The sequence below is a fragment of the Mirounga angustirostris genome, unplaced genomic scaffold, assembly GCF_029215605.1.
Source record: "Mirounga angustirostris isolate CCGP_5_RB_7025 unplaced genomic scaffold, mMirAng1.0.hap1 SCAF_9, whole genome shotgun sequence".
Lineage (NCBI taxonomy): Eukaryota > Metazoa > Chordata > Mammalia > Carnivora > Phocidae > Mirounga > Mirounga angustirostris.
The window spans coordinates 100,462,876-100,534,964 of record NW_026991717.1 but is presented as its reverse complement, the minus strand read 5'-3'; the positions used below and the strand labels follow the sequence as shown (position 1 = coordinate 100,534,964).

Below are 72,089 nucleotides of genomic sequence, written 5' to 3'. Positions count from 1 at the left end.
GGCTATTTTGTTTCTGTTCCACTGTATGATTCCATTTATATAATATTCATAAAATAATATAATTATAGAGTTGGGGCACAGATTAGTGGCTGCCAGAGTTAGAGATGGGGAGGGGAGGGATATGGCTATAAAGCAAGTCTTGTGGTGATGGTACAGTTGAGTATCTTCATCATGGTGATGGTGTCACGAGGCTTTATACGTGTTAAAATTGCATATAGCTACGCACACACACACACACACACACACACACCACAAAATCTGCACTGGTAAAATCTGAATAAGTTGAATGGATTGTTCCAATGTCAATTTCTTGGTTTTGATATTCTACTATAATTAAGGTGTTAACTTTGGAGGAAGATGGGGAAAAGTAGCTGAGGATATCCTACAATTGACAATGAAAAACCCTACATGGCATTTGTAGCTAATGGGAGAGAATTTATATTCCTGACTCCTAATAGGGTTATAAGCTCTTTAAGAGCAGACCTTATTTTTGTGTATCTTCAAAGCCTGGCATAGTGCCTCTCCTAAACAATGTTTTCCTCATTGACACTAATAAAGGATTCTGAGCCCACAACTGGGTAATCTGAATGGTCTTTGTCAATACACCAAGAATAATATTCATTATACCATTTTAAAGTCATAATTAATTTGTAGAAAAATAAAGAGGTAGTAAGTAAAAAAAACTTGATTAAGAAAGTTAACAAGAATTTATATATAACAAACCACTTCAGATGAATATTGGCACACAAACAATAAGAAAAATATAAAGGATGCCATCATACATTCTTTTAGCAAAGCAAGAGAGTCCAGGTTTTTGTCACAAAATATTGTGTAGTAATAACATGCTTCCTGTCGAATGAATGACTAACTGGATGAAAATGCCACATTTCCTTTTTGTCCTAAGAAGTATATAGGTCACTTATTGATTTTTGAGTTTGAGAAAATTCATCGGTAACACCGTCATCTGAAAACTCATAATCTGAGATTTCATTTATATGATCAATTCCACCATCATTAAAGTCTAGAGTGCTGCTATCTGTGTCTTTGCATTTATCTTCTGATTCATCTAATAATTTTGAAACATCTCCTCTTGTCAATTCTTTTTCCTTTCCTACTACGGTTGGAGAATGAGAAATTCTGAAATCTCAACTTGTTCTGTGAAATCTTAAAGCAAACTATAAAATAGTTCCTCCAGTCTTCTTTTATTCCTTCTTGAAAACTGATGCAATACTTTGGGCAATGCAATAAGAATGCAATAAGAAAACTGAAGGATGGGGCGCCTGGGTGGCTCAGTCGTTAAGCGCCTGCCTTCAGCTCGGGTCATGATCCCAGGGTCCTGGGATCGAGCCCCACGTCAGGCTCCCTGCTCGGCAGGGGGCCTGCTTCTCCCTCTCCCACTCCCCCTGCTTGTGTTCCTGCTCTCACTGTGTCTCTCTCTGTCAAATAAATAAAATCTTAAAAAAACAAAAAAAAGAAAACTGAAGGATAACTTTTTTTTAAACCATTGATTTGTATCATCCTTTTAGATGATTCCATCATTTTTCCATTTTCTTATAATTTAATTGCTTTTTAAAATATAGCTAGGAAATGGGGCGCCTGGGTGGCTCAGTCGTTAAGCGTCTGCCTTCGGCTCAGGTCGTGTGGGATCAAGCCCCGCATCAGGCTCCCTGCTCGGAGGGAAGCCTGCTTCTCCCTCTCCCACTCCCCCTGTTTGTGTTCCTGCTCTCGCTGTCTCTCCCTCTGTCAAATAAATAAATAAAATCTTTTTAAAAAAGTTTATTTTGTTTTGTAACAGCAACAGGGTAATTGATAGAAGCCATTCTTCTTTACTGGCAGTTGGTCTAAGAGTGTTCTAGCCAATGAAATGAGAAATCTCCTGAAGCGCAGGGGTCAGGGTGGCATTTCCCTGGGAAGTTTTCCTAGAGGGACAAGTGAGAGGCGGTGGTTTTGACCTCCCTTTTCCTGCTGTGTCTGACCACTTTATGTTTGGAGCTATAGCAGCTCCCTGTAACAGGGTGGAGACACTGAGAATGACTAAGGAGAAAGTTGGGAAGAGCCTGGGTCCTTGACGACGTTACTGAATCCCGGGGCCATGCCTACAGTGCCATCTCTAGACTTCTGGTTAAATGAAACAGTAAGTGTCTGCATCGTTTCAGCCTATGGTTCTCAACCTTGGCTGCACATGGAGAATCATTCTCAATGCCTAGGTCACACCCCAGACCAATGAGATCAGACCTCACGATGTGGGAGCCAGGTTTCCCAGGTAATTCCAATGTGCAGCCAATTTTGAGAGACACTAGTTCAAGCCACTTTTAGTAGGATATTCAGTTTCTGGCAGGAAAAAAAAAATCTCTGCATGGTATAGTTTCTTTTTCTCTCTCTCTCTCTTTTTTAAGATTTATTTGAGAGAGAGAGAGAGAGAGTGCACAGGGTGGGGAGGGGCAGAGGAAGAGGGAGAGAAAGCCAAGCAGACTCTGCACTGAGCACCGAGCCCGATGTAGGGCTCAACATGGGGCTCGACCCCACTACCCCGAGATCAGACTTGAGCCGACGAGAGTCCGAGGCTCAACTGACTGTGCCTCTCAGGCGCCCCCGTCCAGTTTCTGATTGAAAACATTTATTTTCAGCCAGATAAAACTCAGATCCCCAAAATGGTGAAAAGATCAGAACCAGTTTGTTTTCTCATCAGCTTTGGTTCATCCATCTGTGAAACATTCATAACATTGCAGTTAATTTCCACAAATACTTGGATGACTGGCTGGGACAAATGTACAGTAGCAGTTGTGAGGCTAAAAATAAAAATACACCCAGAACAACAAAGAAACATGGTTTTGCACGTCTCTGCTAAGCTGTTCCTTTCCCTTTGTCTTTCTTGTAATTTCCAGTTTGCTTTTTTTTTTTAATGCCAGCACTTCTGGCAGGATGGTGGCCACCAGCCTTGCAGGCAGCAGCGTCTCTGAGTTTTCCAGGTGTAAAGTAATTAACCAGAGGGCGTCAGGAGATTCCTGCATGAGAAATTGTTTCATCAAGATCATAAACATTGTCATCCCCTCTCACATCTGTGCTCTTATTGAGGGGATAGGTGAAAAAACATAAGCAAGCAAACAAAACAAAAACAGGGCATGGCAAAATTTTCTGTTGCTCTACTGTTTCAAGAGCTATCAAATTGCTGAATTACTGACCACACAATTTTTTTCCCTTTGTCTCTAGAGATCCTATTAAATAATGGAAAATAAATGAAAATAAAAAGCAAATCTACAAACTTGATGATGAAGTGGGAGGGGTGGGGAACATCCGTGTATGAGATAATTGAATAAATTTAGGAAGACCAAAGAAAAGGGGGGATGCCCAAGGAAGCAAGGGCAGGGAAACTATAGTCTAGACCAATTCTTTTCTTAATCTGCCTAGGAGTCACCAAGGGAATGTCATTTAGCTGCAGATTATGATTCAGTAGGTCTAGGATGGGGCACGGAGTTCTGCATCTCTAACAAGCTCCCAGGTGATGTCACTGAAACTGTTCTGGTTTGTGACCACACAGTAAGTAAGGCAGAATACATAAGGGGCACAGCCTGCCCTCTGGAACCTGAGAGAGGCAGGAGTGAGATGTGGGGCTGAAGCCAAAGAGATTAAGTGCAAGTCTGTATTTTAAAGGTTGAAAACCCATGACCTCAGAGGCCAGACAAGGAAAGGGAAGGAAACTGTTCTGTTGCACATTACTGTAGAATTTGAGTCCACTTACCCAATTTTATAATTTTTCAGTAAAAGACAGGAATCTAGAATTTATGTGAAATCTCCTGAATTGGTTTCATTCTTGGCAACCAATTAAAATGGAAGGCTGATCTAAAGAAAAAAACCAAATTTTCTATGGAGAACCAGAGCAGCACATTCTGGCATTTTGGGGGTTCCTGTGTGCTCACGAAACCTGAGAAAGAAGGGGTAAGCCAAAGATGCCCAGGCAATGACTGATCAGGGAGTAGTGAGAAGCTGGCAAACATGAAGATTCCATTAAAGATTTGGTGGAGGTGAAAGCTAGAATCCCCATTTCAATTTGACATGGGGAACATTCTCCACTAAGTGACAGGTGGTCATGATCTTGGCCTTGTGGAAAAGGACTCCTAGCACGCTACTTGCTCTGCACCGACTCATGTTTACATCATCATGGAAATGTAAATTCGTATTAGTTTGCCATTTGTAAGATGAACTTAGACAAATAATGGACATTTGAATGGTGGTTATAGAACAGGATGAAAATGTTATAAATTGACAATGTAAAAGTAAAGAGGGGGTGCGCCTGGGTGGTCAGTCGGTTAAGCACCTCACTTCGGCTCAGGTCATGATGCCGGGGTCCTGGGATTGAGCCCTGAGTCGGGCTCCCTGCTCAGCGGGGAGTAGGCTTCTCCCTCTCCCTCTGCCCCTTCCCCTGCTCCTGCTTGCTCGCTCTCTCTCTCTCAAATAAATAAAATCGTTAAAAAAAAAAAAAAGTAAAGGGGTAGCCTTTAGATGAAGGGGAGACGGTAAAGAATTAGAATGCTAATATCCTTTGCTTACAAAGTGGGAGAGCAGTTCTTTTTCTATGGAACAAAAGTGGAGACTTAGTATGTTTGTTGAGGATAGAGAGGTGACCAGCAGAAGAATAAGAATAGTGATTTCTCTATGGGAGAGAGGGAGTAAATGGGCTAAATTCTTGTTTTTCAGAGTAGGAAGTTAAAACGAAATGTCCAGAGTTGATTGGTAAGAAATAGCAGTAGAAGTGTATTATTTAGAGATGTGTAGGTTTGGGAAGAACCAAAGTAAAAAGGACTGGTTAAAATACTTATTGCCTCGGGCGCCTGGGTGGCTCAGTTGTTTAAGCGACTGCCTTCGGCTCAGGTCATGATCCTGGAGTCCCTGGATCGAGTCCCGCATCGGGCTCCCTGCTCAGCAAGGAGTCTGCTTCTCCCTCTGACCCTCCCCCCTCTCATGTGCTCTCTCTCATTCTCTCTCTCTCAAATAAATAAATAAAATCTTTAAAAAATATATTTATTGCCTCTGAGGAGCAGAGTTGAGTGCAAAACTATAGCATTCCATCATAAAGTCATCTTTTCTATTTGATTGTTTGACTGTATGTGTTGATCACTTTGATAAAATATAAATGTATGTATCTGTGTGTGTATACTTTAAAGTATATATTAAAAACATACGCTGAGTTATACATTATAGGAAACAAGTACCAGTTCACATGAAGGAAGTGACTGTAAAGAAAACACATTGATGGGCATCTGGCTGGCTCAGTTAGTAGAGTGTGACTCTTGATCTCAGGGTCATGAGTTTGAGCCCCACATTGAGCATAGAGCTTACTTTAAAAAAAAGGAAGAAAACATATTGAACTCATACGCAGTATTCAGTGACTTAAAATGAGAGAGATATGATGAAGCAAGCACAATAAAATGTTAACATTTAGGGGATCTCATAGAAGGGTATATGGGAATTCTTTGTGCTATTTTTGCAAATTTTCTTTAAAATTATTTCAAAATAAAATGTTTTAAAAATTTTTCATTTTATTTTTTTTAGTTTTTCTCATCTTTTAAAAAAATATTTTATTTAAATTCAATTTTGTTAAAAACCTGAAAAATCTAGTAGTTTTTCTTCCTCAGCCCCATACAAGACATTTTAGAATCTTTGGAAAATACCTTATAGTAAATTCTAAATGTGGACTCCATTATAAAATTTTGTTTGGAATAACATCTAGACATTTGAAGGCTAAAGAAAAACAACATGTCCTGCTCTTTGCAGGAAAGCGTCTTGTTTGTCTGGTAGAGCTTCAAGATTTGCTTGACAATTGAGAGGAGCTGGCCTTAGCTTGCCTGAAGGCACTGAGCTGACCAGTGCAGTCACTGTGTCGCTGTGTTATGGTCTCTGACTACCAAGGAGATGGTCTGGCAGTGCCTGACAAAGGCAAGCTGGACACTGCTGGATCAGGAGTTTACATTTTCCATTTATTGTATGACTTACATTTCTTTAGGCTGCCCCCTACACTTGGGGCAAGATCATAACCTAATTTAAAATCTGTTACTAAAAGCCCAGCAGTTCCTTTTCCATTTGTTTTGACTGGAAATGAATCTTGTTTAAAACATACCCTTCATTTATCAGTAGCATTTATTGATTGCTTAGCGTATGAGAGGAACTGATCTCACATCTTGAACGGGGTTCTATTATCATCCCCGTTTTACAGAAAAAAAGGGCTGAGTTTGGAGGATAAATAACTCATGCAAGGTCACATCACTTGTAATATAGCTGTACTTTAGATTTTTTCCAAGTACAGAATAAGGAAAAGTACCTTGAAAGTAAAGACTGATTTACTTATCTATACCTGGTACAAATTTAAGACCCTGGCAAAGGTCATCTGAGAGTGATTATCCTTGAGTGATAGTCGATAATGATGTACTCTATGAGATTTATCAAATTAACTGGATAGTAAGCTACTTTTTTTAAAGTGTCTTCAAAAATTTTGTTGTAACATGGAAAAACTCATATAATACAGAGGTAAAAGAACAAAGCGGTTGCCAATGGGAATATAACAATGTGAAATAAAAATAACCACCTGTATATAGGAAATTAAAAAGATTAAAAAGAAATACAGCAAATTGATGACAACTGTGGTGAGGTTATAGGAGATTTTAACCCTATCAAAAATAACTCATTATTTTTCAAATAAAAAACTGTACATCGTGATTTAAAAATATGATTAATTTGCTTAGCAATCACACACACACAAAAAAAACACTTTAGTAAATACCAAAGTAAACATCTTGCCTACAAGAATTCAGACAACGTAAAGTTTAAAAAATTCGATTTGGAAGGATAAAGGGAATTTAAAGTGAAGGATATTTACACTTAAAACATGGAAAATTTATATAGTATTTGCTAAATGGTTTGGCAATAACTTGACTGTTGTTTTGCCTTAAAGGTACTTGCCAGCCTGTTCCCAGTGGAAAGAATGAGAAAATGTCAGGGTAGACTCTTGTGCAGGAAAATCAGATTATTTCTCGGGTGTCTCTTGATCATCAATAGTTGTTGAAAGTCCTGCCTTTCCTTTCGGTCAGAAAACCCTGGGAGTAAATCTGTTTTGCTCTGTTTGCATGGCACAAAAATACCTGGCCAGCTGCCTTCAAAGAGACTATGGTGGCCTTGACTATGACTCTTTGCTCAGTATCATAAAATCTCAAGAGAAAGACAGTGTATAAACATAACATTTACTCATTTCCCTTGAGTAGGCATAATCCTAATGTTTGCGGAAGGTTACAGTCACTTGATGCAGAAGCCAGGTGACAATAAATGACAAAGGAAATTCACCTGAATTGGTTCAAGATGTGTGTTGCTGGGAAACTATGTCTAGGGGCAAATAATTGTATTGATTCCTGAAAAATGGTGACACTATGTAAGTGAACAGACAGGTGCAGCCACACAAACACCAGTTAGGCTTTTTGTTCTTAGAAAGATGAAAGGCTTGCCCTTATTTTGTTTAAAGCTGATGGAAGATTTTAAGGAAAAAAAGAATAAAGATTTATTTGCTATTGGGTGCCTGGGTGTTTAAGCGTCTGCCTTCAGCTCAGGTCATGATCCCAGGGTCCTCAGATCGAGTCCCCCACCCGGCTCCTTGCTTTTCGGGGAGCTTGCTTCTCCCTCTGCCTGCCGCTCCCCCTGCTTGTGTTCTCTCTCTGTCAAATAAATAAATAAAATCTTAAAAAAAAAAATAAATGCCTTCTTCTGTTAGTGTTGCAAGAAGGCTTACCAATCAAGTCTTGATTAGATCAACTGCTTTGATTAGATCAAAGCTTGCCACAGTTTTTCGATGGAAAAATTTGTTTAACTAGTAGGAACTGAATTTTCATTTAAAATGGACGTAAGCAGGCCTAAATGGTGGATGGGGATCAGACTAGAGGGAAAGATTTCAGGGTACCTCTAGTAGGACATGGGAACTAGATGAAGTGCTGTGTAACAGTAAAATTGATCCTCTTCAATTACATGAAATATAGTTTTTCACACCTTCTAGTTACTTCCGCCTCTGATGCTAATAACAGTATTTCTCAAATTCCCATGTGGGCTGTTAATGACATGTTGTGCTTCTGCACAAATTATTGGAATCTTTAAAATCTGGCTTCATTCTTATTGATTTCTCAATTGCATGTCTTTCAACAGGCTTTTAACCTCTAAAATGGCCAACAAATAACAACTGTCATTCACGGGGTGCCTAGAATCTCTCAGGCACAGTACTAGGTTCTTACATATGTCATTTCTTTCAACTTTAACAAAAGTTGAATATACTTACATACAGAAAAGTGCCCAAAGCCTAAGTGGAAACCTCAGTCAATTATCATTGCACCCGTCTCTCAACTAAGACCCTCCCCTCTCTCAAGATAGCCAATACCTTAACTTCTAACATCTCAGATGAGTCCTCCTTGTTTGTAGAAGTTATATCAATGGGATCATATCATGTATGTTATATTTTAAAAATTTATTTCAGTAACTTTGCAAGGAGGATATTGTTAGTCCCATTTTCCAGAAGATGAAAATGAAATAGAGTGGTTAAGGAATATGCCCAAGGTACAGAGCTTCTAATCAGTGGCTAAATTGGAATTCCACAGACCTGTCTGAATGCCAAACTGTGTTCTTTCTCTACATCATTGCCAAAATCAGAACGGATGGCTTTCAGAGCCTCTTTCTCTCAATCTCTGCCACTGCTCACAGATTTCCATGTAAAGATTGTATTAGCCTAGAGCTTAGCTGTGACTTTCTTTTTTGGCTTGAGGGAGTGTGGTGAGGGGATATGGGGTGAGAATTGAGTTTCTCTGCCTTCTGCTCATTTCTTGATTTCTGTTTGATCCTTATTTAGTTGGATGCCGTTCTTGGCCTAGCCACAAAGGGCCAGTTCTCTTTCATGGTTTGAATCATATTTAAGGTAGGTGATTACAACATACAAGGTTGGGAATATTTTTGTACACCCCTCCAAGGTTTTGGTTGTATGGGGTGGCTCCTGGAGCTTTTAAAATACCCTCAGAAATAAGGACAATCATGAGAGCCAGATGGTACTTGAATGACTGAAGCTTGGAATATACTGTTGAAACACATGCTCCTATCATGTTAGCATTCTGAAAAGTTTCACTGTTCTTCTAAGTAAGCTATATTTCCCAAACTCATTCACAAATGTTACAACTGCCTACTCCTATATAATTCTGTGTAGATTTCAATAAGAAGATATATATATATATAATTGATATACACACACACTCAGTTTGGAAATATGTTTCATTCTTTAAATAATCATTAATATCATTAATATTAGGTATATAACAAAGTGAGAAGGGCAGATTTTGGCAGGTATGGAAGAAGCCAAAAGAAGAGGAAAGAAACAGGTCAAGTAAAACCAGGGAGTCAAGAGAAGGAAATTGACTTAGCCTTGGAGAAGAAAGTTTATACAACTCTCCTTTTAGATTCTTCACAACTTTGCAGATATACAGACCCACGTGATGCCATTTCCCAAGACCCAGGACTTACTGTTGTTGTTGGGATATATCCCCTTTTCCAATTCCATTGAAGCCTCTCTCATCTCCCCCACACCTCATAGTACATGGAAGCCAAAGACAGCTTTATTTAGAGTCTGAAGGTTGGGAGTAGGGCCTTCTTTTTATCTTTTTTTTTTTTTAAAGATTTTATTTATTTATTTGCGAGAGAGAGAATGAGAGACAGAGAGCACGAGAGGGAAGAGGGCAGAGGGAAAAGCAGACCCCCCGCTGAGCAGGGAGCCCGATGCGGGACTCGATCCCGGGACTCCAGGATCATGCCCTGAGCCGAAGGCAGTCGCTCAACCAACTGAGCCACCCAGGCGCCCGGGAGTAGGGGCTTCTTATCCATTGGAAACTGAGGGGCACTGAGGCTTTCCTGCTCAAGAATACCTCCCTACCAGCCTAAAATTCTAACATTTTTTGTCTCTAGGCTTTCTCATGAAAATGTAAGTCTGATACCTAAACAGGAATGCACATTAACTCAGAATTTTTTTCTGGGACCTCATGGGTATAAACAAACATATATAACATTAGTATTAATGATCTCATTCCTTAGATTTAGAAAAGCAATTTGTACTATACAGATGGAGTATGAAGAAATTGTTAGGGCTTTAGATTGTTAAATTAATTAAACAAGGAGGCCATTAGACTGGGTAGCTTTAATGCCTTTATGGCCTGAGTAAGAAAACCAAAACCTAAGCCTATAAATGACTCAAGGTAAAGAAATCAAAACCTAAGGGTAACCAATCACAAACAGCCAACTAGGCTTTCCCAAATAAGGCAGCTGCTTAAGCTATAGCCAATCAAATAATTTCCTTGCTTTGCTTCAACATCTTCTCTATAAAAAGTCTTTTCCCTGGCTCCTTTTGGTGGAGCGTTCCTAACCACTTCCAGTTTAGTGCTGCCTGACTGGAATCAATTTTTGCTCAAATAAACTCTTGAAAATTTAATATGCTTCAGTTTATCATTTAACAGTATAAACTCAATCCATATGTCTTTGGTTAGGAGTTTCGTTTGTGGACCAAGCTTTTCCATGGATATTAAATGATATAGAACTGCAACAAATAGCTACAGGTTGGTTGAGGAAGCTTTGGGATTGAGATGATATAGGTGTAGAGGGAAAATGTTAGTTTGAGTTAATACAGAATTCTTTTTAGGGGAGAAAGTTGTCTATAATAAGCAAAATATATTTTAGGAGTATAAAGTACATGATCATCAGGGCTTAGCTAGGCTGAGCCCTAGAGTATAGATAACCTAATTAACAAAATAAATGGACAGGAATGTAATGGTTGACATGGTGGGCAAATAGAGCTAATCCTGGAAAGAAGGGAAGTGGTAGCAGAGGGACCCAGCATCTGAAGAGAGATGGGAGCTTAAGGTAGGGCTGAGGCGGGATATGGCCAAAGGTTGTCTGATATTTTTCCATTATCTAAAATGATGTCTGTATTTTTTGTACTATGTCAGAGAATTCTTATTCAAACTGTCATAGTAGTGGTGGGTGTTTGACTGCTAATATAGTAATCACTAAAAATTTGACTTGTTACTTATATTAGTTGTGATTAGATTTAACTTCATATAATCCAAACCCCTAAATAGCAATGGTATGAATACACAAAAGATTAATTTTCTTTCTTGTAAAAGCCCTGAGGTAGATAGTCCAGGACTCCTATGGTTGCTCCACAGTTATCACGAGCCAGATACCTCCTATTTTTCCAATCTGCCATCATTAGTGCACTCATTCTGAAAGTTACCTCATGGTCCAAGATGGCTGTTGGAGTGCCAGTCATCACCTCTGAATCCCAGGAAGGGTAAGGGGAAATGGCAAAAGGGCTTACACCAACTGCATGTCCCTCTTGATTAATCTTCCCATCCTTCCAACAACTTCTGTTTGCATTTCTTTAACCAGAACTACTACAACATGTTTCTGGGTGAGGGAAAGATTCAGATAAAAATTTCACAAAAAGAAATCATGAATAATGAGCATCCATTTCCAGGTTTTGTGTTTTGTTTTGTATTGAACTTATGTTCAGATTAAAGTTCCATTATAAAGGAAGCACTAAGTGCTAAGAAGCAACTTTCCTGCTTGATGAATACCTAACCATCTTTAAGATGCATATCAAATGCCTCCTTCTCTATGAAGCCCTTTCCTAACTCAATCATTATTTCAAATTACTGCTTCCTCTGTACTCCCCAAATATTTCACACTTACCTCTTTAATTGTATTTATTACAATATATTGTAATTAGATTTACCCATCTGTTTCCTTTAGTAGATGAAAAGGTCCTTTTCCCATTATCCTTTGTAATTCTCCAAAACCTAATATTATACTTGGCATATAATGGAAAATCAACAAATGTTAGTTGAGAATGAAAGGAAGAAAAAAGTAGAAAGGTAGTTGTAGATAAAAACTCAGAAGCTCTTGGAAAAGTAACAGGGTAACATATTTTAAGTATAACTAGTGTAACCAACCATCCTGGTTTGCTCAGGAATGAGGGGTTTTCTATCTTTTCGGTGCATAGAAAACATACACTTAATCAAACAAGAAAAAACTAGAAAGTGAAAGGGAATGGCAAGATCATTTCTCTAATAGTGGTAAACAGTCCTTGACAGCTATAGAAAGGAATCTAGAGGCTTTGAGACTAGAGATCATCAGAGAAAGGTATAATTCCAGGAAAGATTAAGAGTTCTTTTTATTAAAATGTGGGATTTTCTCTATTCAATACAGAGTTCTACAACAATGATGTCAGTTAAAGATTGATGAATCAGATAAATCACACAGGATGCCAACATCATATGATTGACATTTGCATCTCTTTAAATCTGGCTCTGAAGTCTAAATTATATATCCCAGTTGTATTAATTAGGACATAAGTTCTGCTTCCCATAATGGAGGTCCAAAATACCAGGGCTTAAACAACAGAAGAATGTATTTTTCTCTCAAGTATATGACTGGACTGACATAGTGGCTCTGCTCCATAAAGTCACTAAGGCTCCAGGCTCCATCTATCTGGTTGTTCCATTATCTATAGGGGATTGCTTTGTCTACATAATCCTTTAAGCCCCTATGTTCCCATTCCAGCCTACAAGAAGGGAGATGCAACCTCAAAGTTGAATACATTCTTTTTCTTAACATCCCATTGTCCAGAAATCAATGTCTTCATCTAAGTGTGAGGTTGTCAGGAAGGTGTCTTCATTGAGGGTGGCCATGTACCCAGATTAATATTAGGATTCTATTACTTTAGAAGAAGGGGAGAATGGAGACAGAGACATCTAGAATTCTCTGCTACCTAGTAACCAGCAAATGTTTATGCCTTACTGTTATAATAAAACAAATTCACAATTTTGTTTTTTTTTTTAAAGCATTAAGTATAAACATTAATCATTCCTACAGAGAGCCTGCCTCCATGGGCCATGTTGCCCAACCCAACCACCTCCTCACAGGTGGGTAGAAGGAGAAATACACAGCATGGTCAACCAAAGACTTTAAAAACCCAAAATCATAAGGTAATAGCAACTATCTCAGAGACCAAGATCAGAATGAGGATGATGATGAAGAATGAAGAAAATTAATACTAAAGTAACATTAAAGTGTGGTAGTCAAGAGCTAGAACACTTGGATTAATCCTGGCTCTGTTACTCACTCATTCTAGTTGTGTGATCTCGGACAAGATGCCTAACTTACATGTGCCCTCTATACCTACAAAACTATTATAATAATAGTTTCCCACTGACAGAACTAACATAATAATAATAATCTTATGTTATGGTGTTGTAGTGAAGAATAAGTCAGTTAATAAATTTCTTAGAAAAGTGCCTGGCACATGACAGCATTAAAAAAGTGTTAGGTAGCATTATCGTCTAAAGGCTAGGACTGGCTATCAGAAAGCCCAACTTATGTATGTATGTATGTATTTTTTTTAATATTTTTATTTATTTATTTGACAGAGAGAGACACAGCGAGAGAGGCAACACAAGCAGGGAGAGTGGGAGAGGGAGAAGCAGGCTTCCCGCAGAGCAGGAAGCCCGATGTGGGGCTCGATCCCAGGACCCTGGGATCATGACCTGAGCCGAAGGCAGACGCTTAACCGACTGAGCCACCCAGGCGCCCCTGTATGTATGTATTTTTTAAGTAAACTCTATACCTATACCCTCTAAACCATGGGGCTCAAACTCATGACCCTGAGATTAAGAGTCACATGCTCTACCAGCTGAACCAGCCATTATTTAATCAATTTGTAAATTGTTCACTTTCTTGAAGGAAGGATGATAAACTAGCAGAAAATGGTAAAACCAACAAAAGCAAGGTTCTTATCTATGCATGTTCTGAAGTGAGACAAGAATAAGATGATAAGAGTGTCTCATTTAGTTATTCAACAAATTCCTTTTAGTTTTCATATGCCAGGCACCATGCAAAGTACTTGGAGTCATTCCTCTCATTTATGTGCCTTAACTAGAATGGATTCTATAATGTAAAATGCAAAGAAAATATAAAGGACCATTCTTCTTATCCAATAAGAAGTCTGGGGGTGGCAGAGCTGGTCTAGAATGACTTGGCAAATTCTCAATGGACCAGATTCCATCTATCTTCCTAATCTGCCACCATAGTGCTGACTGAAGCACAGCAAGCAAGGTATAGTAGAGACAGTTTGATCAAATGCCTTGCCAAAACAGGGACCACTAGCTTTTCAGCCTCCAACAGGTGGATCTTTAGAGCCCTCTGTCCAAACACTTAGTTTCCCAATTTTACCTGCAGCATTCCATTTACAGGTACCAATTTTGTATCAGATAGGATTTGTGTTTGGCTTTTAATGATAGGGACTCAAATACTAGTGGCACAAATTGTTTCACTTTTCTCAAGTAATGGGAAGCCTGGAGGGGGAGGTGGTCCCAGGCTGGAATGGAGGCTATGCTGTGCTATCAGGGACTTAGGATCTTCACATCTTTCTGCTCAGCCATCCCGAGCATGTACTTGTGGCTTCCTGGGAACAAGATGACTGATCCACCTCTAGCATGGCTTCTGCACTCCTGGTAAGAGAAAGAATGTGAAGGCATAAAGTGCCTATCAGCTGAGCACCTATCCACTCCCTTTGAAAGGTCTTTCCCAGAAGTGCCACCCAGTGACTGATAACTCTTTGGATAGAATGATGTCATAAGACCATTGAAGCTGCAGAGAGCTTGGAAAATATGTGTTTTTAGCCAAGTCCAGGCACATTGGCTCTCTGAACTAAGCTGGAGAGCTCTCAGTAAAAAAAGAAGGTGAGAGAGAATATTGGGTAGGCATCTAGCAGTGACTGCCAGAAACCAATGGTCAACCCAGTGCAGGGCTTCATCTTGCCATAAGGCACCTCTCTTATGAGAGATCATGGCTGCCCTCTACATGTGATTCGGTAAAGGACCAACCACAGTCTTGAAAGCATCAGATCATTACAAATTTGAATGTATCTTCCCAGACACCTCTTTGGGTAATAAAGATATTTTAAATTTATATAGGATTCTTTCTCTGGTTATTTAACAAGTTAGTGGAATTTAAAAATGTATTAAAATTGCTTCAGATCCATCACTGTCATGAATGATGTTAGGAAATATTTGCCAGAAGCCAAACATTTGAACAGCTTTAACCATGGCATCAGAAAAACTACAATTACATTCAGGAAAGAACTGCTTGATGTGTGACATTAAAATGCAGTTCCCCAGGCAACTGAGAGGAAGATACATTCAATAACAACAGAGCTTCCATAAATGGCTAAGATCTTACAGAATTTGCAACACCTTTTATTTATTTTTCATTGACAGTTAAATTACCACTTGAAAGCATCTGCTGACTAGAAAACAAATCCTCTACTCTGGGTAAACTAAGCATCCTCCAGAAGTAAGTACCAGGCTAATTGATGGAGGAGGTCAGGAAAAGTGGAAATTCTAGGATGGGATGTACAGCCTTACCATCAGACATGGCTGTGTTGGAGATGGCACTCTTTGTAGATATAAATGGGTCAGTGTCCTCCAGATCATCTTTATCTCAGATGACAGAGCACTGCCTCATTCTTTCCATCATACATGAGTTTGCCAGCCTTTCTTGTTGAATCATGCCATTTCGCAATGCCTGGTTGGGAGCTCAAAGTATGGGCATTTAATAGGAAATGTTATTCAGTGAATAGGTATGAGTCTGTACCTCCACGATCAGAGATTGTACAAAGTGCATTTGAAAAGATACCAAACTCACAGTATTTACACAGTTTTACCTCACAACCCATTACTGAAAGACTTGAAACAAATATTCTTATTGATTTATGTTATTTTAACTTCTGATTAATTTTCAGTTAATCATAAGAGATAACACTAAGCTTTTCTGGTCTGAACTTAGGTCCCTTGAGTAAATCAGCATTTAAATACTCCTTTTCCAAGGGATCTTTCGATAATTAAAATATTCTTTTTGCATTTTAAACACCTTTACTGTTAACAATGGCTAACATTTATCACTCAATTGTTATGTATCTAGTGCTGTTGCTAAACTCTACATGGATTGTTTCACATGCTCACAACAAGCCTATGAAGGTCTATTATTGTACCACCCATTTTCCAGATGAGGAAACTGAGGCTTTAAGAAGCTAGGAGACTTGGGACACCTGCATGGCTCAGTCAGTTAAGCGGCTGCCTTTGGCTCAGGTCATGATCTCAGGGTCCTGGGATCGAGTCCCGCATCAGTCTCCTTGCTCAGCGAGGAGCCTGCTTCTCCCTCTGCCTGCTGTACCCCCTGCTTGTGCTCTCTCTCTCTCTCTCTGACAAATAAATAAATAAAATCTTTAAAAAAAGAAGTTAGGAGACTTGCCCATGGTTACCAAATTGATAACTGATGGAGCCCGGGCATGAACCCAGGAGTGTGACACCACAGGTTTTTTTCTTAACCACTATATGACATGACCCTTATTTTTTCTAACTTGTGAACTTACATAGTTTTACTTAAAAAAAAAAAAAGATTTATTTATTTATTTTTGAGAGAGAGAGAGAGAAATCGCACGTGCGAGCAGGGGGAGGGGCAGAGGGAGAAGGAGAGAGAATCCCAAGCAGACTACCTGCTGAGTGCAGAGCCCAAGGTGGGACTCGAGTCCAGAACCCTGAGCTCTAGGATCATGACCTGAGCTGAAATCAGGAGTTGGCCACTTTAACCAACTGAGCCACCCAGTTGCCCCATACATAGTTTTACTTTTTAAGTGGCAATGGTCTCTAGAATTCTTCTGAAACCAATAATTAAAAAAAGCAGATATGTTGTAGAGGTAGCAACATCAAAGAACTTGTTGAATGAATGAATGTAAGCTCCTTGTTTTGTTTTCTTTTTTGTTCACTGCTGCATTCCCTGTGCCTTGAACAGAGCCTGACATAGAGTAGATGTTCACTAAATATTGGTTGAATGAATGAATGACACCTGATCTTGATGGCATGATGGGACCAATGGGGCCACGGCAATGGAACCCTTCTCTGAAGTTTATTGACTCAGCTGGAGCAGATTACAAGCTTAATTTTTGTTAATCTCTGAAACCACAAATATTTTGCACATTGTAGGCTATAGACCAAAAAGGGCCCCCTAAACATACCCAGAAATTGACTAAAATCCTGAGAGAATCAGCTCAAAGTGAAAGCATTTGGACAATTTCATGAAACTTTAAATTTCTCCTTCTTGGCTTGGGATTCTCAACCTTAAAATCCACATCTGGTTTTGGATTCAATATAGAGTAGGGGAAATTATCTCTAGGGGTCTTCTATTGGTGCTTACTGACATAGACAAAGTTACATGGAACATGGATGGAAAGAGGATGCATTTTACAGTGGGTGTGCAGATGGTCCTGAGCCAGAGCAGTAACTGAAGGAAGGGATGCCAGGATGAAGCCCCACTCTCACCCCCATTGTCAAGCAGACTGAAGAATGCTTCATATCTAGCTCTCCCCGTGAATTCCACAATCTTAGCACAAGTTAAGGTGGTGACATCATGTGTTGTCTGGCTTTTTTCATAGCTACTCAGGAAGCAGGAACTTGGATTTTGCTTTCTTTAACCATAGTTCCTGTGCTACAATTAACATGTAGCACACCCAGAGGAGAAACATGGCTGTAACAGCCTTTCCAGAGTGGCATTTACCTGATTGCCCACTCTGGGCATCGGGATCCAATCTTCAGTTGAGGTACTATGTGGCTTATTCCATACTTGGGACTTTAATGGAATTTATAACTGAGCCTACCCTATAGAATGAGAACCACATACAGTTTGTTGGAGTGGTAACTATGAATACCATGCAGTGGCATTCTAATATGAATTTTCAGCTCTTTGCAAAAAGCTGGTTGAAACCCTTTGCCAAATGGCATCCTATCAGAAATTCTATTTTTAATAGAAACACATTCATTTTATTTGAACTTAATAAGAAGAAAAGGGATCTGAAGCAAATCTGAAGGAAGATATTTAAAAAAATCTGTATTAGGTTTCTCCAGAGAAACAGAACCAATAAAATATATAGAGAGAGATATATAAGAGGAGATTTATTATGAGAATTGGCTCACGTGGTTATGTGGCCCAGAAGTCCCAAAATCTGCCTGCAGCAAGCTGGATGGCCAGGAAAACCAGGGCTGTACTTTCAGTCTGAGTCCATAAGGCCTGAGAACAGGGGCGGGATGAGGGGGGCTGATGATATAAGTCCTCATCTGAGTCAGAAAGCCTGAGAACCAGGAGCATTGATGTCCAATGTTTGAGGGTAGGGGAAGATGGATGTCTCATTCCAAGCAGAGAGAGTGAATTTGCCCTGCCTCCACCTTGTTGTTGTATTCAGGCCCTCCACAGGTTGGATGATGCCCACCCACTTTGGGGAGGGCAATCTTCTTGACTCAGCTCACCAATTCATATGCTACTCTCTGCTGGAAACACCCTCACAGATGCACCCAGAAATGTTTTACCAGGTATCTGAGCAACCCTTACCTCAGTCAAGTTGACACATAAAATTTCTTTGTGGTATTTCTTTAACAATCCCTCTAAAGTTAAAAAAAGAAATTACAAAAACCATGAAGATTTTTTTTATTTTTTACCAATATGTTTCAGTTTATTTTTATTTTTTTAAAGATTTTATTTATTTGAGAGAGAGTGAGCGAGTGAGCGAGAGAGACCATGCCAGCTGGGGTGGGGGGGGGGGGGGTTGGGCAAAGGAAAAAGCAGACTCCTCACTGAGTAGGGAGCCAGAAACAGGGCTCTTCCATTCTGGGACCCCAGGATCATGACCTGAGCTGAAGGCAGATGCTTAACTGACTGAGCCATCCAGGTACCCCTAATATGTTTCAGTTTACATAATATTACTGACTCCTTTTTATGAAGGCTGAAGACTGCCCATCGCTCTTCTCCAATTCTCGGTTTTGGTTAGTTGTATTATTCTTATATTGTCCAGGTTCATACTGTTCATGTTCTGTTCTGTAACAATGATTTCAAAGTGATTTAATATTGGCTTTGTATTTAGAATTGTTTTTATATTTAAAAAATTTAAATTGGTTTTATATTTATTTATTTATTAAAGGTCTTTTTCTTTTTTTTTTTTTAAGATTTTAGTTATTTGACAGAGAGAGACAGAGCGAGAAAGGGAACGCAAGCAGGGGGAATGGGAGAGGGAGAAGCAGGCTTCCCGCCCAGCAGGGAGCCCAATGCAGGGCTCGATCCCTGGACCCCGGGACCATGACCCGAGCCGAAGGCAGACGCCTAACGACTGAGCCACCCAGGCACCCCTTGATTTTATATTTAAATATTTATGATAACTTCTTCATTCTTGAGTTCTTTATTTTGATTATCTCTTAATTAGCAGGATCTCATATCGAGTGGTTTTCTCAATAAGAAACTTCTATGAGTTGTGTTTTCTGAGTTCATACATGTTTAAGACAGTGTTCCCTGGACTTAAATACTCTCTTGAGTAGGTATAACTTACTTTCTTTAAAGTGATAAAGCTGTCTCCTCCAAAAAAAATTAATTTTTTTTTTTTATCAATGACTGTTGCTGTGGAAAAACCAGAGGATAGCTTGTATCCTTACTCGCAAACCTTTTTAGGCAATTTGTTGTTTTGTTTTGTTTTTCCGTGGCTGCTTGAAAAACTCTATCCTTGAAACTGTCTTTAACCTTGAAGTTTATCCAGCTTGGCGTTGAGCATTCTGTCTCAAATTTTTCTAGAACATCTGGTTCTAGGAAAGTTATAGATATATTTTGCAAATTTTATTTTTAGTTTTTAAGAGAAATATCCTTTTTATTGAGATATAATTCAGATACCATAAAATTCATCCTTTTAAACTGTACAGTTCAATAGTTTTTAATATATTCACAAAGTTGTACAAATATCACCACAAATTCCAGGAAACTTTCACCACCCAAAAAGAAACCATACCCTATTAGTGGTCACTCCATGGCAACCACTAATCTACTTTCTGTCTTGATGCATTTGCTTATTCTATGCATTTCACACAACAGAATTACACAGTATGTGGCCTTTTGCATGTGGCTTTCTTCATTTAGTATAATGTTTTCTTTTTTTTTAAAGATTTTATTTATTTATTTGACAGAGTGAGAGAGCACAAGCAGGGGGAACAGGAGAAGGAGAGGGAGAAGCAGGATCCCCTCTGAGCAGGAACACTCCCTCCACCCCCCCACCCCTGATGTGGGGCCGGATCCCAGAACCCTGGGATCACGACCTGAGCAGAAGGCAGATGCTTAACCATCTGAGCCACCCAGGCGCCCTAGTATAATGTTTTCAAGGTTCATCCATGCTATTGGATATATCAGTACTTCATTTTTATGGTTGAATAATATTCCAGTGTACATGTATATCACACTTAGTATCACACTTAGTTTATCTATTCATCAGTTGATGGACGTTTGGGTTGTTTCCACTTTTTGGCTATTGTGAATAATGGTGCTATGAACATTCATGTACAAGTTTTGTGTAGGCATGTTTTTGTTACTCCTAGGTTTCTACTTGCTGTGGAATTGCTGGCTCATATAGGAATTCTATGTTTAACTTTTTGAGGAATTGACAGACCATTTTCTAATGCAGCTGCACTATTTCATATTCCTACTAGCAGTGTATGAGAATTCCTATTTCTTCATGTTCTCAGAAACATTTGTTATCATCTTTTTGAATAGAGCTATCCTAGGGGTTGTGAGGTAGTATTCACTCATACCCTAATTTGCATTTCCGTGAAGGCTAATAGTGTTGAGCATCTTTTCATGTATTTCTTGACTAGGTGTATACTTTGGAAAAATGTCCATTCAAATCCTTTGTCCATTGAATTATTGCCCATCGGTTCCTGGTCTTTTTATTGAGTTGTTAGAGTTCTTTATATATTCTAGATACTAGTTCCTTATTAGATGCATGATTTGTAAATATTTTCTTCCATTCTGTGGGTTATATTTTCCCTTTTTTGGATAGTGTCCTTTGAAGCACAAAAGTTTTAAATTTTGGTGAAGTCTAATTTATCTTTTCCTTTTCCCTTTGTTACTTCCACTTTGGGTGTCTTTTTAAAGAAATCTAATTGGCTGATCCAAGGACATGAAGATGCCTATATTTTCTTCTAAGAGTTTTATAAATTTTGCTTTTACGTTTAGGTCTTTGATTTATTTTGAGTTAATTTTTGTATATGATGTGAGATAGCGATCCACAATGTTATATTAGTTGCAGGTGTATAACATAGTGAATTGACAATTCTATTCATCATACAGAGCTCACCATAATAAGTGTAGTCACATTTGTCACCATATGCTATTATAATATTACTGACCACGTTCCCTAGGCTATACTTTTTGTCCTCATGATTTATTCATTTTATAACTGGAATTTTATACCTCTTAATCCCCTTCGCCTATTTCACCGACCCCCCCACCCCAAGTTCTTTTTTTGCTACATGCAAGAGGATGTCCACTTGCCCTAGTACCATTTGTTGAAAAGACTTCTTACCCCATTTAATTGTCTTGGCACTCCTGTTGAAAATCAATTGCATGTAAATATAAGGGTTTCTTTCTGGTACAGAAATATGCTTGTATTATATCTTTGACTACATTCTCTCCCATTTGTTGAGTTCTCTATCTTTGGAACCCTAATTATTCTTATGCTGGATCATCTTTGTCTTCTCTAAAAGCTTTCATCTTTCTCTCTTTTCTGCATTCATTCACCTGCCTTTCTTCATGTCAGTAATTACATTTTCTGTAGTGTCTATTTTTTTTAAGAAGTAAAAAGGACCACAAACTTTATTAAAAGTAAAGGTAACATATAATATGTACAGATGGCACATGGTGCCAATTTTATTTGCAGTTATAGTACTCTAACTCATGTTTACAAGTTACACCTTTGCCACAGCCTTGGCTAAGTATTGAACTAGTACAGAATTTAGCTGTGCCAGAGTGCTGATCTTAGCATGCTTAGATGTGGCATACCTGTTCTTGTTAGTCATGTGCTTTGTAAGCCCACGATTCACCATGACTATATTCTTAGCCAGGTGTTGCATAACATTTAGAAGGGATTCTTCAGTGTATGAGAGATAATGCTGTAGAGTTGGTGTCCATTCACCATCATCAAGAATTTTCAGTGCTAAGCAAAAAGCTCCTGCTGCAATCTGAGAAGGAGGAAAGTGCACCATATAGTAGTCCAACATAGTTAGTTCCATCAGGTATTTGGCCAAAGTATGTTGCTCAACATCAACCTCTCCAATCTTAGTTGCTCTCTGAAGGAAATGCAGGGGTAGAGGGCGGCCCAAACCAAAATTTAAAGATCTTAGAATCTTCATTTCCATCTGTCTGATTTGGTGTTTAGTGTAAGTGTTGTCAGTCACAAAGGCAAAGTCACCAATTTCTGGAGGGTACATTTCTTCATATTTGCTTGCAATAAACATGGCAGTGACACCAACCAGCTGCAGCATCTTCTTGGGCACACAGTTATTCTGCATGAGCCGATCAATAATGGAAACAGTCATGTACATGGTCTCCTGCAGTAACCTGAATTTCATTTGAACCTGTACTAGCCAGTTAATAAGGATGGCTCTCATATTTCCAGTGACTTCACGACCCAGTAGGTATTTTGGTCTGACTGCTTGCTCTTCCTCAAGTTGTCTCAAATAAGCATAAATATCTTTCACATGTTCACTGCAATGGTTTGGATCAGCTCCATCTTCTGCATCCACATCATTCACTGCAAGAATTACATCAGAGAATGCCTGACAGATATTCTTCTGCAGGGGCACATCCAGATGTTTCCATTGGGCTTGGAGAGGGAGTATCAACCAAAATAGGCTCAGGCGAAAGTTTTTCTTCTTTAATGGGCTCAGGATCTGGCTCTGGTTCTGGCACAGGCTCAGGTGCCTTTTCCAGAGGTTTAGGTATTTTTTTAGCAATAACTTTTCCAGGAACCAAAGTTTTTGCTTCCTTTTTCAGAGGCAGTTTGGCCTGTGGTTGTTCACTGACTTTGTTACCAATGTCTCTGAGAGCCGTTCTTGGCCTCAGCCCGGGTTTGGAGGCCGCAGTCGTGGCCAGAGGCATGCGCTTTGTGCCTGCCATACTGACCTTCACCTTATTTTCAACATTAACTTTTGTGTTCCTGGTGACCCAGAGCGCCATGGCTTTGTCTTCACCAGGCAGCTGCTGGAGAGAAGTGGGGAGAAGCAGAGCGCGGGAGCCACCAACGAGCCGGGGACCTGAAGCCACCGCAGATCAACAGCCGTTCCTCCGCAGCACGCCAGGCCCTGCAGTGTCTATTTTATACATGATTCTTTTTAACAAATTCCATAATAATGATGGTCCTCAATTCATTTCCTTAGATCTGTAACTCCTTTTTCAATTTTATTATTCTATTATCTTGGGTTTTTTTTTTTATCATATTGAACTCATGTTTTTATTGTTTTGTAGCATAAAAAATTTTTGAGGAATTTTCTTCTGTTCCATGAGCTTTATTTCCTACTCAGCTGCATTCTTTGTCTTTGTGTCTTCAATATGGTATATTATTCCCGCCTTTGTTTAGTCTGTTTTGTTTGGCTATTGTATGTTTGCAATGGTTGCTGTGCCGTTTTGCTGTTCCACCCATGCCTGATATTATTGAGGATGACTTCTTTGTGTTCCCATTACTGTGGAACCTCATTTGTTTTCCTGACTCTGCTACAGTTTGGGACTTGAGGTGACTGTGATATATCCTTTCTCCTATAAGGGACTGTGAAGATTGGGACAGTGTTCATCTGTGGTAGAAGGCACTCTTCATTAGTACCCCTCTTTTTAGCACATGCTAGTTCTTTTGAGGTGTTATTTAAGATCCTCTGCCAGGGACATGTGATATTTGGGGTATATCTACCCTTCCCTTGTGAGGTAACTTTGGGCTGTGGACACCTTCCTCAACTCAGTATAGAGCTGAGTGATCTCATTCCTTTCCATCTCAGAGAGTCAGCTCAATGTTCCATTTTTCTCTCCAAAAGTTGTTCCATTCCTCCTCAGTAAGAGGAGAAGTTAAGGGCTCAATTTAGTTTGCTTCCCCTGACATTTGGGGGATTTAGTGAGACATCTCAGGATTTCATTGACTTCACAGTTTTTCTTCTGGAAGTTAGGAGTGGAATAAGGACACTTTTCTTGTGTATCTTTCCACCTTAGTCAAGAATATCCTCTAAAGTTTGAATCTCAAATATAAAATCTTCATCAAGTGCATTTAAAGAAATTTACTTTTTTCTTTTCCAGTTACCATTGCCAAATGCCTAAGGTTAGTTTACCTGTTACCCTTGGTAAGTGACTATACATTTCTATAGCACTGCAGTATTCAATCTCTGATACTATATCTCACTCATCTGCTTCTCTGTTCTGCTACTGTCCTAAAAATGGGAGAATTAAAAAAAAAAAATCCTTGGTTTTTTGATAGAGTCACTCCCAGGTTGGGTCCAAGGTGAAACTGGGTCCCTTACTGGGTTAGAAACATAGATGTCATTACAGTTTCTAGCTGTGAATGCTCATAGTTTTACTGTTGAAATATTTTGTGCTAATAAATTCTGTGGAGTATGTCCCTCCTATTTTAGTTTATTCCTCCTTCTTCTCTCATTTCTACTTATAACCACCCCTGCCAACAACCTACATTTCACTGTTAAACTGTTTATATAATGGTGATTATAAAGCTTCCTTGTATTACCTTTGGGCATTTGGCTGAAAGGTACTGCCTCCATTTAACAAGTAAATATTTTATAGAACAAATCCAGAGTAACAAAAATGCTGATGCCTCAGTGGCAGTGTTTATAAGAAAATTTAATTTTTAGGGTAAAAATGTCATTAGAAATTGTCTTTGGAGAATACGATATTAGTTAATGTTTACAAATGCTTTTAAAGGAAGGCACAAGATTGCGACTAAGAAAACATCTTATTTGAAAGTGTCTCCATTGAATCCTTCCACTTTTAAAAGTACCTCACTTGGTATCTTTGTTTTCATTTGCTAAATACAAGGCCATTCTTTAATGTTGTCTCCATCTATGCTGACACATTTTGAGACCCAGTGGATAACTCTGACCAGAAAATATCAGTGGACAGTGGGCAGTGCAGTTACAGGGAAAAAAATGTTACAGGACCTTGCTGATGGGGGAAAAACCTTACAAAAATATTAGCAGACTGACAGAGAGCCCAAGGGATGGTCATATTTCTTGATTTATGTAGTTTGGCATTTCATGCATATAGAAATTCAATAATTATCTTTAAAAACCACATTGGCATGAATACTTCTTCTGTTTTAGACTAAAGGTGCTGAGGAGGCCAAGGAATTTCCATATTTCTTTCCTTGATATTTAGAACAGGGCTATGCCTGGAGCAGATATCCAATAAATACTAATTAATAATTATAATGACTGAGCTACTGTATTAGTATAGAATAATTTCAGGGGCTTCTCTCCTGGTTTGTCTGATTTGAAGCTTTGTAAAAGCTGTATATATGTCAGAAAGCCAGCATTAGAAACTCTCTGAAGCAAATCATATATTAATTTGATACGTGTTTTAAAACTTACCGTTGGCATTATGAAATAATTCCTCAAGTGAGGAAAAAAGCCCATTTTTTTAAAAAAGCCCATTTTTTAATCTTAAAGAAAACAGTCAAAGCAGATGTCACTGGTTCCGAGTCCAGCTGATCAATAACGTTTCACAATTTGTACCAACACCAGGGGAAAGGAGCTTACTTAGCACGTCACTCTAAAACGATTAGTACCAAATTTCCAGAGCGCAAATGGGTTTTTAATGAAAGTGCTAACTTTTCTTCTCTTGTAAATCAGTTTTTCTCCAGGGTCAAAGTTCTGACCCTCACAAATACCATCCACCTAGATACAGAGACTCACGCGAGTGGGAGGCTTCTCGTTGGTGGCAGGAGCGTCGGACAATTTTTAACTAACCAACCCGAGTTTTGTGTCATATTATTCTCTTGCCCTACAAACATTAAGAGCTGGTCTTCTTACCCACAGTCTTTTCCCCTCGAGGCCACCTGTTTGGTCATCTTTCACAGAGCGAGGGGACCAGAGCACTTCTGAGGCAGTGTTTTCTTCGCCTGAGAGGGCTGACCGTGCGCCCCCGGCACGCATCCCCACGCCACGGTTCCAGCACCCGACGCCTGCCTCCTTTTGGATTCGGTTCACACTGCAACCCAAATGGTCCATCCCTCTCCTCCCGGCTGGCGCCGGAGGAGTCCCCAGCGGGTCAGCTTCACCGCCCCCAGGGGCGGCCTTTCCGGAGTTCGCGGGGTCGATCCCCCGCCTCGCGCCCCTCCCTCGGGGCCGCCCCCTCGCAGGAGCCCCGCGGAGGACAGGCGAGGGGGCGGGGCGAGCGCCATGACGCGCGGAGGCTCCGGCCAATGGGAACGCCCCGCGGCGCCGGCCGAGCCTCCAGCAGATAAAAAGGAGGCACTGCCGAGCTCCCTAGGCTTCCACTGTCTCTGGCTGGGAGGGTGTCACTGGCCGGTCGCCTACTTTCCTCAGGTGATCCTGGCCACAGCCTATTTCCTGCGGCCGCCGGCGCACTTTAGTTGCAGTGCTCGAAGCGTCCCAGAGTCCCTCCGGAGCGGCAGAGGCGGGTCCATGGAGAAAGGTCCGGTGCGGGCGCCGGCGAAGCCGCGGGGCGCCAGGTGCAGTAATGGGTTCCCCGAGGGGGAGCCGCCGCGACCCGGACCGAGCGGGCTGGCCGAGAAGCCGCCGCGGCCGGAGACCAAGACCGTCCAGCCGGCCGACGGCTGGAAGGGCGAAAGGCCCCGCAGCGAGGAGGATAATGAGCTGAACCTCCCCAACCTGGCGGCCGCCTACTCGTCTATCCTGCGCTCGCTAGGCGAGGACCCCCAGCGGCAGGGACTGCTCAAGACGCCGTGGAGGGCGGCCACGGCCATGCAGTTCTTCACCAAGGGCTACCAGGAGACCATCTCAGGTCAGTGCGCAAGCCGGCGGCTCCGGCTTGCGGGACACGGAGTAGGTGGCCGAGGGAGGCGCGCCCCGGCTCCGGGAAGTTTCCGGAGTTGCCTCACTCTTGGCAGAGGACAGAGTGCTGTCACCTTCCGAACCCCGCCTTCGGCCCTGGCCCCGCTGTCCCGCCAGGCGAGGGCCTTGCGCCCGAGGTCTGGCTCAGCGGTCCCTTTGGGGTCCTCCGGGTCCTGCGCGCAGCCCTCTCCTTGAGCCTCGGGTTGCGGGGACCGCGGTCGGTGAGCTACCTGATGGGTGGGAGGCCGGAGCCCCTGCCGCCAGAGCTCCCAGGGCCGGATGCTTGAAGCAGGTGCCGAACCCAGACTTGCCAGGATTAGGATCACCTGGCGCTTGTGGACGGGAGGGCTTCCTAGGTCGTCCTTCTTCTTGAGGTCTAATTTTTTGGTAGGTCTGGGGTGAAGCTTTGGCTTCGTCTGCTTGGAGCGCCGGGGTGATTCTTTGTGGCAAACTCGGAGACCCGCACGCTGACTTGCCAGGGCACCCGGGTCTTTGGAAAGTTGTAATTCTCTTTTGTCCACTTCAGGTTAACTCCATCTCAGGACTTTCCCAGGATTTGGCACAGCTCAGGGCATGGATTGCCGAGAGTTTGAGGCGTGAGGTTTCTCTGGCTGGTTTGCTGTTTGAAGCCCCCGCCCCCATTCTAAAAGCTCGAAAGCAATAAAGTGACTCGCTGGGAATCGGGGAAGTTCGCTGGGCTCTGGGACCCCGAATCGGAGTACCTCCAGGCCGGGTTTGCCTAGTGCTATCCGTGCCTGAGGCGGGTCAGGCTTTCACCCAGAAGGCTGGAAAGCTGTAGGGGATGGAGGAGGGAGAATGGAAAATGAGGACTTCGCTGCCTATTTGCTGGGTGAATGGTGCCGGTCTTTACAAAAAAGAGAAAGAAAGCTTCTGACTCTGCAACTGGGACCAAGGACGTTGTTTTCCAGCTTAAATCTTTTGTGCCTCTTGGTGACATTTAGTTATTTGGCCTAAGAAACCTCTGCCTTCACCGTTTCTTAAGGAAGAACAGTGTTGCTTTGCAAGGTAACTTCTCTGTCCCTGTTACTTTCTTGATGGAGTATCCGGCGACTCCCCTTATAGATCCTGGGAAGAAAAAAGTTATTTTTGCCCAGCCTTCCACACCACAAAGGAAGGGTGGGAAATCAGTGTGAGAGGGGTGGGGCCCCAAAAGGAAATGATACTACATAGAAAGTTCTAGTTCTTTGTCCAAGTTCACTTTTTTACCTTTTGATGGTAAAAGTTCAGAGACTGAAAAGCCGAATTTCAAAATGCAAAGATGAAGAATAAGCAGTCTTCATTTGGTGAATATTCTATCCTTTGGTGACATTCCACGATGTAATGAAGAAACATCTTTTAGGGCCTTACTCATTCTGCCTCTTGTGGACACTGAAAGCAGTCTTCTTCCTAACATTGGTCAGACTTTGGGAATCTTGCCAAATTCACAGGAGAGGGGGATTTCTGACTCCCAAACAGGTCACAAAATTACCTTAAGTGACTCACAAGGTTTATTTAAACAAATGGTGAGCAGAAGTATGTCTTGTGAGCCATAGGGCTAATGAATCCAAAGAACACTTCAGTCTACCCTAGAAAATGGTTTTACAAATGTTAATTTATTACTTCAAAAGTCCATGGACCTACGGGTAGAAAGCAGATTAGGGGTTGTCAGAGCCTGGGGAAGAGGATAGAATGGGGAGTGGCTGCTTAATGGGTTTCCTTTTGGGGTAATGAAAATGTTCTGGAACTAGAGAGTGGTGGTGGTGGCTGCACAACATTGTGAATGTACTAAATGCCACAGAATTGTACACCTCAAAATAGTTAAAATGAATTTTTTTTAATGATGAATTTTATGTATATTTTACCACAATAAAATCCACAGGCCATTAAAGAATTATTACTAGCCATTAACTGAATAATTTTTATGCTTTAATTGCTTTATGTGGATGGTCTTGGTTAATCCTTAGTTTTGAGATAGACGCTGTTCTTTTATTCCCATGACAAGGAAACTGAGGCAGAGAGGTTGACGCTTCAAGTGGTAGGGCTGGTGTTTGAATTCAGACAACCTGAATGCAGAACTCTTACCTACTTTCTTATGTTGTTATTTTGATGTGTCAGTGTATCTTATCTCTAAGTATTTGAAACTATGAGCTATGACCTAACAGCTGGGTTAGTAGCATTAAAAAAAAAAAAAAAAGAGTAGAATGGAGAAGGTCAGTTTATCATATGTAGTAAGGGTATAAGTTGTGAGGAGCTTCTGTGTAGGTTTTATAGGTATGTTTTTTTGGTGTGTACTGGCTCTAGAAGTAAATATATTTCTTCACTGTGGCTTGTGGTCAAAAGTTTGAAAGCCTCTATCTAGGGGCTCATGCTTAAGGACTTAATACCTATTTCTTAGAGGCACATAGTTAGAAGACAGAGAGAAGAGGACAACAAGGATGGTGCTGAATTTAAAGGAATAAACCTCAAATGGTGGTGTTCTAGACCTTGGCCCAGCCTGGGTGGGAGAGAGGAGGAGGGATATTTAAAATCTGTAGAAAATATGGCAGAAATAATAAAGAAAACAATCCTGCACAATCCCTAATTTTTATTTCTTTAGAGAGCATAAGTCAGTGACCACTATAAATTGTTTTGGAAAGAAACAAACTTCTTTGAAACTCTCACTTCTCTATACATGTAAACAAGATACTCTGTATCTTTCATATCTCTGTGTAGTAATTCCTGGTTAATGGTATTGACTTCAGTGTTGTAAAATAGAAAATGGTGTTTTACGTTCTTCAAATAATTTCTTGTTACTTCCTCCTGAGTGAATTGATGCTAACTTCTGGCATTCTGGGGAATTTGTCATTTCTCCCTGTACTGCCCATTCTCTCCATGACCCTTGCTTAGTGTATCTTTCCTCAGTTTTCCAGTGTGTACCTTACCATGGGTACATCTATGATCACCAGTGATGGGGCTATGTCAGGGTTGTGCAAGTCTCCTGGTCACTGTTCACCACTGGGTTGGGAGGGGATGCTGAAAGAGACACTGTGCCCTTTCCCAGGAACTGGCTCTCCTTTGAATCTGGTATCACATCGTGATCCTCGGACCAACTCATCTTTCTGTTGCTGTCCCATTTCCATTTAACTACATCGTAGTTTTCTTATATATTCTAAGTTTTACCTTGATGAGGTCTCCTTTTGTTTTTTAAGATTGATTGATTGATTTTAGAGAGGTGGGTGGAGAGGGGCGGAGGGGAGAAGGAGAGAAGCAGACTCCACGCTGAGTGCAGAGCCCAACGTAGGACTTGATCTCAGGACCCTGAGCTCATGACCTGAGCCAAAATCAAGAGTTGGATGCTTAACTGACTGAGCCACCCAGGCACTCCAATAAGGTCTCCTTTCTAAATAGGGAATCTTTCCTGTATTTCCAATATTTTATTCAGAACTTTAATTAAATTGGAGGGTCTACTGTTCTTTGAGGTTCTTGGTCTTCTTGTCCCTGTGTCTGACCCGTCCCATTCCCTGTCCCTTCCTGGGTGTAAATGGGAATAACCTCTTAATTAACATTATCTACCAAAGGTTATGTGCATATACCTTGTTTCATCAGTTGTCCTTTTTATGAGTTTATGGGAACACACAAGAGTCTTGACTCTTCTGTCATATTTCTAATTAGAGTAGGTTTTAGCTTGTCTTATCCAGGATGCCAAAACAGTTTTCATAAATCAGTTGACAATGTCCCAAATTTTAGGAAACACATGAGCATGTATATAATGCAGCATGAGGAGATGGTACCACAGGTGATAGACTTCTTGACTATCTTCCCACCAGGGTTGAGGAGTCTTGTCCCTGCCTCAATAATTTTCACTGCCAGATGATATCTATCCTGGGTGCCTGGGTGGCTCAGTAGGTTGTCTACCTTTGGCTTGGGTCATGATCTCAGGGTCCTGGGATCGAGCCTGGTGTGGGGCTCTCCACTCAACAGGAAATCTGCTTCTCCCTCTCAGTTTCCCTCTCTCTCTGTATCAAATAAATAAATAAAATCTTAAAAAAAATGATATCTATCCTTTAAAGATAACACAAGGCAGGGCACCTGGGTGGCTCTGTTGGTTAAGCATTGACTCTTGATTTCGGCTCAGGGTCATGATCTCAGGGTTATGAGATCACCTGTGTGGAGCTCTGCACTTGGTGTGGAGCCTGCTTAAGATGCTCTCTCCCTGTGGGCCCCCCAGCCCCCACCATGCAGGCACTTTCTCTCAAAAAAAACGAAAGAAAGAAAGATAACACAAGGCCATCAGAGACTTTGTTTAATCAAAAATGAGTGTTAGCTACTTCATGCTGAAATGTCCTAGTACTCACAAACTTTTTTTTTCTTTTTGAATCACAAATCTTTGTGATTTACCAAATCAGACCAATGATGAACTAAAAATTGTAACAATTTATAAGGTATGAATGGGGACAAGAATCAAATTATTTACTCTCCCTCCCATATTGTGTGTGAAATGTGAGTTTATGTCCCAAGTTTTAAAGTATATTAAAAAAAGTTAATCTCATCATTGAGAGGTGCTATTTTTGGATGTGTGTAGTTCATTTAAATATTGATTCTCTAATTTTGTTTTAATTTATTTTGCTAATAAATACTTTTGTAGGACTTAGTTCTGTTTATTGCTAGAAAGAGTACTATGAATAAAGAAGAAAAATAATGAGGCTGTTGAAATATATGACTGGAATTTGGGAGTAGTCAAAGTTGATTAAAGCTGTTAAGAAGTCACTGAGAATGGAAGAGAAAAACTTGTCTTAATGGTTTCTTTTATTTTTTAAATTATTTTTTAAAGATTTATTTATTTGGGAGGGAGAGAGAGTGAGTGGGAGTGGGGCAGAGGGAGAGAATCTGAAGCAGACTCCTCGCTGAGTGCAGAGCCCATCTTGGGACTTGATCTCATGCCCTTGAGATCTTGACCTGAGCAGAGACCAAGAGTCAGACACTTAACTGACTGAACCACCCAGGGGCCCCCTAAGGTTTTCTTTTTAAGATTTTTTTTTTTTTAATTTATTTGAGACAGAGAGAATGAGAGAGAGAGCACATGAGAGGGGGGAGGGTCAGAGGCAGAAGCAGGCTCCCTGCCGAGCAGGGAGCCTGATGCGGGACTCGATCCCGGGACTCCAGGATCATGACCTGAGCCAAAGGCAGTCGCTTAACCAACTGAGCCACCCAGGCGCCCCTAAGGTTTTCTTTTAAAAATATATTATCTATAAACAATTTTTCTGGCCTGGGAGAAGAAAATTCACTACACATAACTTTGAAATACCAGACAAAGCCATCAGGTTGGTACTTGTTTTAGTTTCATTGAGCTGATATAAAGTACTACAAACTGGGCTGTTTACACAACAGATACCTATTGTCTCACAGTTCTAGAGACTAGAAGTCCAAAATCAAGGTGTGGGTGGAACCATACTCCCTCTGAAAATTGTAGTGGGGAGACCTTTTTTGCCTCTTCCCAGCACCTGGTGGTAGCTATCCATCCTCAGTGTTCATTTGCCTGCATTATTCCAATCTGACTCTTGTTGGTGTTCAAATTTTCCTCTTTTAAAGACACCAGTCACATAGGACTGAGTCTATTGTACTCCGCTATGTCCTGCCTTCCTTTAGTTAATTACATCTGCCATTACTCAGTTTCCAAACGAGTCACATTCTGAGGTACTGGGGTTTTGGGCTTCGACGTATCTTTCTGGGGGAGGACTACAATTCAACCTATATCTATACCAGTGCTAAATACTATTCTTCATAAGACTGGCAAATTTACAGTTTCATGTAACACATTTATTGAATGCCAGGCCCAACACCAAATGCTGGGAACACAGGATGAGTAAAACCAGATATGTTTTCTGCCCTTATGGAGTTTACAGTCTTTTGGACAAAGACATATAGTCATCAGAATCACATGAGTGAGTGTGTGATTACAGATTGAGAAATGTTAAGGATAAAATGGACACAGCTCAATGAGAGCACTTAGCAAAGGAATTTATCTGTGCTGGGAGATAGGAGCGTGGATGCCTGAGCTGACATGTGAGTAGCAACAGACACTACCGATGACTTACTAGGTGCTGAACAGTATTCTGAGTTCTTTACATACAGCGCCTCGGTTGCCCTCACAATAGCCCTAGAGGGTATGTGATGTTATTCCCATTTTACAGATAAGAAAACTGAGGCACAGAGAGGACCTGCCCAAGATCATATCTTGAAAATAGCAGTGTTGGGAGGATGATAGAGAATGAGAGTCATATTCTCCAACATTCTGTTTCATTTTAATTGTAATACGGTACTGACTTATTTAAATTCCCTCCTCCTTCTCTCCCTTTTTTTGTATTTTCTCTGCTGTTTTCTTTGTTCGGCTCTTGAAACTCTTCCATGGCTGGGTTTCCCTCACTGACTCATTTGCAGTATACTCCTGTAATTTGAGTGCAGTATTCGGTTGAGTCAGACTGCAGTATTAAAATTTGCCAGGAGAGGGCAACTATCTAATCTTTGATGAATCCTAGATTATGAATCCTGGATTATATGAACCATTCTTAATTCCAGTTTATATAAATGAATATATTCCCCATGGTTCTATATTCTCTACTGAATCTATGGCAATTAGATCTGGGGATGATTTGGGTTCAGTTAATCAAAGATTGTCTGAACTGAGGTAAATTTGTTATACTCAAGGCTGAGAGGACATTTACTCACTGGAATTTTGTCCGATTATAAGCCTCAATAGCAGTTTTTTAGACCCTTTTAGAGAAGATGGACTGTTTGTACTCCTCGTTGCATCCCTAGCAAACTTCCCAGCACATGTTTGAATTAATTTCATAAAGACAAAAACTCCTTCCTAACTTATCTTTCTTCTACCACAATCTTCTGTGTATAGGTGCTCAATAAATGCTAGTTGTTTTACACACTAAAGAAAAATTCAGAAGACTTGTCTTTAGGGAAAAAAAAGCCACAAGTTATTCCAGCTGGATCTCCTGAATAGTTTTAGGCCAGAGGTCATCCTTTAGACATGTTTGTAAAGTCAAGAGTCCTGCATCTGCCGAAATTCACCTGTTTGAGATAGCTTCTATAGTCAGTCAACATATTATTTCAAGGTATCAATTAAAGTGACTGGCCTGTTTCCCTGGCACAAAAAATTATCATGGGGAAAAATCTCTAGAAAATCTGTCAGGATTGCAATCAGTTTTTAAACTATCATAGAAATGTTCAAATGTACACAGCAGAGTATAATGAGCTGCTTATGTGCCTATTAGCTAACCTCAACTATTAACATAAACATAGGTCTAGCTTGTTTCATCCCTTCTGTCTCACCTTCCCTCACTGAATTGTTTTAAAGCAAATCCCAAATATGTCATTTCATTGATAAATACTTTATCTAAAAGAAAAAGACCTAAAAAATATTATGCTTGAAATTAACAGTAATTACTTACTTCCAAATATCTATCCAGTGTTTACATTTCTCTGATTTTTCCACAGGTGTCTCTTTACAAATTGGTTTCTTTGAATAAGGATTCAAACAATATTCACACATTATATTTGATTAATGTCCTTAAGTTTCTTTTAATTTGTTACAGTTTGCTATTCCTTTTTATCCCCTAATAATTTGTTGAAGAAACAGGGTCATTTGTCCTATAGAATTTCCCACATTCTGGGTTTTGCTCATTGTTTTCTCAGTTTAACATGTTCCTTTAGCTCCTGTATTGCTTATATACTAGTAGATTTAGAGGTGTGCCTCCCTGTCCCACCCCAAAAATAACTCTTAAACTTAGTCAAGAATAATTTATAAATGGTGGCATGTGCTTCTATGAGGAGGCAGCTAAATATCAAGTTGTCTGTCTTTTTGTGATGTTAAAATTGATCAACGTTAGGTGTTATCAGCCTGATTTATACATTATAAAGTTCCCCACCAGTCTTTCACCTACTACTTTTAATAGCCATTGATGATTGTCTAGATCCAGTAATTATAAGTTGCAAAATAATGATGTTTGTTCTTTAATTCCTTTTGAATTTATTGACTGGATTTCTATAAAGAAGGTATAAAAGAATACCTTAGGCTATCTTTGCAACTATTTAGTAAGTTTAAAAGTATTTAAAATAAAGCTTAAAAATATGAGTTAATTTCTTTAATTCTGCAGTGGAGATCTACCTCATTGTGACTTAATCTAGAAACCATAAAAGAAAATAATTTAACTACATAAAAACTATGAATTTTCACATGTGAAATACCAACACGAATGAAGTCAAATGATAAAATGGGAAGAAATATTTACAACTCCTCTTGAGATGATAGGATAATCACACTAATATAAAAAGAGATGCTAGAAATTAATGTGAAAGGCCAAAAACAGAATTGAAAAATTGGGAAGGCCTGTAAGCAGACAGTTCACGGGACAGGGAATACAAATGACTTTTAAACACTTGGAAAGATGCTTGACCTCACTCCCAGTAAGAGAAATGCACACAGTCCTCCCCCCCCCCCCCCCCGCCCGCCGCCAAGATACATTTCTTCCTTGTTAGATTGACAAAAGTCCAGAAATTTGATACGGCATTCTGTTATTGAAGTGATAGGGAAACAGATATTACTGTTGAAAAGATAACTGTCATTATGGAGGATAATTTGGCAACATCTCTCCTATACAAAGTTGTATATGCTACTTGAAAATCCTGCCTCTGGGAACTTATCTTAGATAGATACTTGGAGACATGAAATATGTATGCTCAAAGTTTGTCACTATAGCCTTGAATGTGAAAGTAACCTCAATGTCTAGGCCCTTAGAATGGCTAAATTACTCAGAGGAGTTATTTTTGTAGGAAAAATGGGGTGGGGGGGACAATAAACTGTTGTTTATATTGGTATTAAGAGTTAGAGGATACACAGTGCTTACATGTTAATCAGGAATATGAAATGGGCAGCTAGCAGATAAGTGTAGAAGCAAGACTTTTCACTATTTTCAGTTTTTGATTTTTGAGATATGTGCATGCATTTTCAAATAGATAAATCAAAAATACTTTGGCAAAGTTGTTTCAAATCTAGGAGTAAAAGAAATACTTTGTTACCTAAGGGCTAGCTAACAAGAAAGATCTGGTAACTGAAAAACATTTACCCTAAAATTAGAGAAAAATAGTTAGATATATATATTTGTGAGCTTGATCTTCATTGTGATCTTTATTGCATGTAGAAAGAGCCTGAGTTTGAATGTGACCTTCTCTTTTAACTGTCTGTATAATTACTGGCATGTCTCTTAACTTTGCCATTTTTCCCTTTTTGTAAAGGGTAGGTATGGTAATACCTGCTTTGCCTGGGCTCTTCTAAGAATTAAGGTAGGTAAAAAGCACCTGATACTTAATCTATTCCTTCTTTATGGTGAGGAAGAACTGTGGGACACTTTGGAGCCCTAAGCCACCATGTAAAAAGTCCAGTTACTCTGAGACTGCCATGCTGTGAGGAAGCTCTGCCACATGGAGAGACCACATGGGGGTGTTCTGGCTGATGACTCCACCTAAGGTCCCACCCAACAGCTAGCACTGAACAATAGACATGTGAGTTGATCCCCCAGGTTGTTCCGGCCCCCAGCTGACTAGCTATCTCCACTGAGGCCCCAGGTATTGAGGCATAGGGGCCAGTTATCTTCTCTGTGCCCTGTCTGGATTCCTGACCCACAGAATCCAGGGACATAATAAAATTGTTATAGACCACTAAATTCTGGGGTGTCTTCTTATGCACTAAAAGCAACTGGAACGAATTTTAGATGAGGGTGGTTAAATTTGTATTTGTACAAAGGAGAAGGAAGTGACTTAAATAGGCCAAGAGATGGCATGATGGTTTAAGGCCAGAGATTTAAATTTGTGAATTATCAGCATAAGGCTGACATTTGAAGCTGGGAGAGTGCCTGAGAGTCACAGGAGGCAAGGAAAACAAAAGCAAAAAGGAACTATTGGGACTTCATCAAGATAAAAATCTTCTGCACAGCAAAAGAAACAATCAACAAAACTAAAAGGCAGGCTACAGAATGGGAGAAGAGGGGATGCCTAGGTGGCTTGGTTGGTTAAGCATCTGCCTTTGGCTCAGGTCATGATCCCAGAGTCCTGGGATCGGGTCCCACGTCGGGCTTCTTGCTCAGCAGGGAGTCTGCTTCTCCCTCTGCCTGCCGCTCCCCCTGCTTGTGAGCTCACTCACTCTCTCTCTGAGAAATAAGTAATAAATAAAGTCTTAAAAAAAAGAATGGGAGAAGATATTTGCAAATGACATATCTGTTAAAGGGTTAGTATCCAAAATCTATAAAGAACTTATCAGACTCAACACCCAAAAAATAACCCAGTTAAGAAATGGGCAGAAGACATAAATAGACATTTTTCCAAAGAAGACATCCAGATGGCTAACAGACACATGAAAAAATGCTCAACATCACTCATCATCAGGGAAATACAAATCAAAACCACAATGAGATACCACCTCATACCTGTCAGAATGGCTAAAATTAACAACACAAGAAACAACAGGTGTTGGCGAGGATGCAGAGAAAGGGGAACCCTCTTGCACTTTTCATGGGAATGCAAGCTGGTGCAGCCACTCTGGAAAACAGTATGGAGTTTCCTCAAAAAGTTAAAAATAGAACTACCCTACGATCCATCAATTGTATTTACTAGGTATTTACTCAAGGGATACAAAAATACAGATTCAAAGGGGTGCAATGCACCCTGATGTTTATAGCAACATTATCAACAATAGCCAAACTATGGAGAGAGCCCAAATGTCCATTGACTGATGAACGGATGGATAAAGAAGATGTGGTACACACACACACACACACACACACACACACACACACACACACACTGGAATATTACTCAGCCATCAGGAAAAGAAACCTTGCCATTTGTAATGACATGGATGGAACTAGAGTGTATTATGGTAAATGAAATAAGTCAGAGAAAGATACCACATGATCTCACTCATATGTGGAATTTAAGAAAGAAAACAAATGAACATATGGGAAGGGAGAAAAGAAAAGAAGGAAATAAGTCACAAGAGACTCTTAAGAACAGAGAACAAGCTGAGGGTTGTTGGAGAGAGGTGGGGGAATGGGCTAGATGGGTGTTCAGTATTAAAGAGGCTACTTGTGATGAACGCTGCGTGTTGTATGTAAGTGATGAATCATTGCATTCTACTCCAGAAACCAATATTACACTGTACGTTAACTAAAATTTAAATTAAAAAAATAATAAAGATGCTTTCTAAAAAAAGAGAGAATGAGAGACAAGGAACAAAAGGAAGAGGTCATGAGGCATAGTAGACTTGAGCCAGATTGCCTGGCTTCACATCCTGTTACTTATCAACAGTGCCTCAGTAGCTTCATCTGTAATATGGGGCTATTAATAGTACTTATCCATCTTATAGGGCTAATATGAGGATGGAATGAGTTGGTACACAAAAAGTGCTAAGAGAAATGCCTGCGCTATGGGACGTTCTGTAGACATTTTGTACATGTTAGCCGTGAGTGCTGAGATTTGATTTGAACGGGATATTAGTTTTAATAGCTTAATGTAGTCAGAAGCCAGATTCTAGGATTTTAGGGAGTAAACTGGCAAATTATAGAAAGCAAGAAAATTTTTGAGGTTTCTTTTCCTGACTGGCAGGATCAAGTGAGTTTCACCTTGGTGTATATCAAGGCATCAACGTGCTGGGTGCTGGATATTGGTGAACAAAAGCCTTAGGTGTCAGAGAAAAGCATGGGACTCAAAACTCTGGGATGGGTCAGGTTGTGTACGTGTGATCTTACATGATGATACTCCTGTCAAGTTGGAGGTCATACCCATTCTAAAGAGGTGGAAACTGAGGAGGCTCAGGCTAAGTCACTTGCCAGAGGTCACAGAGCAGAACCCAGGTGTTTGTGACTACAACATTCATGTTCTAATCGACATCATGCCCCTCAGTTTTTAAGTGCCTATGTTACAGTTTCATATGGAGATCCATTTAATATGTGAGGATCATAATATGTAGGAAATCTGCTCTTCTTCTTGAATCTTAGCAAAGAGAAAGCCAAGTAGATTTAGTTTTGAGGCATTTCTTACTATCCTGACTGAAAGATATTTCATGATGTTTTTGAACTGGGGAGTTCATGAATAATTGCAAAAATTTTAGCTAAATTGCATTCAATTCTAAGGTGGATTCATAAGAAACTTTTTCCCATTTAATCCTTTGAGAGAGATATCTGAAGACCAAAATTTTATATATTTTGTTTAAAGCACATTTAATTGTGTTGTGGTCATTTTATATTTTATAAATGTCTTTTAATGGTTTTATTGTTTGGAAACTTTCCTGTTTTAAATATTAGTTTTTATGGCTGTACTTTTTATTAAATGCAGTTATAAATGCTTAATATTTTAGAGTAATTTTATCTATAACTACAATAGTATATAAATTTCAGAGATACAAACTTACTTTAACTCCTTTTTGAACAATTAGGCAAATATAATACAACATAATTATGTTCTATCTGTACTAACATATCTAAATTGTGTTCCCTGCTGTATAATTGCAACTGTCTCAAAATGGATACACTTGCTTGTTGTATATTGTTTTTTTTAGTTGCTTGATTCTCATTGTAAAATATACATAACATAAAATTTACCATTTTAGCCATTTTTAAGTATATAGTTCAGCGGCATTGAGTTTATTCACATTGTTGTGCAACCATCACCACTATCCATCTCCAGAACTTTCTCATCCTCCCAAACTGAAACTCTACTTATTAACCAATTAGCACCTATTGCCCTTTCCTCCCAGCCCTTGGTAACCATTACTTTTTGGGTGCATTTGGCTATTCTAGGTACCTTATTTGAGTGAAATCAGCATATTTGTCCTTTGTGTTTGGCTTATTTCACTTAGCATACTGTCTTTAAGGTTCATTCATTTTAAAGTTAGAAAAGACCCATTTGGTCCTTGTTTAAACCAGTAACTCATTCTGTAGAATGTTGTATATTCTTAAATTTATACATGTCAGAGCACCTGCGTGGCACAGTTGATTAAGTGTCGGACTCTTGGTTTCGGCTCAGGTTTGGATCTCAGGATCGTGAGATCGAGCCCCGTGTCAGGCTTCAGTGTCTGCTTAAGACTCGCTCTCTCGGGCACCTGGGTGGCTCAGATGGTTAAGCGTCTGCCTTCGGCTCAGGTCATGATCCCGGGGTCCTGGGATCGAGTCCCACATCGGGCTCCTGGCTCAGCAGGGAGCCTGCTTCTCTCTCTGACCCTCTCCCCTCTCATGCTGTTTCTCTCTCGCTCACTCTCTAAAAAATAAATAAAATCTTTAAAAAAAAAAAAAAACTCGCTCTCTTTCTCCCCACCACTCACTCTCCTTCTTTCTCTCTCTTTCAAATAAATAAATAAATCTTAAAAAGTTGTGTCATATTTTTATTTTCTTACTTTAGGAAATCCTTAGAATTGAAGATATATTAAATGAATGTGTTTTTATGTATCCAGTATCAGCTCTATGGATGACCCTACACTAACTGTTAAAGGGGAAGCAAAAATAGCTCATCTGGTATTGCCCCTGAAGGAACCTGTGATAGCAGGGACCAGACACGAAGTTCCTGAGAAGAGGAGCATATGGAGTTTTGTGTGGTCGGAAGGGAGGCAGATGTTTCTGGTAGAGAGACTTGAAAACACAGATAACTATGGAGGAGGTAACTTTTGAGCTGAACCTAGAAGGAAATTCATTTTGAGGATTTTTTAAAAAAAAATTTAGATTTTTATTTTTTACGTACTCTCTACACCCAACTCAGGGCTCAAACTCTCAACCCTGAGGTCAAGAGATGTATTCTTCACTAACTGAGCCAGCCAGGCACCCCAAATGTTTTGTTGTTGTTTATTTATTTATCTTTAAAGATTTTTATTTATTTCAGAGAGAGAGTAAGCAAGAGAGAGAGAGAGCACAAGGAGGGGAGGAGCAGAGGGAGAGGGAGAAGCAGACTCCCTGCTGAGCAGGGAGCCCAATGCAGGGCTCGATTCCAGGACTCCAGGACCATGACCTGAGCTGAAGGCAGATGCTTAACTGATTGAGCCTCCCAGGCACCCCTGTTGTTGTTTAAACAGAAATTGTCCATGCTGGTTTAGAGAAGACTACAGTCTAAGTGTTCTGGATTAAAAAGAATATGCTAATATTCATAGTTGTTGGTACCATAGAGTTAAAATTAAATGAAACTTCTAAAGCAATTTATTGTCAGTTTTTTAAAGGTCAGCATAGAAGGCATTAGAGTTGGCTCCTCTCTCTGATGTTTTAAAAGTCCATTCTGGGCAGTCAGCCCTTCTGTGAACTTTACCTGAATGCATGTTGCTAGTTGGTCTATTTGGTCTCATTGGTCTAGTCTTTATAATCTGGTTGTCTGTTTTATCTGTGATTCTTCCTTCTGATTAATCTCTGATTTTGCTTACTTGTGCTCCAAGTCCTGACTCTTGTACTTCTCGAGTATCTCTAGACTGTCTTATCTTCTCTTGCTGACTCTTTGTCATCTCTAACCAGAAGTACAGTGACTTCCATTTCTTGCTACCTAGCTTGTGCTGCTCCAGTCTGTTAGTGCCACTGTGATTTTTACTAAAATTGAATAGCTTTTTTTTTTTAAAGATTTTATTTATTTATTTGAGAGAGAGAGAGAGAGCACATGAGAGGGGGGAGGGTCAGAGGGAGAAGCAGGCTCCCCGCCGAGCAGGGAGCCCGATGCGGGACTCGATCCCGGGACTCCAGGATCATGACCTGAGCCGAAGGCAGTCGCTTAACCAACTGAGCCACCCAGGCGCCCCGTAAAACTGAATAGTTTTTATCCTTCTGAAAATACTTGCCTGATTTTTTTCTTGTTTTTCATCACCATGGTGGTGAGGTTTTGTTGTGTTCCATTCTCTTGACTGCATTTTTTTCCCCTTTCTGTTCCATCACTGTTGCCCTCAGAAGGGGCAGTGTAGTATCTTAGTTTAGTGCATAGTCTATCTTGAAAAATCACGCTGCCTCATTCCCATACTGGAGCTGGAGATCAAGGCAGACATTCTGCCTGAGGCTTGTTTTTCCAAAATATTTGGCCCTTGTTATCTGTTCTCTTCCTCTAATTTTTTTTCACGATCTTTTTTTTTTTATTATTATTTTGGTTGCTAACCATGAGGATCCCCACCCACTACCCATTTATCAATAGCTATTGCTTCTCTAGAGTTCTGTGAATAAGAAACCAGATTTAGATGAGGACCCTGGCTATTGCTGAGTTCTGCGTTGCATTTTTTTTGAGGTCCAGTTGGTCCAAATGCTGTTTCAAGTGAAGAGCTTTGCCAAGAACATATGGCGTTTGCTATGAGGTATGATATGTTTTATGTACATAGATGAGTATTTATTTTTCTAAGTAGGAATCAGAACCCATTTCAACAGGGCCATTGACAAATGTCCCAAACAAGGAAACTCTCCCTAAAATAGCTGAAAACACAATTATATCTATTGTTTGGTAAGCTGTTCATGAGCAGCGATGAAGGTGTTAGGTGTTAGAGTTCAACTGAGAGTGGGGACTTTGCCAAAGAGCTAACTGACCACCCCTTCAAATTATAAGTGCTTCTGTTAACGCACAGGCAATCACGGAGGTGCCCCTGGTTGCCACCAGAAACAGTTTGGCTTTCAGCAGCAGATTAGCTTACAGCCTCCAGCCTCTAGAGCCTTTGCTCTGCCTCGGTGGAGGTCATGCTTATCCCACACGTTTTTTTCTTTCATTTTAATATCCATTTCTTCCTATTCCTCCACCACCACTATAAACTGAGCTTTTTGAGGGTAGGGCTCTTTACAAGTGAAGTACTTTATAAAAGAGGTAAGTGTTTCAGCTTTATAGTTAGTGTGTTAGAAACTTTGTTCACTGATATAATCCTTAGGTCCATTTGGTGTTTCTTAAACGATTTTAGTATGTCAGCAAACTCCTCCTGGAATAATGGGAAGAACAACTAGTCTGGACTAGTTACAGCATCCCTACTAACTAATTTATGACCCTAGACAAGTTCCTTTCAAGGCTTTCTCAATCTGGTCTAGAAGGAGTGGCAGTTGGACTAGGAGAGGAATTGTCCCACCTGCATCTCTGTACTATGGGTGTGTTTGTCAGAATTGTTTCATTGCTCGCTCTGCTGAATTCCTGCAGCTGACAGGTAAGGTTCTACCAAGGACCTCAGGCTTCTTTCATTACTAGAGGTGCTGTTTTCCTTTGAAACATTCAACCACACTGATAGTTTCTATGGTAACACGTCCCTCTCTTTTTTTCTTGTGATGCAGATTTTTGAAAAGGTTCTTCATCTATATGCTCTTTAGGGCCTGTGGTCTTCTAACCTATAGCCCCTTTGATTAGACAAAGCCTTTATTTAAGGACTTTTTCCTCAGGAGTACTGTAGACACTTCTAGAAGAGTAAGCAGTTGCTAGTCATACTAGCGCTTGGGGTTTAGTCCGTTAATAAGGTTTCCTATCAACTGGAAGTGGAATTGTTGGATTGCTTGGTGGCACGTAATAACAAGAAAACCAATGTTCTCTGTTAGGATTGTGACATTTTATTTTATTTAAAAAAAAATTTTTAAAGGGTTTTATTTATTTATTTTAGAGAAAGAGAGCACACTTGCATGAGCAGGGGGAGGGGCAGAGGAGGAGGGAGAGGGAGAGAATCTCACACAGACTCCTTGTTGAGCTTGGAGCCCAAAACCGGGCTTGATCTCACTAGCCTGAGATCATGACCTGAGCTGAAACCAAGTGTCGATGCTTAACCAACTAAGCCACCCAGGTGCCCTGTGACATTTTATTTTACTTTTAATTTTTTTATATAAAATTTTCAAACATAAAAATGGACAAAATTGTATATGGACAGCTAACATACTTACTACCTAGATTCAGAATTAATGTTTTGCCATATTGGCATGGCCTATTTTACTGAGAACAAATCAGACATTTATTTAGAGGTGAAATGTCACCCTAGAAAGTGTATTTCTTCTTAACCACTTATACTATCTTTAGTAAAACTATTAATTTCTTTGTATCATTTAATACCTAATCTACATTCATAATAGTAGAATTAACACCTAATTCTACACCCCCAGTTGTCCCAAATGTCTTTGACTCACGATTTGTTTAAACTAGGACCCCCTCAAGATCCATACATTTGCATTTAATTGTTAGGTTTTAATCTAGAAGATTTCTTGCTACCCCCACCCCCCACCCTGTGACACTGATTTATCAGAGATTGTAAATTGTCCTATAAGATATTCCACCTTTGGGATTTGTGATTGTTTTCTTCTTGTTTTCATTTAACTTGTTTCTCTACCTCTCATATTCCTGGAACTGGGAGGTTAGGTCTAAAGACTTGATTAAATTCAGGGAAAACATTTTTAGCAAGAATGCTGTTTTCTTCATATCGTATCACACCAGGAGACATAAAATATTTGGATCTTGAAGATTTAAAGACTGTGGTTGGTTTGAAAAGTGATTCTTTACTGGTTTCCTAGGATAAACTTCTATAGAGATGTTCCCTTTTTTTTTTTTTAAGCCTTTTTATTAGTTTGAAGATTTAATGGGATTCTCCTTTCCCCTGAAACCGGTCCAGTTTCATTTCAAAAAGTAAAGGTCAAAGTGGCATTAAATTACTGAATTTTCCCTCATATAAACCAAATAAATACTTGGTAAAACAGTCTTTTGCAAACAGTGTGCACCAGCTCTGGGCTCTGGCAGCCTCTGGGTATCAGGCCGCTCTTTCAGTCTGTTCTCTTGGGCTGGCGGATAGCTTCTTTCCTTCAACCCCTATGTTTATCACTAATACTACTTTTATTTTAAAACATCAGATTTGTTCTCTTTGTTTCCTTTGCTGTCATTGGCTTTAGGCTTGTCACCTCATGGCTGACTGTGAACTATAGCAACTCCTGATTCTGGTTTCTTGCCTCTGGGCTTTCTCCCTTGAGATTGTTCTTGTAGGCCAGGTTCAGATTTCCAGTGGCTGGTGATCAGCCTCTCCTGTGGAAATCAGAAGATAGGGGTCAAAATCCAGCTCTCATACTAACGGGTATGATCTTCTTTAGCAGGCACTTAATGTTTCCAAATAGAGCATCAGTTTGCTCATTTGTAAAATGGAGATAACTGTTTTTGACGAATGCTGAGTAAAGCAGGGCTTGAAAGAAGTCATGAGCAAAATGTAAAATTTAATTTGAAAAATGCTCTAAAATAGGAGGGTATTTGATTTCTGTCCAATGCATAAATCACTCAGGCAGTCCACTTTCTGTTGTTCCCTGTGTTTCTGTATTTTATTTCCTATAGTATCTCTCTTCCTTAACCCCTCTGGAAAACCTTACTTTCCTTTCCTTCCATCTATCCTTAAGGCCTGGATCAAATCTTTATGCTCGATATAGTCACATATTTTTTCCAGCCCATAATTTTTCCTTTATGTAAACTATTGCTTCTGTAGTTTAGCTTCTAGGCATTCTCTCCATTTTGGGGGGCTGAATTAAAAAAAATCTAATATAATTAACAGACAGTGTTCCATTAGTTTCAGGAGTACAATATAGTGATTCAACAATTCTATACATTACTCAGTGCTCATCACAATAAGTGTACTTTTAATCCCCTTCACTTATTTTTTATTTCCCCAGGTCCTAAGTTTCTTGAGGTCATGGTTTGATATATTTGTGTCTAGCTCAGAAACTAGTCAGAACTTCCTATGAAAACTTGATCATGTTACTCTTGAAACTGATTTCTAGTGAGTTGGCTGTAGGATTCAACTGGTTTCTTAAATCGCTGATATTTTTCTAAGAGATATGGGTACCACTTTCTTATGTGCAGTCTTCCTTCCTTTACTTTTCCCTGGACCTCTTGGGTCTTGTCTGCCCCTGCTCTGGAAAGTTGGCTCCAGCTTCTTTGCCTTACCTCTCCCTCCAGTTACCTACCCCACCTGTCAATCTCTGTCTCTGTTCCAAGCCTCCTTTCCCAGCTGGTGGCAGATCTCACAGTGTTCCGCAGGAATTGTCACCCTCTGACTTGGTGACTGTAGTGAGGGCTTATGGTGGAGAATTACATTGCCCACTGTTCATGCTTGCTAAATAGCAAATTAGAGCCAGTACTGGGTCCATTTTTAACCCTCATCTTCTCTCACCCCTCAAAAGCCTATGCTTATCTGGTGGTCGGAATTGTTGGGTTTTTAAAAGATATAATCCTGGGTTCACCCCCAAGCTAGTGAATCAGACTTTCTCAGGGTGACTTGAGAAGCTATATTTTCCAAAGCTCCCTATGATTGGCCATTTGTGGGAGCTACTGTTCTAAAACATCCCTTCTCCCTTAATCATTTGTCACTAATGATGGTGGCTTTCACACCCTGCTGGTACTAATTTGTCGGGTAGGATTACAGATGGTTCCATAACATCCGTCTGTTTGATAGTTCATGGCGTAAGTGAATGTAGGATGATAAGAGATGAGCCTATTAAAGGCTTCTGAAGCAAATGGATAGTTTATCAGATTGGTGTGTTCTTTCTTTAGAACTGCTGTGAACCAGACCTTGTTACCACCATCTGTTTTGTAAATTCCATTTACAGTTTAACAGCTGGATTGTGAAAGAGTTACAAAATTATCCAATTAAAAAAGTAAATTTGGCAAGTGTGCATCTTTATTTTTTTTTAATGACTCCTTGAATACACTCTTATTTCTTTCCTTAGATAGCCTTTTAAGGCTCTAATTTTTGTCTACCACAAATTTTCAGAGTAGTAAACTGAGACTAGATTGGGAGTCCTTAGGCTTGGAGGCTTGGATAACTTTGAGAGTTAATAATGTATAGGATTGGCAGCCTTCAGTTTTATCTATGAAAAAAAAAACTGAGTATTTTAAAACAGGTGTTTTTCCCTACCTCAGTACAGTAAGCTGCTAGCCACTGCCTTTGCACTTCTCAAAAGGTGACCGATCAGTGGGGGTGGGAGGATAATTGTGTTGTAATTTGGCATTGATTTCCAACACCCCTAGCGTTGTGCAAGCCAGGAACCTAGGAGTCCTGTTAAATTCCTTCTCTAAAACCATCCTCTTACCTGTGAGGACCCTGTAGCTCAGGTCACAATCTATACAAAGTTCAAATGAGAACATGGGTCTTTGGACTTTTAAAATTCATTTCTTCTAATTTGCCATTCTACTTTTTGAACCACTATGTGATTTTCTAAGAGCCAGTTAAGTAATGGTGTCTGGGTAGAGAAATTTTATGCACTTCCATTTTCTCATTTCAGTATTTCAGTATCTTATAAATAAACCACAACAAACGTTACTGTTGTAATGAGGAAAAACTTTTGGTTAATAAAGATAACTTCGTATGTGAAAACATGTGCCTCAACAGCAGACATTGTGTTCATGACCAGCCCAGCTAAGAGGATGGGAATAGCTCTCCAGTATTTTATTTGCTGAATAAAACATGCATATCAGTAATATTTTGAGGGCAGCCAGTACATTTATTTCAGTAGCCTTGGCTACATTTTTTTTTACAGTTTTATTGAAATATAATTGACATGCAACATTATGTAAGTTTAAGGTATACAATGAGTTGATTTGATATACTTACATATTGCAATGTGATTACCACTGTAGGTTAGCTAACACCTCCCCATCACTCAATTACTGTTTCTTTTTTGTGATGAAAACATTTAAGATTTACTTTCTTAGCAACTTTCAAGTATGTAATACAGTATTATTAACTATATTAAAAAAGTATGCATTAAAAAAAGACGGCTGTGCATTAAATCCCCAGAATTTATTCATCTTTACCTAGAAGTATGTATTCTTTGACCAACGTCTCCCCATCTCTCCCACCCTCCCAGCCCTTTGTAACCACCATTCTACCCTCTGTAAGAGTTCACAAGTGAACTAAGACTTATTTCACTTAGCATAATGCCATCAAGATCCATCCATGTTGTCTTCCCTATATTTTATTTTTTTTAAAGATTTTATTTTTAAGTAATCTCTACACCCAGTGTGGGGCTCAACCTTACAACCCTGAGATCAGAAGTTATATGCTCTACTGACTGAGCCAGCCAGGGGCCCCTTGGCTATATTTTAAGTGCTTACAAGCAACATGGGAATTTATCTCTGCCAGGGATGACAGGAATGAAAATTTCCAAAATAACCAAACTTTTACTTTTCTCTGCAACGCATTGGATCTTTCCTGCTGACAAACTTGCAGTTTATGAAATAAGTTCATGGAATGTATCCTCTGTCTACTCCAGCAGATGGTGTGAATGGTGGTCTAAAATCATCTTAGTTTCCACCGTTATGTCAGTCTGTGGAATGTTTGAGTTCATGCTTATTTCGGCCAAGTTTTACAAATGTTAGCTCTGTCTTGTTAAGTGCAAGAAGCTGTGAGTGTTGGAAGTGCTAGTAAGAGGTGTACCATCATGATGGAAATGAAAGCAGAGATAGTGATTTTCTTCCTTTTAATTTGTTTTAACATTGCCCTTATTTGTAGGACAAATTTTTCAAATGGGGGTAGAATGCAAAATATTTTAATGCCACAGTGAGGGCAGAAGAAGCCTTTGTTTTAATTGCAGAGTGTGATCTAGGGAGGTTTTTGAAGGAGTTTGCAGCATTGTATGAAGCGGGCTCTGTCTTTCCTGTGTAATTGGCCTCTAGCACCAGACCTTCTATGCAAAGGTAACCTCAGTTTCTTGCTTTTTTTCAGGAAAAAAACCACAACACCAGCATGTGCATGAAAAACTCAATAACATTTTTTTAAATTAATGAAATGTCTCAAATATACAAGGAAAAGCACAAAGAATTAGTTTAACCAACATTCATCTAGTTTTAACAACTCTTAATATTTTGCTATAATTGCTTTTGACAATATAGATGAAGTTTCATAGATACCTCTTTCTGATCCTCTTACCCTTCCTCCACAGAGTTAACCACTATCCTGAATTTGACCTCTACCCTCATGTCTATTTTTATACTTTTATTTCATATGTATGCCCATAAAGAACATGTAATTTTTCTTCTAGCTCATTTAAAGCATCATACTGTATGTATCTTCTATTACTTCTAATACTTGCTTTTTTTATTGGACATTGTTTCAGGAAATAATAAATTCAGTTTTGATTCACTCACTTTCACTGCTGGGCCATATTTTATTGTATGACTCTACCCAAATTGTGTAATCATTCTTCTGATGCACATTTAAATTCCTAATTTTGTTATTACCAATAATGCTGCAATGATAATTCTTCTGTTCCCTTGGCCACATGAGTTTCTTTGGAGTCCTTTCTTTGAAATCTATCTTAAGAAAGTAAACTCACAGGGTAAAGACTGACATATTAATTAGATAAAATGGAAGATCTATGTTTAATTCTGTCTCTGTGCATGGCACATAGGGCACTGTGTGGAAACTTTAAAATCTTAACCTACAATGCCTGCCTCCAAGGTTGGGAGAAATTATACACATGACAGTGGTACCAGGAGGTGTGATGAAGTAAGTACTCTGTGCTGGTAGAGGGCAGCTCTGATATTGGAGGGTTTGGGCCAGTGATTCAGACCTCTCTCCACTAAGTCAGGGTAGGCTTGTCTTTGTTAATCCATTGAGTTGATTTAATTCCAGCCAAGAGCAAAGAGGCTTTCCATGACTTTTTAGCCCTCACTCTCTGTGTTTTGCTGTCTTAGTTCTAAAATCGGTAGGCATACCCCATTCTCTTTCCTATCCCTTAGAATGGATGCACATTCAGTGTTCCAAGCCTTCTTTCATTGTCTATTAACACTGTTCTCCAGGAAGGTCCATGGGGTGTGAAATTCTGGCTTCTTCAGAGATCTCTAATTTTTGGTGCTGATCACCAAACGTCCTAGATGATGCTAATTCCTATTACCATTCATTCAAAAGAAATTCCATTAGGTAGAATTTTTCTTTTGTGGGGAATCTCTCACAGGAGAGAGATTTTGCCCCCTTTTACCTTTGCAGAAGCAGGCCCATGTTTCTTATATTACTATGTTTGAATAGGAGCATTTTGAAGATGCGAAGATTTCGGTAGCAGCACAAAACATTGAATACAACTTTAATACAGGTGTTCTCAAAGTATGGTCCCCAGACCAGGGGCGTTAGCATCTTCTGGGAACTTGTTAGAAATGCCAATTCTCAGTCCCACCCAGACCTACTAAATCAGAAACTTTGAGACTGGGGTCCAGTGGTTTGTGTTTTAACAAGCCCACTGGGGGAGTCTGAGAAGCACACTGCTTCAGAGGGTGCTTAAATAGGAACTTGGGTTCTTGTTATGGACCTGACTTACTGTACTTTAAGGAGGGGACTAAATACTTAAGGGGTGGCTGTCCAGCAGTGTTATTTGTTGTCATTACTTAATCATTAATGATGCGAGAAAGGTATACTTTTACATTTTTCTTTGTGTGACATTGTAATAGACAAACCTTTAACTTTTGGAGGCCCTTTCAGTTTCCTTTGTTGGTTATGACCAACAGTAGGAAATAGAAAGCCATAAATCCTTGTTTCCAGGGTTACCTTCTCGCTGCTGATAACAGGCAGGAAATTAAAACAATCTGCGATAGTGTTTTGTTCTTATTAGCCACAGATGGTAACTTTCAGATATGTTGGAGCAAAACATAAATAAATATAGCGGGGAAACTTCATTATTGAAGAAAAATGATTTGGCTGGTCAAGTTTATAGCCTGGGTTCACTTTTATGAAATGGGATATAGGCAACATAATATTGCTCCATTACCACAAAGCATTAAGACTTATGAGGGTCACTAGTTTTTTTCTTTTTGGTTTAATTTCCAGTATGTAAAACATTTACATGATTTCAAAGTCAACTGTGTAACAAATTATGTTTAAAGATGTCTCACTTCTATCCATATCTCTTCTCTCCTGCTTTCTTAGTCCTTTATGGGTTAATCATTTTTATTAGCTTCTTGATTTATTCTTCAAGTGTTTCTTTTTGAAGATAAGCATGTAAATGTGTATATGTTCATATCTCCCCCTTTCCACTTTCTTTACACAAAAGGTTGCAGGTTATTCTACAGCCTTTTAAGATTATTTTAAAAAGTTTGCTCCATTAAGGGGTAACTTAAATTCAATAAAATTCACCAAATTTATGTGTACAATGTGAATTTTGACAAATACATGCGGTTGCACAGCCACCAGGATAATGAAGGTATAGACTCTTTCCATAACCCAAAAAAGTTTCATTCCACCCTTTTGCAGTCCATCCTGTCTCCCATCCCTCGGTCCCTGGTAAGCCATCTGTCTGCTCTCTCTCTTTATACTTCTATTTCCTAGAATTTCATACATAGTTTTTTGTATGTATGTATATGACTTCTTTCACTTTGTATAATTCTTTGGAGATTCAGCCATATTAGTACATGTATTAGTAGTACATGTATTCCACCTTATTGCTGAGTGGTACTCTATTGTTTATACATTCCAGTTGATGGGCATTGTCCTGTTGCCTTTTTTTTTTTTTTACTTTTTTATTTTGAAATAATATTCGACGTACAGAATACTTACAAAGATAGTACAGAGTATCTATATACCCTTGCCCCAGTTTCCTCGCATATTAACATCTCATATGGCCTATGGTACAGTTCTCATCCCTTAAAAAATTAATATTGGTACAATACTATTGACTAAACTACTGCCTCATGTGGATTTTAGTTTTTCCATTGCATTTAGTTTTCATGTTTCTTTAGTTTCCTCTAATCCGTGACAATTCTTCAGTCTTCCCATGTCTTTTTAAAAAAGTACTTGTTGCGATATTTTGCAGAATGTCCCTCAATTTGGTGATTAGACCTCAGTTATACACGTGGGGAAGGACACTACAGAGGTGATGTGCCCTTCTCATCGAATTATACCAGGAGCTACGTGGTATCAATATGTCTTATTACTCGTAAAGTTAACCTGGATCACTTGGATAAAGTAGTGTTTTTCCAGGTTTCCTCACTGCAGTTACTATTTTTCCTTTTCTGTGGTCTCTTAGAAGGAAATTATTGCTTTTTAAATTCTGATGTGTATTCGTGTGCATGGGACACATAGTTTAGTGACTCTCTCAACCTTACTTATAATAATAGTAATAACAATAGCTACAACTCACTCCAGCTGCACACTTTTAAACACATGTGGGTTATCTCATTTAATCCTCAGGATGCCCCTGAAAAGTGTAGGCACTTTTTTCATGCCCATTTTACAGCTTAGAAGATTGAGGCACAGAGTACTTTGCTGAAGGTTCAATAGCTAGTTAGTGATGGACCCAGATGCTAACTTAGCCTAACTTGAGGACCAGATTTTAACATGGGCCATATGGTTGTTGTCAGAGCTTAGAAATGGGGATGCTCTCATTCTTTGCCAGAGAAAACAAATGGATGCTGCTTTTCAATGATTCTCTTTTGTTCTTTAAGAAATAATTTTGTTTGTTTTACTTTCAAGAATTTTTCTTATGTGACTAAAGATTTTAATGTTATGTATGACTTTAAAATCTTGGGGAAATCCAAGATATTTTGGGTAGCACTAAGGGTCTATTTTTTAGACTTCTTTCAGAAATATGACTGAAGGTTAGGGCAGAGTATTCAGAATAGAAAACTGTTTTTGGAGAAGTATTTACTTCAAGAATGACACTGAGCCTTTTCTTCCCTGGATTTTATCAGCCTCTCCAACCAGGAGTGTTGTGTTTGTCTGTGTGTATCTAAACCCTGCATATTCACTTTTGTTGACCACACTAATGACTTTTCCACTACACAATCAAATGTATCTCTGAACAGCCTGACTCAGGGGATGATAACTGTGGTTAAATGATGATTCAATATCTGTGAGCCTCTATTCTAGTAGCAGCGGGGCCACTGAAGGTCAGGCTGTGTGGGTGGACGTTTGCACTTCTTCCCTGTGACTCATTCCACAGCCTGCCTTTCTGAGGGGAGATAACCGTAAGTGGCTGCAAACCTCAACACACCTCCTCCCCTCTGTCTCATCATACTATGTAGATGGGTATCCCCAAATCCTTGAAATCACACAGCTTGGAGTCTTGAACGTGTGTAGGCTGCCAAGACGTCCAGATATCAGTGCACTTTTTAAAAATAAAGCTTTTTTGAAAATAAAAATGAATCAAAAGCTATAAAAAAAATAAAAATAAAGCTTTTTTGTTTCTAAATGTCTGTCATATGTCTGGCCATATGTACCAGAATCCAGAGGTCAAAATCCAATCTGGACAGGCATATACATAAAAATTGTAGCATTTATTTCCTTAAGGAAGAAGGCAACTGTTTAACTCTGATGCTTGTATACAGTAACTAGAAAATTTTATAAGAGTAGATTACTTAGGGGATAGATAAAATATCAAGTTTACAGGTGTCTAGATCTGACCTCAAAGTCAGATGGCTAAGGACTTCTGGCCTCAGAAGTCAGATATGGTTTTCTACACATCCATTCTAGAGAAACTGTTAGGCACAAGAAAATGTAAGGAAGAAAGTGAAAGCAGCTCATTTCCATCACCAGAAATAGCCACTCTTTTGTTTTGCATAATTTCTCCTTCTGTCACGCAGCAAACACATTTGTTTGTAATCCTGCATTTGTTATGTAATACTATATCCTAAGGATTTTTTCATCATTTAAAGAGAAAGACTTTGCTAATTTGGTGGGAGAAAAATAACTAATTTTAATTTGCATTCCCTTAATATTTTAGTTAGGATTAATGTTTTGTCTTTGTTGACTGTCAGTCTATATTTATCCATGGAGATTGTTAGTTTTTCTACCCTGTATCTTTCTATAAAATTGGAAATGTTACTAAAGCAAACCTCTGATTTCAGATGTCCTAAATGATGCTATATTTGATGAAGATCATGATGAGATGGTGATTGTGAAGGACATAGATATGTTTTCCATGTGTGAGCATCATCTAGTTCCATTTGTTGGAAAGGTAAGTTTTTCTCTGTTCCCTAGGAATTTTAAAAAGCACATTAAAATTTTAAAATTAGGATTATTATATTTAAGATCATCACCTGCTAATTCCTAATATCCCAGATATGTAGAGGTACACATAAACATTTACTCTTTATCAACCTAACTAATCTAATAGCTTGAAACTAACAAAACAAGGGGTGCCAGGGTGGCTCAGTCCGTTAAGCATCTTCCTTTGGCTCAGGTCATGATTCCGGGATCCTGGGATCAAGCCCCACATCAGGGAGCCTGCTTCTCCCTCTCCCTCTCCCTCTACACCTCCCTCTCCCTCTGCCTGCCGCTCTGCCTGCTTGTGCTCTTTCTGTCAAATGAATAAATAAAATCTAAAAAAAAAAGGGAAAGGAAAGAAACCAACAAAACAAAAACAATGTAGCAGAAAGTCCTCAGGGCAAACATTTCATAGTAAATACCATGTTAATAGGTTAAAATAATAAGATTAAAGTTTCATTTTTTTTTTTTTAGGTAGCTGCTGCAGTCTCTGAAAACCTTTGCTCTTTATTTTGACTAAATAATGTTTGATCCAAGTTATACTATTGTATAATATGGCATGAGCAGCAATGATTGCAGAATTTCTTGTGGCAGAGGTCATAGTATTAGTGGATTTAATTTGTTTCCAACCTTTTCTGTATTAGGAGAAATGAACCTAATGCAAACTAGATAATGTTATCTAGCTTGTTTTACTTAAACATCCCTTTGAAAACATGTGGATTTATGACCAAGAGTAGTCTGTCCTTCCCCCATTATAATTTTATTTTATTTTGACTTTTTAGTAATCGTTTTTAAACAGAAGACTTATAGGAAATAGTGTTACGAGTACCTATATACCTATCACCTAAATTTAATGTGTTAACATTTGCTTCACTTTTTTTTTTGTTAAAGTATTTTTTCACTTTTTTATAAAGTAAAACATAGAAAATGCACAAATTATAAAAGTATTCCTTACTACCTCACAGATGAAGAACTAGAACATTATTACTATCCTGCAAGCTCATCTTATGCCCTTTTTAATCCCTAGCCCATCCCTTGTCCCCACAGGTAACCAGTATATCAATTTCAAACACTATAGATCATTTTTCTTGTTTTTCAACTTATAAATGGAAAGAATCTACAGCATGAAATCTTTTGTGTCTGGCTTTTTTGTTGTTGTTGTTCCACATTGTAAAAGTCATTGATGTTATTGCCTGTCATTGTAGCTTATTTTCGTTGCTGTATATTGTTTCGTTGTACAAACATATCACAGTTTATTCTGTTCTTGGTAGCTATTTACATTGTCCTCTCTCTCCCTCTCTCCTCTTACAAACAGTACTGCTACCAGCATTCTTTTGGTGCATATATGCATGCATTTCTATTAGGAATATACCTAGGAATGGACTTGCAGGGTCATGGAGTATATGCATATTCAATTTAATAAATACTGATCTTCAGTTTTCCGAAGTGGTTGTACCACTTTACACTTCATATACTCTTAGGTGAGTCTCAGTCACTTCACATCCTTGCCAACACTTGGCACTTTCAGTCTTTTTAAGTTTAGTATTCTGATGTGTATGTAGTGGTATCTCTCTTTTTTAAACCTTTTGTTATAGAAAAGTTCAAATATATAAGAATAGAAAGACTAGTATGATAAAGTTCCATGTTTCCTAAAACCAACTTCAGTATTATTGGTAAAGGACCAATCTTGTTATATATAAGTTCCCACTGGACTATTTTGGAGCAAATCCTAGATATCATATTATTTTTTTCCATAATTTCTTCCAGTATGTGTCTGTAAAAGATAAGGATTTTTAAGGAACTGTAACTCTGATTTGATTATTATCCTGAAAAGTTAGCAGTAAATTCTTCAACATATTAAAGAATATAAAGTATGTTGTAGACAGCATGACTCTTCATCACTAATTATTAATACACATTTCTAAAATATTTTCTTATCCACACTAGCACTACTATAAACAAAATTAATAGTAATTCATAAATAGCATCTAATAACTAACCCATATTTACCTTTCTGCAATTGTCTCAACTGTCTTAATGTTGGTTTGTTTAAATCAGAATCCAGGAGCACTTGGCTGGCTCAGTTGGTAGAGCATGTGACTCTTGATCTCGGGGTTGTAAATTTGAGCCCCATGTTGGATGTAGAGAGTACTTAAAAATAAAATGTTTAAAAATAAATAAACCGGAATCCAAATAAGAGTCACACATTTGCATTGCTTTGGGTTGTTAATGCTTCTTAAGTCTCTTATTATAAAAGTAGTTCCTTCCTCCCACCCCTACGTTCTCTTACTGAAGAGACTGGGCCAGTTGTCCTGCGGAGTGTCCCACCTTCTGGATTTGTTCCGTTCAACCTTTGGATTTCCTATAAACTAGACTAGATCTAAAACTTCTTAATATGAAGGCTAAACATTTTTACTAAGAGTAGTTCATGGAGTTGCTGATGGCTCTGTATTCCATCTTACCAAGAGGCATGCACTGACTGGCAATCCCACAATTAATGATGCTGGCCATGTGACATCAGAGCTCAGGTTTTTCAAGAAGGGGGGGAACTTTGAGCTTATCTTATTACTTTTTATTGTAAGTGAGGGATTTAGGCCCAGAAAGCCTATGATTGGTCCAAGAGGACAGAAGGAGTTAGTGATTTGGCTGGGGTTAGACCTAGGAGCTTGATCTGTGCTCAGCCTCTCACCACTATATCCTGTTACTTTCTGCTATGATTATCTCTGTGTTTGTGTTCTTGCTAACTTTTTAAAAAATATATTATTCCGTGAGGATTTTCTCTAATCGACATTTAAATGACTTAGGATCTTCAGAAGGATAAAAAAATAATACAAACAATAAAGTATGGCTTTGCACATAAGTATAAAAATTTCAAGTGGTACAGAAGATCTAATTCTGTAGGAAAGTTTTAACTCTATTTTTCTTTGAAATACCCAGTGTTCAGGTGCTACTTTACTTTCTCTTTATGCTGACCAGGAAGGTGATGAATTGGTATTCTCAAACTCTCAAAGCAAAGTGCTAATAGATGAAAAATCATTAATTACTACTAGATCAATTATTTACATGTATAGTAAATATTAGCTGAACAATGCAACAAATGCAGGCAAACCATGATGCAAATCAATCTATGATTTTATATTAGGCTAACTGATTGCCTACAAATGACCATTTATTAGCCTTTTTGTAGAACTAATGTTTTCTCATAATTGATACATGGCTCAAAGAGAGGTAACATGGACAAAGGAGATATTAGTGACTTTTAAGATTACAGAATTGGCTTGGCCTTAGGTAGGTCCTATAAGAACTTAGGTCTTAAGGTCCAGGTCTTGACAAGTCACATTTGTAGCTGTGTCCTTTATCTCCCTTCAGAAAGATAGTGTTCTCCAGCAGCTTGGAAATGAGGCCACCAAGCATGACAGAGAATATGGAGACCCTTTTTCTGGGCAACGGGGTGGGATTTTTAAGGTAGAATAGCAATATTTATAGTTACAGTTTCAGCCATTTAAAGGAAGCTTTCCTGGGGCTCCTGGGTGGCTTGGTCAGTTGAGAGACCAACTCTTGATTTTGGCTCAGGTCATGATCTCAGGGTTATGGAATCGAGCTCTGTGTCAGGCTCCCCGCTCAGCACGGAGTCTGCTGGAGATTCTCTCTCTCCCTCTTCCTCTGCCCCTCCCCCCACTCATACTCTCTCTTTCTTTCTCTCTCAAAACAAATAAATAAAATCTTAAAAAAAAATTAAGGATGCTTTCCTGGCTATATTTTAATCTTGTTACAAGATAATTTGCACTTTCTAGAGCGTGTGTCCCCTCAATAGAAGAAGGACTTTAAGAATTATATCAAGAGTTTAACTTCACCAGGAAATACCTGACTGTATTTCAAATTTGTCATTTCATTAATAGTCATTCATGTATATTTTCCTTTTACTGCATATATGTAATTTTCTAAATGTTTTTGTAAGTGCTTCATTTTCTCAGTCTTAATCTATGTATCTTAAAGATACATTTTTCATTGTGTTGAATTACATAATGCATATACTGTATTGTTTCCTTATTTCCTTATTTTGTTTCAAAGAAGCATGGGATTTTCACTTAAGTCGTGATTTCTGTCTCTTCTTTGAAGGTTCACATTGGTTACCTTCCTAACAAGCAAGTCCTTGGCCTCAGCAAACTTGCGAGGTAAGTATGACTGTGTGGTGAATAGGAAAACAGATTTGTAGGACCTGCCCTTATATGGCAAGAATCTCATAAGGCTTTCTTGACTGGTGTGGATCTAACTTGGAAGTCACGTTGCTACTTAAAATTTATGGTTGCAGAGACAAACATATTTGGAGGACCTGAAACACAAATCCCTTTTCTTTTCACCCCTCACTGCCTTCCTCCCATACCTTCCAACCCTCTTCCACCAGCACATCCTTAAAGTCTTAGCTCATACCCTTTTCTGTAGAGCTTTCCTTGACTAGAAAGGATCCGAGGGTGTGTTCAGTCCAGCCCCCATACTTAAGGGTGGTTTAGTTAACTGGTGGGAAGAGGAAACTTGCGCAGGGGTCTCATCGCACTGCACTGTTTTCAGACTTTTAATCAAACTACTGTTGGGGGTCTCAACCCCACTGCACCTGGGTATCTCCGGGCATCTCTCGGGGGTCCTGCAGGGCCATTCATTCACTTCTGGTTTCTTTACCTCTGCAGACACGAGACTGTGCTGTGCCTTTCTTGGCTTTCTCAGCAATATTCTGAAACAATAGTTACTCTCCTATTTCTCTCTTTTCTAATACAGTCTTCTTTCCCATTCTTTCCTGTGGGTTCATGCCTTTTAAAAAATTCCTTTGCTACTATTTTTATTTCAGCTTTAGGAAGGAGAAGTAATGGACAAGTATGGTCATCTATGTTTAACTGGAAATCAACTTGAGGATGTGTTCATATATCTCTGATAGGCTCAGTCACCAATACTTTATTGCCCCTAAATATTCTTTTTTTTTGTAATTTCTTTGTATAGAGTTAGTGAGTCCTGGGTATGGGGAAATGCTAGGAGGTGTGTGTGTGTGTGTGTGTGTGTGTGTGTGTGTGTGTGTTGAGAGAGAATTAAGAACAAAATGAGTGAAGGGCGCCTGGGTGGCTGAGTTGGTTAAGCGTCTGCCTTCAGCTCAGGTCCTGATCCCAGGGTCCTAGGATCGAGCCCCACATCTGGCTCCCTGCTTAGCAGGGGAGTCTGCTCCTCCCTCTCCCTGCTTGTGCTCTCTGTTGTGCACGTTCTCTCTCCCTCACTCTCTCTTAAATAAATAAAATCTTAAAAAATAAAATAATTTTTTTAAAAAAAGAACACAATGAGGGAATAGGTGATGAACATATAGTCAAGTGCCCCTCACCCTTTAAAATAAACCAAGCTAGGTGTGGATAATTTGAGGTTATAGTGACTGTATCAAAATTGGAATAAATGAATCTTTGTGACCAACTAACTATACAATGGCTCTGATGGGTTCCTGCTGCTTCTCCACGTAGACACTGGGATTCACCACAGTCCTGAAATGGTGGTCCAGCTCTTTTTCAGTTCTGTGCTGGAATCTGTAAAAACCACCCTGTCAGCCTGATAGCTGCTCTCCACAGCTCTTCTTTTTACTTTGTTTTCACTTCCACTTTCTCACTCATTTCCTCTGTGGATTAAGGAGAGAGTAGGTAGAGGAGAGAAATTTAACTTCCCTAGTTTCTGACCTCATTCCTGCTCAGCACTCTCTCCATCAGACAGGGCTACTTGGTACCATGAAAAGATGTTTTTATATCATAACTGTAACTGCTTCACTGCAGAAAGGCTCTTAACACAAATTGAGAAACATCTCACCACTTTTCAGTGATCTGTACCCAGTGGCAATGCCAAGGGGTGGCTGAAAAAAGGGTATTGGTGGTGATGGCAGAAAATAATCCTAGTATAATTTCTCTTAGCAACCCCCTCCCTAATAACTTACTCCTAAATGATAAATAAAGTCATGTCAACTGTGAACGGAAGTGTCTTTACTGAAATTGGTTATTCTTACTGTTTTATAAGACGCAGTCTAAGTAAAGTCAGTGTGGTTGCCCTGTAAACCTAGCTTTAGGCACAGCCCTGTGGCATGCTCCCTTCCAGCAAGATTGCTAACTCTATGCTTTTCCTATATGGAAATTCTGGCACTGCTGATGCTTTTAACAGACTGTCCATATGTGAAAGGTATGTAGTGGATAGTTTTCACATTATAAGGAAGCTTGGTAAACCATATTAAGCCTTGGTCTAAATGTAAGTAGCCTTCTCTAGAAGACCATGCTGTGTAGCCCATGGGTAATACTATGGAAATGGATTCTTGAGTAATCCAGTGAGACCTTGGAATAAATGGTAATTTAGGGGTAGAAAGGAATAATCTTTAGTTACTTCCTTTCCTAGTGAAATGGAAAGATCTCTAATAACTAAGCTTTTATGAAACAATACAAAGGAGTTGATTATTAGCATGGGGATTTGTCCTTATGCTAATGGGATTAAAACTTAAAAAAAAAAAAAAAGGAACACTAAACCAAAGAACAGAGTGTATGTTACTTTCAGATATTTGTAAAAAATTTGATTGAAGGATCTATTAAACAGGAAAGAAGGCTAAGATTTTATCCAACCACTTATTTCTTATAAGAAGTAGGAATATTTAGGGAATGAAGAGTAATAAAGAAAGCTGGATGTCTTAGCAAAACTTCACTGCTCATTTTAATCTTGTATGTGAAGTCTGTTATATGCTTGCCTTTAAACGAATGACCTTTCAGTGCCAGGGAAGTCAAATATCAAACAGTAAAGCCTTAAGTAACAAGAAAATGCCAGAAGTGAGTTGATCTGGTTTAACTCTAGTAGAAGTCTAGAGTAAATGTAGTTTGAATAGAAATTCCTTTTGTTGGGGTCCGTGGATGGCTCAGTCAGAGGAGCATGCGACTCTTGATCTCAGGATCATGAGGTCAAGCCCCATGTTGGGTGTAGAGATTACTTAAATAAATCTTAAAAAAATAAAATCTTTAAAAAAGGGTCCTTTTGTTGCTGAAAAGGCATTGAACATATATTCATTTTCTTGCCTTAGAATAACTGAGTGAACATAATTAAATCTTGAATATAGAACTGAAGTGCCTCAGGATAGCCATGGTTAATCTACTTATTGAGCATCGACTGTGAAAGGGTATTGTGTCAGCTACGATGGCTGCTGGAAAGGACACAGCCACTGCCTTCAAGAAGGGTGGACAGTGTGAGGCAGCAGGTACCTCTGAAATGCCTGGTTTGGAGCTCTGAGTTCAGAGGAGCCAATAGGACTGTGGCCTGGCAGGGTTGAAGAGACCGAGAGGTGGAAGGCTGGGCAGAATTCTAAATGAAAGAGAAATTCCTTTAGGTATAGTTAATACATAATAAGCAAAGGCAAATAAGAGGGTAGGCACAAGGCCATATTCCAGTGGATAGGGAGAGATTAATTGGTAGAAATAAGAGATTTAGGCAGGGATGACTGCAAAATAGCTGGAAAGATAGGGTGGGCATTAGATTACAAGGGGAACATTCTTTTTTCCTCTATTATAAAAGTAACATACTTACCAATTAAGCTTAAATACAAATGAGTGAGTAAAGGGAAAGCCTTCCTTTCTATTTCCATTCCTCAACATGAAATCTAGAGATCTCTTGTCTCTTGACTAGAGATTGTCCTTCTGGAAAATTTCTTTGCAAACACAAACACAGAGCTCTTTAAAACTAGCAAAAACTAAACAGAATAAAAAAGGGAGATCATACCCCACATTCTATACTACAACTTGTGCTTTTTGTTTGTTTCTTAATTTTTAATTTTTTTTAAAGTAATTCCAACATGGGGCTCAAACTCACATCCTGAGATCAAGAGTCACATGCCAGGCGCCCCTTGTTGGTATTTTTAATTTAAAAACTTTGAAATCCCTTGGACATCTTTTAGTCCAAAAAGTCTGAGTTCATTTTAATGGCTACATAGTATTTCTTTAATTGTTTAATATAATTCATTTAAACAGTCTTTGATAGAAGTATAGTTTATAGTTTGAGACTATTGTCAAAAAGGGGAAAAATGCTTTTGTGAATATGTTTTATATATTGTAAATTACTGGAATTAAATTGCAGGGTTCAGGGCAGCTGAATTTTTGATATTACCAAATTGCTCTCCAAAAAAAAGCATATCAGTTTATATGGTCAAAGGGTGTGTGTTTCTCCACTTTTGCCAACACTGGGTTTCATCACACTTTTCAATCTTCCCCAAACTGATAAGTGGAAAAAGGTACCTGGTATTTTAATGTATTTTTTTAAAACTTGCATTTCTTTAGTAGAGTTTGAATCCCTATAGAAACGTCCTGCTTTTAGTTAGCTTTGCTAATTTTTCTATTGGATTGCTTATCTTTTTATTACTGATTTGTATGACCTCTTTGAATGTTAAACCAGTTAGGTCAGGTGCTGCAAATAATTTTTCCAGGCTTGTCATTTGTCTTCTGATTTTGTTTTAAAATATCATTTTTCCACAAAGGAGTTTTAAAACTTTCATGTAGTCATAAACTCATGTTTTTGGGTTATTTTTATGGTCTTATTTTTATGTTTAACTCTTTGCTCCATCTGGAATGTATTTTGGTGCAAGGAGTGAGAAAGAATCCATCCATTGCCATTGTATGCTCACTGACCTCCTGCAGCACCCCCATTTCCCTCCTGTTACCATGCTGCCTTCTTGCCATCTTTGCTGCCACTCTCTGCTGGGCCTTTCTTATGTTCTTTATGCATTATAAAACTCTGAACTCCTCCTTGTCTCTGATCTCTCAGTGTCTTTAAATCTGTTCTCATACACTGCTAGGATGTACTTTCTAAAGTGTGGATTTGATGATGCTGCTCCTTCGTAGCTCCCCATAGCTTTTAAGATAAAGTTCAGACTCCTTACTTTAGCTGAAAAGTCCCACTGTGGTCCACCTCCACCTCCTGCTGCTTTTTGCTCTTTGCTCTAACCATAGTTGAGACTTTGCAGCCTGGTGATAAGTCAAGTTATATGAAGACATCAAAAATACCATTAAGATTTGCAAGGGTTAAATTATACCATCCACCTGCAAAGGAGCTACCAGATAACTTTCCTAGTTGCCAGAGGAGGAAAAAGAGGAGAGAAAGCATAATGCAACAAAGGAAACAGAGGACCTAGCATAGATTTTATAAGACCAATAAGTGGGCAATTCAGATAAGATGTCTACTTAAATCCAACACCTAATTATGTCCCCTTTATTAAAAAAAATTATAAAAGTTAAAAATAGAAAGGAAAATTTATCAAAGGAGACAAGATTGGCCCTCTTATATTGAGGAACTTTGTATAATAAAAGTGGTCATGAATCTTTTTTAAATTTTTTGGTCAAATTGGTTCAAAACAGAAAACAGGAAGTGGACTAAATGCATAGAGAAACTGACAAACCTGAAAGAAGTGAGTGGAACACTAATTACCTCTCAGTGTTGGTCACACACTCTACTGACTGAGCCAGCCAGGTGCCCCCCAAAACCATTTAAAACTAGCAAAAACTAAACAGAATAAAAAAGGGATGGGCAAAAATTTATACAAAACACAGTAATAGGATTTTGGCCAAAAGGCAAACTTTAACTTAAAAAAAAAAAAAAAAAAGAATAGGCGATTGTGTAACAAGAATAGTTGAAATTAATACAAAACTATTTTTAAAAATGAGCTTTTTGGAAGTTAAAGTTCTTTTAAATTCCTTTGATATGATAGGCAATCATATCAAATAACCTTAATAAATAAAGTTAAGGGATACAAATTAATATGCAAAAGTTAGTTGTGTTTCTACACATTAATAACAAACTGTCAGAGAAATTAAGAAAACAATCCTATTTACAATTGCACCAATACTTAGGAATAAATTTTAGCAAACAGGTGAAAGATCTGTACACTGAAAACTATAAGACATTAAATGAGAGAAATTGAAGAAGATACAAATAGATATCTCATGTTCTTGGATTAGAAGAATTAATACTGATTAAATGTCCATACTACCTAAAGAAATCTACAGATTCAATGCAATCCCTCTCAAAATTTCAATGGTGTTTTTCACAGAAATAGAAACAACAATCCTAAAATTTGTATGGAACCACAAAGGACCCCGAATAGTCAAAGCCATCCTGAGAAAAACCAAAAAAGCTGGAGACTTCACACTTTCTAATTTCAAACTAAATTACAAAGCTGTAATAATCAAAACAGAATGGCATTGCCATATAAATAGATACATAGACCAGTGGAATGGAATAGAGAGCTCAGAAATAAACCCATGCATATATGGCCAATTAATTTATGACAAAGGAAGAATAAGGGAAGGATAGTATCTTTAATAAATGGTTTTGGGGGGCACCTGGTTGGCTCAGTCAGTAGAGCGTGTGACTAAGCTGATGTAGTTGACTCTTTGGTTCATGAGTTTGGCCCCACATTCGATGTAGAGATTACTAAAAAATAAACTTGGGGCACCTGGGTGGGTCAGTTGGTTAAGCATCTGCCTTCAGCTCAGGTCATGATCCCAGGGTCCTGGGATAGAGCCCTGCGTAGGGCTCCCTGCTCAGTGGGGAGCCTGCTTCTCCCTCTGCCTGCTACTCTCCCTGCTTGTGCACTTGCTCACTCACTCTCAAATAAATAAAATTTAAAAATAAATAAAACTTAAAAACTGGACTCCCTTCATATACTATACACAAAAATCGACTTAAAAAGTGATTGAATATAAGACCTGAAACCATAAAACTAGAAGAAAACATAGGGGGTAAACTTCTTGACATTAGTCTTGATGATGATTTGACACCAAACATAAAAGCAACAAAATAAAAAATAAACAAGTGGGACTACATCAAACTAAAATGCCTCTTCATAGCAAAGGAAACCATCAACAAAATGAAAAGGCAACCTACAGAAGGGAGAAAATATTTGCAAATCACCTATCTGGTAAGGGGTTAATGTGCAAATATATAAAGAACTCGTACAACTCAATAGCAAAGCATCAATCCAATTAAAAAATAGGCAGAGGAACTGAATAGACATTTTTCCAAAGAAGATATACAGATGCCCAACAGATACATGAAAAGGTGCTTAATTTCATTAATTGCATTAGGGAAATGCAAATCAAAACCACAATGAGATATCACCGCACAACTATTAGAATGGCTACAGTACTATCAAAAAGACAATGTAAGTTCTGGTGGGGCTGTGGAAAAAAGGGAACCCTTGTACACTATTGGTAGGAATGTAAATTGATGCAGCCTCTATGGAAAACAGTATGGAGAGTCCTCAAAAGATTAAAAATAGAACTAGCATATGATCCAGCAATCCTAATTCTGGGTATATATCCAGAGGAAGTGAAGATAGGATATTAAAGAAATAGCTCTACTCCGATGTTCATTGTTCTCACTGGGGGGAAAAAAGATAAATATGTGAGGTGATGGGTGTATTAATTAACTAGATGGGGGATTTTTTTCCCCAATGTATACGTATGTTAGATCACAATGTACACTTTGTCTTTAAAATCTTTGTCAATTATACCTCAGTAAAGCTGAAATTTTTAAAAAACCTGTGCTTTGGAAATAAATTTATAGCCACAAACGCTTTCATTATTGAATAAGAAACCCAACAAATAAACTAAACATTCAATATTTTTTTTTAAAGAAAAAGCAAGCTTAATAGGACAAATAGGAAAGAAGTAAGAAAAATAAAATGATTAAATTAGAAAATTTAAAAAAGAATAGAAAACATAAATCCCAAAGATCATATACCATAGATTGCTTAGCAGTCTGATTGAGAGGAGAAATACACCTAGAAATGAGAGGCTATGTAACCAGAAATATGCTTTAGAAACTTTAAATCTTTATGAATAAGTTTAAAAAGATGGAGAGAGAAGGGAATGAGCCAAGAGTTGGAAAACTTGGATAAATTAGTAGCCATTGGAAAAAGTCAAATTAATGTTGGGAGTGGGGTGGTAGGGAAAGGGGTGGATGATCAATTTAATAGACAACCTCCAAGTAACCACTAATTCCAGTGTTGTTTAAATTATTCAAGAGCATGGAAAAACCTGAAAAGCTACACAATTAATTTGATGAAGCTGCCTGTCTCTGACAAAAGTCTGATAAAACTAGCATTTAAAAAGGTGATAGACTAATCCCACTTATGAATATATTTGAAAAATCCTAAATATTAACTCCTACTTTAACAGGTTCAAGTACTGTTTCCATCATGACCCAGGGAGATTTATTCCAAGAATACAGAAATGGCTTAGATTAAAATTAAGAACTACTGATTCTGGGACTATGGTAAACTAGATAGTAATGATATCCCTCCTAGTATAGCTTACTAAGATAGAATGTGTATGAACATTTCAAACGTTGGGGAAAATGTAAGGCAGTTCCAGTGAGAATTCACAAGAATTAGTCAGCACTGGAGTCAAAGGCAGGGTTCTGTCCTCCTATTCCACCCCAAATTGGGAGAGATATTACCTGTTAGCTTTGTTCTGGGGAGAGCAGGAAAAAGAACACATAGCCATGTATTCACAAGGGTTTAGGCTCAGAATTCACATCACCATGTTTGATCTTCAGAAAACCCAGGGCAATAATTAAAAATGTTGCCAAGGAGGTAGCCTTTTAGCACCCAGCAGAAACAAGTGCTCATTCTCTGATGCACTTTTATTTTGGCTTCAGAGAATTCCCACAAATGATATTCCAAGGAGCATGAATTCACCAAAAGTAAAAGAAAAGCCACCATGAGTCAGAGTCAGCTGAAACAAATGGCCAAAGAGGGCAGAGGCTGGAGCTAATAGACACAGAACATACAACAAATATGTTAGAAAATAAGAATCCTGAGGGACGCCTGGGTGCCTCTTGATTTCGGCTCAGGTCATGATCTCAGGGTCATGAGATCGAACCCCATGTCTGGCTCCACACAGTGGGGAGTCTGCTTGGGATTCTCCCTCCCCCCACCTCTCTCTTTAAAAATAAATAAATAAATCTTTAAAAAAAAGAATACAGAAAGTTTGGCAAAGGAATAAACTTTTAGAATTAGACTGGGAAAAAAAGGACCAAATAAAATCTCGAAAAAAAAGTGAAAATTGGATTTGAAGCCCAATACAGTCACATTTCTGGGTGGCTCAGTCAGTTAAGCATCAGACTCTTGATTTCAGCTCAGGTCATGATCTCAGGGTCTTGGGATCAAGCCCCGCATCCAGCTCCACACTCAGTGGGGAATCTGCTTGAGGATTCTCTCTCTCCTTCTCCCTTTGCCTCTCCCCCGGCTCGTGTGCTCTCTCTCTCTCAAATAAATAAATACAAATAAATACAAAAAGATCGACAGCAGCTTAGACACAGCCAAAAATAGTGAACTGGAAGAAAGGTCTGAAGCAATTGTATTCAGAGCTAGGTGGAAAATATGGGTGAGAACGTAAGAGATGTGGAAGACTGAGGAGGTCAAATGTATCCTTAATTGAAATTCCTGGAGGTAACAGAGGCCATGGGGTAGGTGCAATATTAGAGAAGGTGATGGCTGAAAATGTTTCTGAAGCACGTGCAAAAAAATCAGTCTTTAGATTTAGGAACCTGAATGAATCCCAAACAACACAAAAAATTAAATCCCCACCTGGACACAACATAGAAAACCTCAGAGTACACATAATGAAATATCATAAAAGCAGCTGCAGAGAAAACATTACCTACAAGGTAACAGCAATTAGACTGATGATTGTTTGCCAATGGCAATATTAAAAGGCAGATGAGGTTCACCTGGGTGGCTCAGATGGTTAAGTGTCTGCCTTCGGCTCAGGTCATGATCCCAGGGTCCTGGGATCGAGCCCTGCATCGGGCTCCCTGCTCCGCAGGAAGCCTGCTTCTCCCTCTCCCACTCTCCCTGCTTGTGTTCCCTCTCTCTGTGTGTCTCTCTCTGTCAAATAAATAAATTTTAAAAGTCTTAAAAAAAAAGGGCAGATGAATATTAGTGTTAAATTAGAACTCTTTTCAACAACTACCTCTCAACACATTATCTTAAAGAAAGAGGGCCAAATAGTTTTTTTTTTTAAATTCAGGGAAGCTATATGATTATCTTTAATGCTGAGAAGACAGAAATTCAACGCCTTCTGCTTACTTGAAAATGAAAACCGAATAAACCAGGAATAAATTATAAACTCTCTAAGCATAGGGACCCTGTTCATCACATAATCATATACGTAGAAGGCACTCAATAAAGATCTGTGTGAATGGCCTTTCTTTGACCTGAGAGTGGCTATTTACCAGCAACCGGCAGGTATCATCGATGATAGTAAAATGTTACAGGCATTCCTATTAAAGTATAGAGCAAAATATGAGTGCCCAGTATTGCCACTATTGTCTAATGTACCTGAAATTCTACTTGAGAGAACGAAATGATGACTATGAGAAGGAAGACATTACTAATTTTTAAATCAATGGCATCTCTTATTCATACAACAGAAATTAATCACCTGGAAAGCTATGAGAAGTCATATATAGAGATTTGACCTAGAAGAAATAAGGCATATTTCCTATCCAGGAGCTTGAACATCATCCTTCCTCAGGTTTTTGTTCAAAATCAAAAATATATAATTGTATTCATCCAATGGTATAAACCAACCAGAAACATGAAGAAGAATCAGGGTGGCTCCTGCCTTCAGTTTGAGTGGTAAACAGAGCAGCGTATTTTGGCTATAATGGGTATAAAGGAGCAACTTTTCAATTTTATCTGAGCATTATAGTGGGGGGGAGTGGGGCCGTGGGAAAGAGCCATAAAATGCCTCCTAGGTGAAGTGATCCTTAAATTGAGTCCAAATTCATGACTAAAAGGCCACGTTTTAAAGAAAAGATCCTTAATGTGAATTGTTATCCTCGAATAGGTAATTCATGTGGCCATCTTTACATTTCACGACTAGAGTGAAAGATGTTGAAAGGGGAAAATCCGTCACTTGACAGATTGTGTTATAAGCCAAGATCAGGAGGTTTTTATTTTGGGGAGTTAATCATACCGAGTGCTTATATAGATGTAGCTTATAAAGAGATGTCTGAAGTCTGTTCAGTTCTAATCTGATTATCCTAATAGGTTTAGTGGGTACAGTAGTTGACAATGGCCTGCTATTAATTAACAAATAGTCTTTTTATTTTTAACTTGAACTTGAAGCTCTGATTAAACAATATGATTAATTAGAACACTTGAGACTTGGCCTGAAATTGATGACTTCGGACCTCTAAAATCATTGTGTTTTTCCTAAGCGAATATGCACATAATTCTCTCTCTCTCTTTGGGGACATAGGGAACTGCCACTCTGTGTCATACTTGATGGTTTCCTCAGGACCCTCCCACTTCTCATTTCCATGTAGTTTTTGTATCTTTCCTCCTCTTAGAAGCATTAATCTCCTGCCCACACCCTACAATTGCTTCGATAAAGTCCTTTTGGTCTTTTGAGGAAGGCTTGCCAATTCCACTTCAAACAAATTTATGATTAACTAAAACAATTCTTTCTTTTCTAGGATTGTAGAAATCTATAGTAGACGATTACAAGGTAAACTTTTAAACTTTTATTTACAGAAAAACTTTGTTTTTCTTAAGGAAAAAGTATTTTTTGTTGTTCTCATTACACATGTAATACATATGACTTACCAAAGTCAAAACCTCATAGGAATATAACCTAGAAAGGGAAAGTCTGCAGTATTTCAAGCCTCCAGAAGAAATCATTGTTGTATTTGCACATTCCTTCATATTTTGTGCATCTACCAACATTTTAAAATCAATTTATTATATTTTTAAATGGGCTCATATTGTATGTAATGGGCTTCACTTTTTTCCCCTATTTTTTTTTTCACTTAACAAATCAAACATTTTTTTCCCACATGCATGTAACTATCTTATTCATTTTGCTGGCTGTTTAGCATTCCATTGTACGGCTGTGCTGGGGCTTGATTTAACCAATCCCTGCTCTAATAGGTAGTTGAAAATTTTGTCAGTTTTCAAATAGATGCGATGCTGCCGTGAACACTTTAATATGTTTTCAAAGGCGAATTTTTTATTCAGCACAGGGACTGCATTGTTTAGGTTAGATTCTTGGTTTTCAGCTTTACATACAATTCAATAATTGGGTTTAGTGCTCTTGTTAATCCTGTCGCGAGCTATTTATTCATCTGCATGGAGGTGCTTGTCATCAGTTGGTCTTCCGCACGCCTAAGAGACAGTTGTCATTCTTACCCACTCCCTGCAGTGGTGCTGACCTGCAGATGAGGGAATGGAACAGCTGTCTCCTGTGGGCGGCAGACAAAGCAAACTGGTAAAAGCTGGTGTGTCTTGGTTCTGATGCCTCACAGAAGTCTGCTTTTTAAGATTCCAAATATTCTAAAGACAATGAATATTCTAAAGACCGCTGCGTCAGACTCTTCAACGGAGCTTCTTGTCACCCCCACAGTTCAAGAGCGGCTGACGAAACAAATTGCCGTAGCAATCACAGAAGCCTTGCGGCCTGCTGGAGTTGGGGTGGTGGTTGAAGCAACGTAAGTCCATATTTGTCCTTAATGATGTCATCGTGGTGCACGGAAATGGTATTTAGTGCTGCTCTGTTTTTCCAGCACCAGGTGATGCCACATCATCGACACTGTCACGTTTTCTGTCTCTGACCTGAAGCTTTCTTTTTTTTTTTTTTTTACCTCTTGCATTTGCTGTGTGGCCGATACAGGAACCAGAGTACGGGAGACTGGTTTTGTTTTGTTTTCAATGGGGATGGTGGGGGTGTCGGGAGTCATCAGTCTAAGCGTGGTGATTTGTGCAACCAGTAGCATTTTATGTCTTCTCTTGATTTCTTCTTTGGCTCTTTGTTGCTCCAAGCAGACTTTTCCTAATATTTTGTCACACATTTTAAAAAATGGAGCTAAAACTGGGTCTAAAGGGCACCTGAAGAAACTTCTTTAAGTTAGAATGAATGATGAGAATTGCACACATCTTGTCCATTCTTCTGACATGACATGAGCTCTGTGCAGTGCAGGCTGTCCAGCTTCACCAGGTTGCTTACACGCACTGGGATCACTGTTCCCTGGATTCTGCCTGGTTACACCAGCATACTTCAGTATTTCTCCAAATACCTAAGCTAATATTGTGCTGTTTGGGTCCTACAGATGGAGCAGGTGAGAATTCTGAATTTCTTTTTATCCAGAAGTTGTTTTTATTTCTGTGGACCCCTTGTATTATTTTCACCTAGGAAGAAAATTCCCTTGTTTCCCCTTCTGCTAGATGCATCAAAGATTCAACCACTGCTAAGAATAAGAGCTATATGACTAAGAAACATAAATAAAAGTTTTCGGTCACATTTGTCTAAGAAGTGATCTTTGGATCAGTTGGTAGCTGTGAACTCAGTATAATCAGATTTAATTTTTTGGCCTGCTTTTGACTTTAAAAACCAAACCAGCAACTGTCTATTTCTTTAAGCCACCTCTGTTGTCTTGTTTTGTAGACACATGTGTATGGTAATGCGAGGGGTACAGAAAATGAACAGCAAAACTGTGACCAGCACGATGTTGGGTGTGTTCCGGGAAGACCCAAAGACTCGGGAAGAGTTTCTAACTCTCATTAAGAGCTGAACTTCAGTGTGTGTCGTGTGCTTTGAGGATCGTGTCACTAATAGCGTTGTTTGGTCTTAATTGTTTGTACATTCCATTTTCAATTGTTAACAGATGTGAACTTTATTCCTTGTCACTAATGGTGTTTAATAATTATTTATAGCAAATCAAATAAAAATAATTAACAAAGGGGTGAGCCCTCTACTTTCTTCTTGCCACCTTTTAGTGGTAACTTTCAAGGAAACTGCCCATAGTGTAAGTTACATGCACAAAACCACTGCCATTTGGATAACCTTGAGGGTGCTGGGAAGGAAGAAAAATACAAGTATTTTGTTCAAATACTATGGTAATTGGGTTCATAAGCATAGGAATGTTGGGAATGGGGGAAAACTATGGCCAATATACTATCCCCCCAAATGGTGTAGTGCTTAAAATAATTTTTGTACACTGTGCAGCATCACTCTGCAAACTCAGAGTCCAACAGGTTTCACTTTAATCACATTTATTAAACTGCCAGGGCACTTTATTTTTTATATATTTATTTTTTG

The 72,089-nt window shown here is 39.0% G+C and overlaps 2 protein-coding genes across 2 annotated transcripts; one reads left to right on the top strand and one right to left on the bottom strand.

Annotated features, from left to right (window-relative positions):
• Positions 1–21,527: 21,527 nt before the first annotated feature.
• LOC123862439 (G2/mitotic-specific cyclin-B1-like) lies at positions 21,528–23,176 on the bottom strand. Its single transcript, XM_045901981.3, is given in 2 exon segments — positions 21,528–22,764; positions 22,766–23,176. Coding segments are annotated over 2 exon segments (1,269 nt in total). The 5' UTR covers positions 23,155–23,176; the 3' UTR covers positions 21,528–21,884.
• Positions 23,177–26,446: 3,270 nt separating this feature from the next.
• GCH1 (GTP cyclohydrolase 1) lies at positions 26,447–71,730 on the top strand. The gene is made up of 6 exons (XM_045900901.3): positions 26,447–26,952; positions 53,808–53,917; positions 58,066–58,121; positions 69,472–69,503; positions 70,398–70,482; positions 71,436–71,730. Exons 1-6 carry the CDS (start codon positions 26,613–26,615, stop codon positions 71,560–71,562), a joined length of 750 nt encoding a protein of 249 aa, XP_045756857.1. The 5' UTR covers positions 26,447–26,612; the 3' UTR covers positions 71,563–71,730.
• Positions 71,731–72,089: the final 359 nt, after the last annotated feature.

Bases quoted from the DNA above. Each gene is read 5' to 3' on its own strand.
- GCH1 (XM_045900901.3), top strand. From the start codon at position 26,613: ATGGAGAAAGGTCCGGTGCGGGCGCCGGCGAAGCCGCGGGGCGCCAGG. The intron at 26,953-53,807 runs GTCAGTGCGCAA...CTCTGATTTCAG, and splicing joins CTACCAGGAGACCATCTCAG to ATGTCCTAAATGATGCTATA. The intron at 58,122-69,471 runs GTAAGTATGACT...TTTCTTTTCTAG, and splicing joins GGCCTCAGCAAACTTGCGAG to GATTGTAGAAATCTATAGTA.